Source organism: Hibiscus syriacus, unplaced genomic scaffold (assembly GCF_006381635.1).
Source record: "Hibiscus syriacus cultivar Baekdansim isolate YM2019G1 unplaced genomic scaffold, ASM638163v2 tig00110945_pilon, whole genome shotgun sequence".
NCBI classification, from domain to species: Eukaryota; Viridiplantae; Streptophyta; class Magnoliopsida; order Malvales; family Malvaceae; genus Hibiscus; species Hibiscus syriacus.
Window position 1 is genome coordinate 1,797,470 of NW_024062926.1, and position 72,089 is coordinate 1,869,558.

At 35.2% G+C, this 72,089-nt stretch overlaps 1 protein-coding gene and 3 pseudogenes across 1 annotated transcript; 1 reads left to right on the forward strand and 3 right to left on the reverse strand.

Annotated features, from left to right (window-relative positions):
• Nucleotides 1-10,276: 10,276 nt before the first annotated feature.
• LOC120147910 lies at nucleotides 10,277-10,842 on the reverse strand (annotated as a pseudogene).
• A 560-nt stretch (nucleotides 10,843-11,402) lies between these two features.
• Nucleotides 11,403-15,563, forward strand: LOC120148004 (DEAD-box ATP-dependent RNA helicase 15-like). The gene is made up of 12 exons (XM_039161204.1): nucleotides 11,403-11,539; nucleotides 11,669-11,790; nucleotides 11,981-12,081; nucleotides 12,385-12,557; nucleotides 12,657-12,888; nucleotides 12,992-13,110; nucleotides 13,635-13,691; nucleotides 13,777-13,961; nucleotides 14,609-14,753; nucleotides 14,852-14,935; nucleotides 15,009-15,072; nucleotides 15,308-15,563. Exons 2-12 carry the CDS (start codon nucleotides 11,675-11,677, stop codon nucleotides 15,316-15,318), a joined length of 1,287 nt encoding a protein of 428 aa, XP_039017135.1. The 5' UTR covers nucleotides 11,403-11,539; nucleotides 11,669-11,674; the 3' UTR covers nucleotides 15,319-15,563.
• Nucleotides 15,564-16,109: 546 nt separating this feature from the next.
• Nucleotides 16,110-20,195, reverse strand: LOC120147911 (annotated as a pseudogene).
• Nucleotides 20,196-22,041: 1,846 nt separating this feature from the next.
• Nucleotides 22,042-40,399, reverse strand: LOC120148005 (annotated as a pseudogene).
• Between the last annotated feature and the right edge of the window lie 31,690 nt (nucleotides 40,400-72,089).

Here is a 72,089-nt window from a genome sequence, read left to right on the forward strand (position 1 = left end):
TTATGGAACGGTTTAGTTGACAGTAAAACTGGTCATCTTCAACTTTTGGAATCATGTAACCAATGTTACCCTATATAAAAGGCCTATAAGGGTAGATTCTGTTCCAATGTCTTATTCTGTGCCATAAGTCCTCAAATTCAAATTCAGCAATCTTCTGAAGGACATAATGGATAAAGAAAATGAATGGCATAGAAGAAGTAGCAGTGATGTATCAAGACTTGAGCCAACATCAAGGTATAACCAGAGTGCAGGTAGTGACTTGTTCATGGCTCTATAATGTAATCTTCTAGAGAACATGAATTGATGGTTGGGGAAAATAATCTGTCTGGTGATGCTTATCACCCTTAGCATGAGATAAACGATAATCTTTCTTGATGAGTTGCTAATAATGTCATAGTGGAGTGTCACAAGTTCAATTCTCTAGACTTTCTGGCTTCTTGGACCACTTGCCTTCAAAAATGTGAAGTGCTTCATTATTCTGGCCTCGTTCATTCTTTTTTTACAACAGAGGTAGAATAAGCAACAATTGTTTCAAGGACCTTCCTCATTTGAGACTGTCCTGTTTGAAAATGTTTTTTCTCCTTTCTTTATTGAAGAATGAAAGAATTTTGCAAAGTATTACCCCTTTCAGGTTCACAATATAATCAAATCATAAACAATAAGTTTAATGAATATCCAATAAATCAACTACACTTTTAAATCATTTCAAAAATCATAGTCCTATGGCAAGTGTCAAAATTATTGACTGATTTGAGGTGTAGGTTGAAGTAGGTTCTTTCAAGTTGGTTCAGTATGTCGCTTCGGCTTCCACTAACTTGAAGAAAAGGTTGTTATGCTCATCTTGTAAAGATGCTTCTCGTTTCCAAAATCTCAGGAACGTCTTTGGGATGTGCGATGCTTCATTTAAGAGCTTAAAATCGTCTCTTATGTCGTTGTTGCACCATTCAATATTCGAGCCACCTTTTTAGGTTTTCAACACGAATTCTCCTTTGGCTTCAAGATGTTAATTAAAAATTTACATCTTGAACCCCCCTTTTATCATTTTTCATATCATGCATTAAAGATTTTAAAAACCAATTTTTGTAAATAAAAATCAATCTTGAGAGGCGGAATGAAATCTGAAGATATTCTCTTTAGATGCCTTCAATCTTGCTTTGCTTGACTTGGATCTGCCTTGCTGGGGATTTTTCCACCATCTAGATCCCTCTAAACTGCCTAACTTTGGATTTATTTCCATTTTTTCATATCTTCATCATTTCTTGCTCTTATTGTTGAATATGAATATCTGAATTAATTGTACTTGATCCATCTTGTAACTTGAGGCTCCCTAGAGTCACCAATCTTGATTCAATTTCTCCCCTTTTTCTTTTTCCCTTTTTTTTTCCTTTTTTCTCATTTTTCCTTTTTCATCTTTTTTTTCTTTTTTTCTTTTTTCTCATTTTTCTTTTTTTTTCTTTTTTCTTTTTTCTTTCTTTGCTGGATTTTTCTTTTTTCATTATTTGTTGGATGAGTATAAGACTTCAATTGCTTTGAAGACCTTTTTGTCCTTTTTTCTTCTTCAAGTATAATATTTCTTGACAGAATCTAAGTTTATTTGGTTTCTCAGAACTTTCTCATCTTTTTTTTGCCAAGATCAACGTTTCTCCGGAAAAAGGCCTTCTTTATAATGTATGACCCTTCCCAATTAGGCATCCATTTCCCCCGGAAATCTTTATGTATAGGCAAAATATTTTTCAGCACTAGATCATCCTCTTGGAATTCTCTTGGATGTATTTTCTTGTCCATTTCTAATGCATTTGCTCATGGTAAATAGCTTTCAATTGATTCTCATCAATAAGGTTTAATTAATTAAATCGAGCTTAGATACATTCAGTATTCTCCAATTTGTCCTCCTTTAGGATACAAAATAATGGGATCTCAACTTCAATTGGTAATACTGCTTCCATCCCATAGACTAAACAATAAGGTGTTGCCCCAATAAATGTTCGCACAGTAATTCAATATGCATATAAGGCAAAAGGTAGCTTCTCGTGCCAATCCTTGTAAGCTTCAGTGGTCTTTGTAATGATCCTCTTAATGTTCTTATTTGCTTCTGCAAATGCCCTATTCATCTTTGGGTAATATGACACTGAGTTGGCGTGTTTGATCTATGCGCGAAGTTAGTCATCTCATACACAGAAGTCTTTGTAAAAAGAGGTATCTCCAGGGGAATGAATATTCAAGATTAACTTTACTTACATGAAAAATGTAATTAATGCATGACATATTTATTTCAATCAATCATTTTTTTCTGAGTATGCTACAATCACTCGAAATTATGTTTAATGAGTTGGTCCATGCTGCCTCATCTCGTCTCTTCTTATAGTAAGATTCACGGATAATTGAAAGTTTGGTTCTTTTAAGGTTATTTGGTTTATGGTGGTTTTGTGTTTGGAAGGACAAATGTGTGACTTTTAAAGTCATGTATATAGTGGAAGGTAGTATAATGAATCGATCAACTCTACCCGAAAAGGTAAATATCTGGAGTAGGTGTCTCAAGAACAGGTAGAGACATTCTTCAGAGTCTCAGATAAATGTACGGTCAAAATTTGGTCTTTAGTAAGGATCGAGTAATTGGCGTGAATGGGATATGGAAGATATAATTTTACCACTTGCCAAAGCTCTATAACTCTTGAAAAATTAAAAGAATATTTAATCTACTTGATACTTAATAATCTCAAGGTTAAAATTTGATTCCTTGCTCATAACCATAAAATCAACACACATTTATTTATTGCACAAAAGGTGTGGAAAGGAACAAAAAACAAGTTCAAACAAGATGTTGAAAACAAAAAAGTACTACAGTGGTAGATAAAACTTCCACTTATTTATTTTATCATGCCTCATTACTCCGATAATGTTAAGTGTGCAATTGGACCAGAGTTCTTGTCCTTATTTGCCCCCCATTTCTTGATCATATTTTGTGTCAAATTCTTTAGATAAACCCTCAAATGCACAAATCTTTGCTTCTTCCTGATCAGTCTCTATAATCTTCTTCTTCCCTGAGTGGAAATTTGGATCAATTTTATATTCAGAACAGCTTCCTTTGCTAATGAAAGTTTTGTTCTGATTCTGAATACATCTTGCAGCTGTGATTGGAGTAGTATTCACTAGACTCTTTATATTGCCCATTGATTCACTTGTCCTCAGAATATCTGATACAAATGTTTGAGGTTTCTTCAGAGTTATATTTTTTCCATTCATTCTTAAACTGGTGGGCCAATCTCGAATTACATCTTTTTCATTTCTTTTTCATTCTTTAGTATCAGAGAAGTATCAGAAGTTGAATCTGTCATACATACTTCATATTCCTTAATTTTTCATTTTTTCTTTTCAATATCTTATGCTGTATGATCTTCATTTGCCTTGATCGTGTTAATTTTATTTTGGGGTTTGAATCCCAGTTGTTTGATCAAAATGGATTGACTGTTAACATCCACTCTTATGATTTTATGAACCAAAAGGTCTTGAACTTGTCTTTTGAAGTTACCACAATTCTCGATGGAGTGTCCTCGGATTCCAGCATGATATTCACAAAAGACATTCTCATTATACCATCTCGGGTAAGGAGGCGACAAAGGCTTAGCCTGACATGGGCCAATAAGATGGGCTTTGAGTAACTCTGGATATAACTTGCTGCATAAAACTGAAGGAAACTTGGGTAGAATTTCCCCTGATATCACTGTCACATTACAATTATTTTCTTTGCTTTCTTGAAGACCTTGTGACTTACGATATAGATGTTTGCTTTGTTTAGCTTTCTTCAATGGTACTGAAATTTCTTCTATTTTTCTCTTCAACTTGATCTTTGTCTCATCTTCTGGGGTCATACCCAATTTTTGGAGATTTATCGAATTTCCACATTCATTGGCAAAGTTCTGGTCATTTGTTTCCATTGTGTCATCTACATTATTCATAATCCTATTCAAATCTTTCACAATAGGATCCTCTAAGGGTTTCTCTCCATGTATCACAACATTCATCAGGTTCATCAGCTTGGTCATTTGCTCTTTTGAATCATCCTGAAACGTTTTTGCATTATCAATCATTTCTTGTTGAGTCTTAATAAGTTTCTCTTGTAATTTTCAATTCTACCAACCCTTGCTAAAATCTCATTCATGGCTATTATCCTTCTTTAGGAAGACCAAGTTAACTCCACTTTGATTCTGTCATGGAATTCTCCACGAATTATTCCACGTTGTCATGATTAAATACATGTAAAATAGTTTGAAATAAAATGTAATTATGGAAATATGAAAAATGTAAATACAAACGTAAAAATGCAAATGTAAATGCAAATGTAAATATATGAATGTAATAATAAAAATGCAAATTGTATAGTATAAAAGCAAATATAAGAGTATAAATGCACAATGAAAAATGCAAAATGCAAATGCATGTATGAAAAGGTGTTTACTCAAGAGTGATCATCTTAGAACAGATTTTATTGAACACAAAAGTTTCGATACATCAAACAAAACTTTACATATAGGGATATCTTTCACTTCTAACTTCTCCAAAGCCCAGTTAGCTTCCATTGAGTCTTCAATCTGCTTCATCTCCTTGTAAAGTCAGCTAAATCTATCATTTAAGAACCATATTGCTTGTCTGGACTGCAACTTCTTCCATGACATTCTCTTTCATCTTCTGTGTCATTTCTTGGAGTTGCTCATTTTCCCTTGTAAGATAACCTTTCTGTCCAAGAAGTTCTTGAACAAGATCTTCATATATGTTGAAGTTCTTTTTCAGCTTGGTGACCCCTGTGATCCACTCTTCTGGGGTACTTCCTAGGCCAACATTTTGAAAGGTTTGACTGATCTTCTGAAAATCTTCATGCATGGTTTTCATTTCTGTGCTTAATTTCTTGTTTTGGTCGTTCAAGTCCTTAAAATAACATGCTTGAGCTTCATAAAAACCTCCACTACTCTGAATGCCCTGACTGATGTTCTTACCATAGACTGCTTTTGGTATCAATCTGGTAGGATCCTTGTGTAATACTTTTGGTATTAATATAACCGGTTCTCTATGTACAGAACTTCCCTCGATCCTCGCAGTTTCTTCAGGATGTATTTCCTTAGTCGCGTCATATTTTGTTCGATCATAAAACTTTTTGTCCATTTATGATTTCTTTCCAATTTGATGAACAGTCTTTCCAGTTAACACCTTTTGGTTATGTCATGATCATGCAATGCAAACAAAAGAAAACAACATAAACAAATTAGAGCAAAAATAACATGCATGGGAAAATAATAAAATGGTTAGTACCAACTAATTGAAAGAAAAAAAATTATTTATATAATAAATCCTAACCTCATGCTTTCTAGTTCCATGCTTTGTTTGGAAAAATTAACCTAACTGTATGATTACTAGTTCGCATGCATTTATTCAGAGAGAAAATTAATAAATTAAAAGCTAAAGCTTATTTCTCCTTTGTGTATACTTAGAGGTTCATTACTGTCTTAGATCAGGAGAATTTCTAGGGTTCATTATATGCAGGGTTTCAGTTCTAGAAGTAAAGGTACTCAAATTGTCCTTGTTGATGCCCCTTTGGGCTGTCAACCCTCAATCCTAGTCCATTACAGGTTTAAGCGGATCGAGTTCAATTCGAGGGGACACATTTCTCTATACCTGACACGGAGAATAAATTCTCACGAAGACATAGAGCATATGAACCCCGAAAGTTACTTGCTAGGTCTGACACGGAGAATAAATTCTCACGAAGACGTCGCGTTCACTCGCACTTAAAAGGGACAAACTCAATTATAGAGCTTATGTTTATGCAATGCATGTGTTGTGTGTGAGGATAAATGTTCAAACATCTGACAGATAAATAATGAAATAAAATACTTGAAAAATAAAATGAAACATTAATAAAATAATATACATATAAATATTATGAAAATAATAAGTATATATAAAAATTTTGAAAAGAAAGAATTAAAAGTTAAATATATTTTTGAATTTTTAAAATTTCTAATAATAGTGACAATTTATATTTGATTTTAAAAGCTTGACCATGGTCCCCAGTGGAGTCGCCAAGCTGTCGTAACCGGTTTTCGTCCGGGCACGAAATTTTTACTCGGTGGGAAAAGTGATGTGAATAAATGGTTTTTAAAATAATTTTGGAGTCGCCATCGGCCTTTTGGGTCAGGTAGGTCGAATAACTAAAAATTATCTTTTAAAAGAGTTTTTAAGAAAACATCAGTTAAAAGATAAACTGATCTACGTTTTAGCCAAAAATTCGTTCTTTTTAATAATAAAAAGGGATTCGAGGTCGGTTACGTTTAGGGAAGGATTAGCACCCCTACAACGCCCAAAATTGGTACTTTTTAATTATAAATTGTCTCTATTATTAGAAATTTAAAAATTCAAAATATATTTAATTTATAATCCTATTATTTCAAAATTATAATTATGGAAAATATTAATTTATATATATTTATAAATAAAATATTTATTTATTTAGAAATATCAGAAAATGACTTCTAGGTACCTTAAGACAGCTCTTTTCTTCGATATTAAAAAAATAAATAAATAATTAAAACAATTAATATATGATTTAAAAAATAGGATATTTATTTATTTAAAAATGTCAGAAAATGGACATCCAGTTGTTTTAAGACTGCCCTTTCTTAATATTAAAAAATAAATAAATATATATTAAAATATGATTATTAAAAGTAATTTATGAAATATAAGATTTTAACGAATAAACAAATATTATTTATTATATATATATATTTATTTATATAAATAATAAGAATAATAATAAAAAGTAATAATAATAAAATAATATTGCAAATAATAATTAAAATAAAAGGAATTAAAAATATAGTATTAAAATATAAAATATAAAAAAATAATAATCAAAAATGAAATTTTAATGAAATGTAAAATTATAAAACTAGAGTCATAATTCGAAATATTATAAAACTTGAGTGCTAACAGTGTGATTTAACCTATATTTAATTATTAGGTATTGAAATATTAAAATCTGAGGGACTAATTATAATATTTACCCTAAATTATTAATCAGGATTAAAATGTAAAATATTAAAACTTAGAACTATAATTCTAAGTAATAATGTAATATGGACATTAATAATAATTCTAAATATATATGTAAACATATCTAATTAGTGACGAAAATATAAATAAAATAAAATTAAAATACCAAATTAAAAGACATATAAATTGGTTTTAGTGGCTAAAATGGAAGTTTATAAACTTCTGGTGACTATGCGTATGGTTTAACCATATATGAATTTACACAAATACCCCTCCACCAAAACGACGTCGTTTGGTGGAGGGTATTTGAACCCAAACGACCGGCCCTTCGGGCCAGTCTCTCATTTTCTTCTTTCTCTCTTCTCTCTCTAACTGAGAGAGAAGTTTTAATTCTCTCGCCTCTCTCTAAAACAGAGAGAGAGACCACCTGCCGACAGCCGTGCTCCGACGTCGGTCACCACCACCGGCCACCACCCATGGTGGCTGAAAAATTAAAAATATACTCAAAATGAAGCTCTGAACCTCCCTGGCCGAATCCGAACTCTTTTTTCCCTTAAACAGCCCCGAAATTACCTAGATCTACATAAATACCCACGGTATTTCGTTTTCATTGGCGGTGTGCGTGGAGATTCTGACAACGGCGGAGCTTCCTCGGTGGTAAGTCTTCTCGTCTTCTTCTCTTCCGTAGTTGTCTGGGATCGTTGGTGTAGTTCTTGCTCTCGTTTCTGTTTTTCTCCGGTTCTTCCTCTCTATTTTTTATTTTGCAGGTGTGGTGGCTTTTATAGCCACCACCGAGGCTTTTGTCGGACCGGTCCCTTAGGAGGCTTTCGGTGAGTCACCATAACTATGGTGGTAACTCACCATAGGCGACAATGTGGACGATCAGAGTCATGGCAGCAGAGCTTCTAGAGGCTTTGGCGGCGAGGTGGCGTGGCACTGGAGTGTCGGCAGCTAGACGTTGGACCACCTGGCAGAGGCGACGGCTGGCCTTCTGGAACCTTGGAGGCGGCGGCAGCAATGCTAGGGTTTAGAAACCCTAGCTAAAACCCTAAATTGGTTTAGGGTTTTAGTTGGGCTATCTGGTTGGGCCAGAATTAGGCTCCGGGTATTGGGTATTATTGTAATTGGGCCTGTAATAATAATAAATTATTTATTTAATAATAATATAATATAATAATATTAAAATAATAATAAATAAAACAATAATAATAATAAATAAAACAAATGAAATAAAAAACTAGTGTCTTCACAACCAATTGGAGGTTTCGACCAACCCAGATCGGTTCTCTCGTAATTTTTCTGGAGTTTTTTATTTATAGAAAAAGCCATTTTTATATATGTGGCCACTAAAACCACTTTAGATCCCTCAAAAGTATGGGTGTGTAAATTCGGATATTGGATTTACTCTAATCTAAAAATTCGAGTATCCGAAATTTCAGATAGTTAAAATAGTGATCCGAATACGATTCGGAAAATAGAATATCCGAATTTTTGGATCGAAAATCCGAATATCTGATCCGAATGTGTCACTTAAAAAATCTAATTTTGTTTTTCAAGTTTAAAAAATCTAACTTAGATGAAGAGAAATATATAATTTAGCTTCCTCTTTTATGTTTAAATTTAAAATTCAACTTAGAAAATCCAGATATTATGTGTATATGCATGTATTTGAGATTGAGGAGAGCGAGGACTACTGTTGGTATAAGCTAGTATAGATATATTATTAAAATTAATAACTTATAGCAGATAAGATTCTCTTGTTTGCTGTCTAAATTTAGATGAAATTTCGAACAAGTAATTTGTTCTATGGGGACCCTTCGTTTCACTGCAGTGTTGATGGGTTTATAAATAATATTTGAGCACTAAATTTAAAATACTGTAATTAACGGTCCATAATAACAGCGTAAGGCTTGAAAATGTCTTAGCTATTGGGCCTAAGGCTAAAGACCTTTTTTCGGATTTTTAGATAATTCGAAATTAAAATTTTTCTAATTCGTATCCGATCCATTTATCAGATATTCGATCTGAAATATCTGAAAAAAAATCAGATCAAATAGTCAAATATTCATATTGAATCATCGGAGACAAGGATTAAATAATTCAGATCGAATATTTTTACACACCCTCACTCATAAGATACGTTTACTTGAATAAAAAAGAGTACTAATTTTTAAAGTATCTTTTAAGTGAGTATTTCATTAAATAATTAAAAGATAATACTTAAATTAAACTGCCCAAAATAGGGCTTGGGTTATAACCATGCAGCCCATAATCCAACTGGGGACAAAGCGGTTAAGATGGTAAATAATGAGAAGAATCAGGGGTATTTCGGGGAATAAATTGCGATCACCCATCGAACTCCAGAAAAGAGCAGCGTTATTATATTAAAAAACTCCTTTAATTATTATTTCTTATAAATAATCCATGTCAGATTAGTTAGAAAAATAACTCTTAAATTGTCCACGTAAAATACCTCGCATTTTGTAAAAAGTGAAATCAAATCTCGGGTTTTACAAAAAACAAAATTTATGCATATATGATTGTCTTTATCCAATATTAAATGATTTTATATGAAAATGTTAATGAGTTTTACGCCTTATAAAACGAGAGGTCCATTAAACAAGTTTTATAGGATGCGAGATAATTCTACGTGGGTTGTTTGGGGTTATTTTTTAATTAATCTGACATGGGGTTATTTATCAAAAAAAATAATTAAGGGTCTTTTTTATATAAGGGTAAATTGTACCAGTGGCCACCCAACTATAACCTATTTTCATTTTGACCACCATTTTTGAATTTTTGTTAATTATATCACTCAACTATTTAAATGTATTCAATCAAACCACTAGCCGTTAACAGTTAACGGAAGTGATGACGTGGTAGTTAGTAAAATTGGTATAATTACACATTTGGTCATCAATATTTATACATTTTATTAATTTAGTCCTAATTTAATTTTCTAATCATATGAGGACACATGTCATCATTTAATTGGAGCACTTTCTTATAATTTTAATTTATTTAATATAATATTTTTCATCCAACCAGATGATAACACGTGTCACCATCAGGTTAAAGGAAAAACAATTTTCAACAAAAAAAAGAAGTGGAGGATTCAAACCCTTGTCCTGGCCCTAAACGAGGAAAAGCAAGCAACACCACCGAGCCAAGCCTTCATTTGTTATTATGCTTACATAAGATTTTATAAAACCTATTAAATAACATGGTTTCAAAAAAGCTTAACACCCGATGGCGGGGGAGGAGCAGTGATGGTTGCGGTAGTCTTAGCTTTCTTAAGTGGACGTCCATGTGGCCTTCCAGTGTTAACGGGGGTTTCGACTTAGGGGGAGCTGATAAACCCTTGGGCTTCAGAGAACGACCACGTGGGGGACTTGGGTTTCAGTGGACATCCACATCCACGCTTGGGTGGGGCATTGGGGTCGGGTTTCATGTAATTGTTGTTCTACATTATGAGTTCGCCGCTCTGTTTCATCAGGTTGAGGTGGTGGGAAAGGAGAGTGCAGTGATTCTCCGGGAGATCCGAGTGAGTCAACTTGATGTGTTTCGTGATTGATGCCATGTTCGACCTTTCATTCTCATTCAACGCTTCAATGGCTTCCATAATCATCTACCCAGCAAAAAACTCAAAATAAGCTCAAATGAAATCTCCATAACTAAAAAACACCCAAAGAAAAAACAATGAATTGTATGCAAAACTACCTGAGGGTAGTCTGAAAGAGAAGATTGTTGAGAAGCATGAATGCTTCGAGTATGATTACTTTTTTCAGTCGCCAACCATTAAAACTCTCTAGAACCATGTTTTCCTTTAAATTTTTAAAAAATCCTTTTTATTTCCTGAGAGAAAAAAGAAATGAAATTGGTGTTGATTTTTGTTGTGAGATCTTCAAGATTTAAAAGGGAAAAAGTTTTAGGATCGAAGGGAAAAGGGGAAAGGAAATGAAGAACAACAATGAGTATGAGCTATAATTTAACGACTAGGCTTGGCTCAGTGATGTTTCTTGCTTTTCCTCTTTTAGTGGCCATGACAAGGGTTTGAATCCTTCCCTTTTCAATTTGTTGAAAGTATTTTCACTTTGTTATCATTTTGTTGAAAAAAATTGTTATATTAAATAAATTAAAATTATAAAAAGTGCTCTAATTAAATGATGACATGTATCCTCATATGATTAGAGAATTTGATTTATTAAATTAATCTAAGAATAAATTGATATAATATATAAATATTGATGACCAAATCATCACTTCCGTTAACTATTAACGGCTAGCTGCTTGAATAGTTGAGTGTTGACTGGTACAGTTTACCTTTAATATAATAAGAAAAGAACCCTATCTAAGAGAGAACCCTTTTTCTCTCCCGTTTTCGAATCTATAATTCTGTACTTTTTAAGAGCTAACCTTTCTCCTTTGCAGACTCTCTTCGAACCCTAACCCTAAAACCCCAAATTCCTTACTCTTGTAGTTAATTTCTCAGGTAAACCTCCCAAATATATGATATCTATTTGAAATCTGTGTTTGTATTAAAACCTTGTTTTTAATTAGCTCTTCGATCTACTACTTCGCTAAAACCCTAATTATTTGTTATTGGATTGTGATTTTGTAGGGAAAAATGGGAGAACCCAGAGACAACGATGCTTACGAGGAAGAGCTTCTCGACTACGAGGAGGAAGAAGAGAAAGCCCCCGACTCCGTTTCTTCTAAAGTCAACGGCGAGGCCGGCAAGAAGTGAGTTTGAATTTCTTTATTTTACTCTTTTTTTCATTTCTTATTCAAATTATATTAGTTTTCCTCGGAGAACGAATAAGCTTTAGTTAGAATAGGTATTTATTGCGTCAAATTTGTACCTTGTGTGTCAAATGATTTTATTTTTCTTTTGTATATGATAGTAATAAATATCTTCTCTTCTCTTTTGTAGGGGCTATGTTGGGATTCACAGTTCAGGATTCAGAGACTTCCTTTTGAAGCCAGAGCTTCTTCGGGCCATTGTTGACTCTGGATTTGAGCACCCGTCGGAAGGCAAATTTCCTACTCTTTACCTTTGTTCCCTTTTATATCTTTGTTTAGACATACTTATAGTTCCAGAATTTCATTGATGGCGTGCACTTGGGCTGTTTTGTTATTTTTCTTATGCTAGGGAATTCTGTTCAAAATGTCCAATTTAGATTTATAGTCTCTTTTGCATGTGTTCAAAACATTTTTTGATGGACTTCTTTTGCAGGTAATATACAACTATCATAAAGTTAAATTAACAGGATCATGGAGGCTATATTTTACTTACCATGGATTCCTTCAATGCACTTTTCTTTGGTTCTTCATCAGTGCAACACGAATGCATTCCCCAAGCTATATTGGGTATGGATGTCATTTGTCAAGCTAAATCGGGGATGGGGAAGACTGCAGTTTTTGTTCTGTCATCATTACAGCAGATTGAACCATGTCCAGGACAAGTTATTTCCCTTGTTTTATGCCATACAAGGGAGTTAGCTTATCAGGTTAGTGCATGTTCTGCGTATTTTCTTTGGAAGCTTTCTGATTATCAAATTTCCTTTTTCATCCTTGAAATATGATATATGTCATTTATCCCCTTGTAGATTTGTCATGAGTATGAGAGGTTCAGCACTTCCTTACCTGATATTAAGGTTGCTGTCTTCTACGGTGGGGTCAACATTAAAGTACACAAAGATCTGCTGAAAAATGAATGCCCCCACATTGTTGTCGGGACACCTGGAAGGATATTAGCTCTGACAAGAGACAAGGACCTTTCTTTGAAGAATGTGAGGCATTTCATTCTTGACGAATGTGACAAGATGCTTGAATCACTTGGTTTGGTTTTCTTCACCCAAAGCTAGATAAATGTGTTAAGTTATTAAATTATTCTTTTCCGTATACTATTCCCTGTGGTATTTATTCTATTTATCTCCCGCAGACATGAGGAGAGATGTGCAGGAGATATTCAAGATGACCCCTCATGATAAGCAAGTCATGATGTTTTCTGCCACACTCAGCAAAGAAATTCGCCCAGTTTGCAAAAAATTTATGCAAGATGTAATATTCCATGGCCAATACTAGAATTTAGAAAGTATCTTTTTAATTCATTCCCAGTTTTCAAGAAGAGTTATGTAAAATGCTAATCTGGTGGGTCCATCACGATATGCTTGTTACTGGTGTCGCTTGGATGGGGTGACTTCAACTAGTCATTTATAGGTTATGCAGTTTGATGGGGAAGGTTAGTGGTGAAGTGATAGGTTTTGAAGTAGTGATCTGGTTTTTACTTTGGCTAAAATTCTTAGTTGTTTTCAATTAAGGCTAGGGGTCTGGGTGGGCTTGGGGTAATAAGAAGTGTTGTGTATTTTTTTGTTTGGGGTGCAGTGTGGTCTTGTGATAGGATCTTTGTTTCTGAGGGAGTACATTACTTCTTTCTTTGACTAAGTAATGAATCTGCAAGGAGGGAAGTCAGATGGACCAGGATCCAATTCAAGCTATGTGCATCCATAATTCATTTCGTACTGGATTCCATTTGCTTGAGGAAGCTCCCTAATATGATTTGCTATGACATTTGTTTCTTTCAGCCAATGGAAATTTATGTGGATGACGAGGCCAAGTTGACACTTCATGGTCTTGTGCAGGTGTGCTTCGTGAAGCTAGTTCATCCTCATTAACATTTTTTTAAATATATTTAAGACCCTATCACCAAAATGGTTCCAATGACAGCACTACATCAAACTGAGTGAGCTGGAGAAAAACCGCAAGTTGAATGACCTACTTGATGCATTGGACTTCAACCAAGTTGTTATCTTTGTCAAAAGTGTGAACCGAGCTGCCGAGTTGAACAAGTTACTTGTAGAGTGCAATTTTCCTTCTATATGCATACACTCCGGCATGTCCCAGGAAGAAAGGTTTGTAATTGTATTGCATCATCCGTTTTCTTAAATCATTCTTTTTGTTTTAAAATTTAGAAAAGCTTAGGATACTTTATATTTTTAAATGTAAATGATTTAAAGGTCTTTATATTTTAAAAATATCATCTATCAAAGGCTTTTGAGGCATTCTTTACTATGTTTTCTTAATGCAGCAAGTATGATGGTTCAGTTGATTATTTTGTGTATTCTGTCACATTCATTGTTGTAGTGGTTTTGGGCACTTGGAAAATTGGAATCTTATTATGACATAATTTAGTTGACTTAGACTATGCGATATGGTTATTTTATTTTCTTATTCTATTTTACCCTCTTGAAAGAGAACATATATGAAGAGAAAATAATGTTTTTCTTTACTTGTAGTTTTACTTGGTAATATTTTCCCCACAATCTCATAATTTGCTCTCTTATTTTAAGGTTTTGGCTTTTTGGTATTATATCTACCTACTGGAAACTGTTTACTTTCGATCATTTTTAGAAGCTCGGGTTTCTTTTTTTGTTCCAGTAGGGTAAGGTTCAGTGGTTAATATTATGTGGTTTTAGCTACTCTAAATTTCTTTAGCTGATATTTGTAATAGAAGTATCTGATCTTGGCCATGGTATTAATAATAACCAATGAATTGTAGGTTGACTCGGTACAAGAGTTTCAAGGAGGGACATAAAAGAATTCTAGTGGCCACAGATTTGGTTGGAAGGGGAATTGACATTGAACGTGTTAACATTGTCATCAACTACGACATGCCTGATTCTGCTGATACCTACTTGCACAGGGTAGGTTCTGTTTAATGTTTGAAGTGAAAAAGCTTTTTTGTCTTGCTTCTTCTTTCTGCACATAAACTGACTACGGTTGCTTCTTGGTTTATTGGCAGGTTGGTAGGGCTGGTAGGTTTGGTACCAAGGGTCTTGCAATTACATTTGTTTCATCTGCTTCAGATTCTGATGTGCTCAATCAGGTTTGGATTGAAAACTTTCTAGAATTATTTTGCCAATGTCAATCTCTAATCGATTTGGTCGGATTCACTGCAGGTCCAGGAAAGGTTCGAGGTGGATATAAAGGAGCTTCCTGAGCAGATTGATACATCCACTTACAGTATGATTCTTTTTACTCCTTCCATCTACTTTTGGTATAACTTTAATATTTATATTCTCGTAAATAATTGGAATCGTTATATTAGAATGCTTGATTCCAGCAGGGTTTAATCTCTTTGTGATAGGTGTTTGTTTTGCTGTTCACTTTTGTTAATCGATATGCCGGCACTAAGACATGCTTTGTCAATTTGGTAACCAAAATTTCTGATGTATTGAAATTTTGTTCTTTTTGGTAGTGCCATCGTAATGAAGTTATTTACAGTCCGTGATATCAGAGATGAGCCAGAACCACGAATCAAATTTGTGCAGCTGCTGGAGGGCATGTGGGACTGGTGTTTAAAGAGTGTTGTAGCCTTTCTAAGAATTCACTTGGGACTTGATGTCAATCAATTTGTAGGGATAAACATCCTTTTTGAGGACATTTTTTGGCACAATTTGTAGAGAGTTGCATGTCATTAGATATGATTTGGAGCTTCCCTTCTTAATATGCTTTTTCGGTTTTACTGCCATTTAAGCTTTATAGGGGTTTAATTTTGTGTTTTTTCTTGCCATATCCTTATCTAAAGATGTAGATATATTGGTAATAGTGAGTAGGTTTTATTCAATTTTCTTGCTTTTAACCTATCATTAATGGAAAGTCAATTTAGTCATGTCTGTTAAAAAATTTCATTTTCGACACCACCGTTAAATCTCTTTTGGTCGTTTGACATTGCATTTTAGTTTATATACATTTCATTATCTAATGGGTCGTTATTTTCTTATGCGATAAAAAAAATAAGTTCATTTCTAGATTCAAGCTTAGGTCAATTCAAGTGAACTCTTGATGTACAACCCTAAAGCCAAGCAACCTAGTATTACTATGTAGTGGCTAAGGTCAAAACCACATGTTCTTGTATTTAAAATAGCTTATAGGAAAATGTGTCATACAAGTTCCAATAAGAAATTGGATTTAGGATACAGTGCCTGGTCAGTATCTTGCAACAGTATGCGTTTAAATACACAAAAAGAGAAGTCGAAACTTATTCGGCTGCCTGTGCTCTAGCATGGAAATTTTCTTTCGATCTCTTTCAAGTGATTTTGCAAAGGTGGCAGTGAGAAAATGCTCACAGTTGGGCTTCCACTTCGGATCTCTTTCAAGAATTGTAGCTCTGGCACAATGTTTGCTTCATATACAATTAGATGACCCTATTCCCATTTGTAATGAGACGATGGAGAGGTAAGGTAGTAGACTGCCCCTAATGTCAGGTTAAGAGTAATTTCCGTGGAAGACAGTCAGAATTATGAATTGTCCACCGTAGGACTCGGATCCCACGACCACAAGGTTAAGAGTCTTGCGCTCTACCAACTGAGTTGGACGGGTAATTCGTTTGCTTCATATGCATGTTCTCTATATCCTTGATTTCTACAAGTTCTTTTGGGACTTCGAGTAAACTTTCTTTACTACTACTACAAGTGTTGGGTTGACAATCTTTCTCATCAGTTGCTTCGGGTGAAGCCAATGGTCCTTTCACGGTGAAAACACGTTCAAGCACCATCTCACACTTCTTCACGAGTCCTGCAGTTGTTGCAAGACCTTTTGAATGAAGGGCAAGCGAACAAGGGCACCGCTTTGCTTGTTGTATTTCTTTATTATCTTCACTAGTCCTGTGCACATCACATAGGTTCAAAATTTTCCAGATCACCTAAAAGAACCAACACCTACATATTCATTCGAATTGAATTTTATGAACTTCAAATGGACCGTTTAAACAGAACTTTCTACTTTCAAGATTCAAGTAACCTGTTCATAATTTACATCATATCTTCTATTAGACTACATAACCCATCAAAGACTGCACATAGCAAACATTAGCATTGCACGAATACCGCTACTTACTGAGAAGACTGTCAATTCTACAAACAAGATTCTCACAATTTGTAAAGAACAAGAGACACAATTAAGATCGGAACTTTTGTTAGTTCTAGCCATGCTTTCAGTCATTCAATAACTTTTTTTTTGATAAAAGTTATAGGTCTCATTAAAAACTCCCTCCATATTCGTCCACATACTAAGAAGTATGTTAACGAACATTGGAAGGAAAAAAAGAGTACCACATAGTTTATTGAATAGAACACCCAATACATATGAAAACACATAATACCCTCATACGGGATATATACCATTACAAAAAAAAGAATCACCTAAAACTATCACATCCTCAACCACAAAATCCCAAAGACAACCACCTTATTTCTAAGTTACACCTCCAGCAACAAGAAAAAAACAACGCAAAAGAACATAACAGAAAAGAAAACCAACACCTGCAACCATTAAAACTAAATCAACCGCCTCTGAATAGAACTCCACTAACTGGACCATCAATTAATCTGTCCTTGCAACTTTATTGATAACTCATCTCTTTTGCTTGTATTTCTTCACCGCACGATTTCTTCTTAGTTTCCCGGGGGAGGGGGAACTTCTGAAGTACCTTCCTGTAGTTGTATTGTGTCCCTAGATGTACCATTAGAAGGGGGAAGACCCATCATAAGAACATCTTCCAAGGCATGGGGGTTGATTCCATCAAAGTAGTCAACTGATTTATCAATTAGGTGCTTCACAAAATTTATGTCTGAATGATCCAAAGCCTCCGTTGAATAAAACCCTGAATATAGTTTTTTACTCAAAATCTCAACATCTTTGGCACACTTTAGTAATGAAACATTTTCAAGGTTGGTTGCTTCAATGTCAACATCTTCTTCAGAGCATTTTAAACATGAGGAGTACACAGACGACCTTGATTGAGAATTGTCTGGCGAAGCCCCAATTGAAGAAACAAGATCTAATGAGTTATCGACTTCGTCAGGGACCCAAAATTTTGGTTTAAAGGAAGGCTCAATTTCATGAACCATGATTTTGAAGAAATTAGCACCGACCTTCAACTCCAACAACTCATCAATTCTCACATGAGCCTTTGTGAGGATTTGAATTTTTTCCCGATCAAAAGATGATGGAAACTGACAGCTTTCATCGATTGCTAATAATTTACCCCACTTATCTGCAATGTTTCTGAAAGTATCCCAATTCCAAGCGTGAAAATGAACCCCTCGCAAACTAACCACACTCGACGGTACTCCACCACCAGACTCTCTGACCAAGCTTCAACTCTGGAAAACCAATTTGCAAGAGTTTCTGCTTTATCGTTCTTTACATTTCTCAACGAAGCAGAATCTTCAAAAATCATTAGAACTACATTTCCAGCAGCTCTCATTAACGAGAAACCAGCGAGGCCTTTGGCTTGCATTTGACTAGCAAGATTACTGATTTTGATAAAGTTCTTGCACCACCCCACTAGACATTTACTCAATATGTGAAGTTTATCTTCGGCCACCACACCTTCAACTTCACAGTGATTATTCCTCGAAGCAACATCAATCCCAGACTTACAATGAACAGCTGTCGAGGACTTTCTCCAATAAGACTGTCGAGGTTTGAATTTATCCAAAGAAACACTAATTTTACTGCAGTCAATATGAGATCCATTCATTTTTGAGATCGCTTTCTTTGCTTCTTCGATTGTTGCAAAATGAATGAACCTAATACAAACCCTTTTTGAATTTCTTTTTATTTGGAATGAAAGCATCAATTACCCGATCGTGGGTGCAAAATAAAGATCTAAACCTCTTCCAATGGATCTTCTCTGGTATATTTTCAATAAATAACGTGTAGTATCCAATTTTGTACCCATTATTGGTTTTTGGATGGCCATCCTTCCACCAATTATTAAATCCGATTCTCCCACTTCTTGCTACTTCACCAGACTTGTCATAATAGTATCCAACAGAACCATCTTTCCATGAAAATCCACTATCTCCCTCCCGACCTCTATTAATTCCCCGTCTGATTCTTTGGCCTCTTCCGCTCTATCTTGCAGCTCCTGCAAATCACAAGGAAAAAGCAAAATAGACATACTACAGCTCCTGTCGAAATAGCCTACCCTCAAAGAATCAATATCGTCAATAAACTCCCCTGTGAGAGACATAAAATATCAGAGACTCAAAACAAACATTAAAAGTATCAAAAAGGGTTTGCCTTTTTACCCCATTTTACACTAAAACGTGCAGTTCACCGGAGAGCTCTACAAATGAAGCTCTCTGAATTCAAAACAAAAGAAATAGGGAAAAGATTCATCTTTTACTTCATAAGCTACAAAATTACACTAAACCCATCATTAAATCCCCCACAAAGTACCAAGAAAGAAATGTCTTTCATCCTTTTTTCCATACTAAAACAGTCGGTTCACAAATAATTCTACAAATAAAGCTCTCTGAATTGAGAATAAAGGAAATAGTAACAAAACAAAACAAAAAGAGGGGAAAGATTCATTTTCTAACTTCAAAAACTCAACAAACCCATCACTGAATTCACCAAAACATCAATGAATTGAGAATAAAGGAAATAGTAACAAAGTACCAAAACAGATAAGTCTTTCATCCTTCTTTCACACTAAAACATGCAATTCAACAGAGGATTCTACAAATAAAGCTCTCTGACTTCAGAACAAAGGAAATAGTAACAAGAAAAAGAGGGAAAAGATACATTTTTTTTTACTTCACTAGCTTCAAATTTTCAACAAACCTATCACTAAATTTACCAAAATGTTTCAACATAATCCTCTATAAACATCATAACAACAAAAAAGACAACACTTTCGTTGAACAACAATTTAATACCATAATAACTAAATCTTCAAAAATGGAAACTTGTGCGTGTAAAATTTTTAAAACTTACCCTCTATTTGATAACATAATCCTCTTCTTTTTCAACAGAAAATGCATTGAATTTCTCCACCTCTTCTTCCAACAACAAAACGAAATCCATCACCTCCTTGGAAACCTCGCTCTCCTCCTCCTTAAACCCACCATCTCTTCTGTCCGTCGAATCCAATCTGGGCCTTTTATTTTTTTGCTTGTTGTTGCCATCTTTGGGGTAGATCAACTTCAGTTGTTTTCTTCAAATCCTTGTACGAAGAAAACTTATCCTTCCAATCAGGCTAAGCTTCTTCGATCAATATGCTTAAGCTCTTGCAAAACTTCATGCTCCTCCACTCACCTGATCATAGTTAAAAAACACACCCTTCTCTTTTTCTTGATGTATACAACAAATTATGGTGAGCGATGGTATCGTAAAGAAGACGGAAAAAGTAAGGGAAAAGTGGGGATAGTTCTTTTTCTCAGAATATTCGAAACTGGGGTTATGCTCTATCTGGCTTAATTATAAAATAAGTGTCTAAACTATACCATTTTTCATAAATAGGTATCTAAATTATTTTTTGAATCATTCAAGTGCCTAACATTACAAAATTATCATTTTAGATGTTCGGAACGTAACGACCATTAAAACATTTCGTTAAATGACAAGTATCATGTTCTGATAATTTTAAAAATTTTATTTAGAATAAAAATAAAATTAAAAATTTAAATTATTTAAAATAATCACAAAAAGTCCTAAAATTCCAAAAATTTGGTTTGCCCTTGTCTATATTACTCCCTTTGCTAACAAGCTAGCATAACGAGGCTACCCCCAAAACATTGCGCAAGGTTGAGTGTTTCAATCTCCACCCAGATCTCATAGGAGCTCGTGAAAGGAGGAGCATATTTAAAAAAAAATCTTTTTGAGACAGCTTGTGAATGGCAGCTTATCGTCAATGGCCGATCAGTAGGGTCAGTGGTCGGGCGAGTGATTGATGGTCGGCAGACGGCAATGGACGGCAATGGCAGCAAAGGGTGGAAGCCGGCGTGGTATAAGGATTGAAATTATGTTTTTTAAAGTTTTGGGTTTTTATAATATTTCTGAAAATTTTGGGTTTTTTTTAAAAAATATTATTAAGTTTTTTTAATTTTAAAATTATCTAAACTCGACACATGTCACTTAACGAGTTTTTTAACGGTCGTTATGTTCCGAACACTTAAAATATTATCGTTAGTGACATTAGACACTTGTATAATTAAAAAAATAGTTTAAGTACCTTTGAGAAAAATAATATAATTTAATCATTTATTTTATAATTATAGCTATTTGTTTATTAGAGGATTGGCAGATCTGTCAAAACTATAATGGTAGTCACTCAGCTTTTAGAATACTTCCGTTTTGGTCACTTAACTATAATGATAAGGCTTCATTTGATCGAAGATTAACTTACCTTGGCCCCGTTTGCACTTTCATCTTTCCCTCTCCATAAAAAAACCTTCAACATGGTTGATTTATTCTCCTTATGATAGCTTTAGGAAGAAGGAAGTGCCTTCACCAAACACATTATGTTGAGCTTTGCAAAGAATGAATTGTATGAAAGAAAGGCATTAGCATGGTACCCTGAATTTGCAGAAGCCTGATGGTGCTGATGGCGTATCGATGTTGAGCTTTACTGGGATTGCAGTTGATTGCCTTGCTGGTCTGCTGGAATGAAGTAAGGCGCCAGGGTATCGGAAACATCGACTTTGCTAAGTCCAACGACTCTATAGCGAGGTACCTAGCTGATCGAATATGACCTTGATTCGACTGATTTTTCATAAATTTTGCTGGACTAGACTCTTAGGTGGCAAGGCCACTCTGCCATTGTTGAAAGATAAGCTTTAATGTTGAATGCTTGTGTAGCACATTTCTGCTGCCTGAACTATATGACCTATTCTATAGTCCCCAAATTGCATCCCCTTACTCTATTATATGCATGGTAGATATATTTGGCCTTTTAACTCTGTTAAACCGACTCCATACCTGTTGGCCTTGGTTGCCTTCAACAGGGAAAGTTTAGCTTCAACCATTATTATTATTTATGTCGTTTGTCGTTTTTTCTTCCCAAAATGAATTTAACAGGTACTGCTAAATTAAATTTTGATGAAAACAAAGCTTTTGAGAGAGGAAAGGTTAATGGTATTCCATGTATATTGTCTCATCTTGAAAGAGAAAGGAAGCACAATCTTCACCGGGGACAGTTCAAATCTCTGATGGATTCGGAGGCTTTAACCCTATCAGCCTCCTGATTTTGTCTTCCTCTGTGTCTTCCAGGATTCCCTTGACAACAAAACATGTTTCAGAACCAAGCATTGAAACCAGAAACAAAACATGATCATATTCCATTAAAAGGTCCCTTCACTGTGCATTTTTGCAGATATGGTCCTACTATACTTTGACAAGAAAATCCCCGTACCTGCCAAACAATTTCATACGGACTCAAACAGATTTTTCCATATTTGTCAAGAAACGCGTTCATTTGGGGATTTACCACAGGCTTCCTTGATTGAAGATGTTATTACAAACATCAACTTAGTCACTATACCAACATTCAAAGCCCAGAATCTGTCATCGTTAACGTTTTCTTAATCTATTTTTCTGTTGAACTAATCCCATTTTCGTTTTGAAAAAGAGAAGAAAACTTGCAAGTAAGTTCATCGTACTCATCCTTGACAACAACGTATATGAAGACACCTCCGAGCACTGCGTAAACAATGTAAACTGACCTGAGAACTCAAATCAAGGAGAAAGGTCAATGAAAGGTTTAATCATCTATAATTGAAGGGTCAAATACTCAAATTAGGGTTTTAATCCTGTAGGATCCTTTTGGGTTTTTTCTTCCTCGACAAGGCAAATTGTTTTATTAATATAGAGGTTTATTTTGAGATCTAGACATTTGTTATAGTGTTCAATAAACTTATCACATTGATGTGATGAATTTTAATAAATAATATTTTTATTTAAATTAATCATGTCGAAATGACAAGTTTTAATAAAATATAATTCTTTTATTAAATTTTATCACATCGAAGTAAAAAGTTTGAATAAAATATATTTTTTATTGAAACTCGTCACTTTGACGTAGGAGTATACAAAAAGATCCAATCCGTTGATCAAATGATCTGATCCGAAAATTCGGTATCTGATTCATTTTTTGATTTTTGGATATTTCGGATCGAATATCCAAAAAAATTTCGAATAATCTAATCGGATATGGATCAAATAAATTTTAATTTTAGATTATCCGAAAATCAGAAGAAAAAAAAATTGGGCACTTAGATTTTAGATATCCTTTAGCCCAATAAATAAGTTACCCACCAACCCATTAAAACTCTAACTTAATAAAAAATAAGATATTTAATTATTTAATGTGTGTGGATAATTAAATATATAAAAATATATATAATAGAAGTATTAAATAAGTTATATTAAATCATAAATTTTAGAATTTAAAATTTAAAATATTTTTTTTCAAATTAATTTTTAAATTTGAATTCGGATATTTGAATATTTTCATTTGATTTTTTTCAAAGAAGATACGAATCACTATTTTTGATATCTAAAATTTTGTGATATATAAAATTATACACCCTATCTCAACGTAACAAATTTCAAGTCACTAATAAATATTACAGATCCCTAAATAAATTTCTATATGCTTTATTAGGCTAACTGTTTGCCACCTCCTTTTGGTGCGGTGGGAAGTGTTGCAAATGGGCAGGGACCGAGCTACGTGTACTGTAAAGTGAGGGAGAGTCATGCCCATAGTTTTTGGGTTTAATCATGTTTAGGTCCTTCCTAATTTTGAAGATAAACAAATTAAGCATTAGCTCTCTAAATTTATGTGTTTTACGTTCTCTTGATTTTGAAATTAAGTGAATTAGATCCTAACTCTCTGTTTTTATTTAAAAATATTTGAGTAAACTATACATTTAGTACCTAAACTATTAGTTTTGAATTTGTTTTAGTATCTAAACTTTTACTTTCTTTTTCAAAATCATACATAACGTTTAATTTTTATTTCATTTCAATATCTCACCGTTAAAAACTTAACGGGTTTAATTCATAAACTATCAATTTTGGTGTGTTTAGTACCCAAATTTTCAATTTTTTTCAAAAACTAATGTTGAATTTTGAATATGATATTAAAATGAAATAAAAACTAAACTTTAAGAATGAATTTAAAAAATTAAAAGTTTAAATACTAAAATGAATCAATATTAATAGTTTAGGTATTACACACATAATTTGCCCAAATATTTTTACGTCTCTCTTTTAACTTTGAACTTAGCCAAAGAAAAGTCCTCCATCGCTAATTGTGAATGACTCCTTTTATATAATAAATTTAAGAATAAAAAATTAAGGAAGAAAATGAGTGAACTCATGGGTAAAAGAGATTATTATTATTTTTTATAAAATTTTGATTTGAGTAGCTTTGTTTAAAGGATGTATGGATAATTGGCTAAGTGTCGTAATGTTTTTTTTTCTTAAAACAAAAACGATTTTATTTTTTAGAAAATTAATTTTTCGAATCGCTTTAACTTGGAGTCAACATCGACTTTAAGTTAGGTAAGTCGAATACCTAAAAAATCTTTTAAAACATTTTTTAAAGACGAAAGTTGTTTGCGTTTATCAAAGACTCATTTTAAGTTCATAAGTTGATTAAAACTGGTACTATTGTCGTGGCAATGGAAATTAAAAAATTCAAATGAAAAATTATCTTGCGATCTATTTTATTGGTCATTGATTAATTCGTTTCGAATTATAAAAGAATATTTCTTATTTTGAGAAGAGATCACCGTATTTGCACATCCTCTAATGGGAAGTCTATCTCATCTATCTCTTTTCTATATGAGAATATTCCCTTTTTGTTTAGAACCACACATTGAACATGAATCGAATAAAATTGAATCAAACAACATATCAAAAACAACCACATTGTCATTATTAAAACAAAATAATGATTTAACCATTGTTTCTTTTTTTTAATGAAAGCAAATTTGATTTATTTCAAGTTTGTTTTTTGTTCGAATGTCGTCTTGAATCGTGTTACTTCTAACAAGTTATACTTTTTATGCCCATTTTACAAAAGACGTTCTTGAAAATAGATACGAGTATAAAAATGTATAAATGATTGGTATAGAATATAAATGCATTTTACCATTTTAAACAACAATGATAAAAAAGATATACGTTACTAACATATAACAATATAAAAGCTAAAATAAAATGAAATAAGAAAACAAGGGTTGAATCCAAAAAATTCTAAAATAAAATGAAATAGGAAATTACAAGGGTTATCTTGCATTAGGACCATTTTATTTTATATGGTAATCAAACCAAGGCAGTGAATAAAATATTAACCTAGCAAAATATCAAGGGTCTATAGCAGTAATTGAGCATGTTTCTTATAACAAAATACGTAGGATCGAAATGCAATGAGCTATAAAATGACGAATGAGATGAGGAATTTAACCAAAACACCACAACAGGCATACAGTAACTACAATATAAACAGAATAAGTGTAGAGCTGGAAAAAAGTCATTGCATTTAGTGACTGAAATGAAAAGAGTACAAAGGCTGAAGAATAAAAACTGGGGTTAACCCATGCACTCAAACACGCTTTTCCTCTCTGAAACGACACCGTATGGTGCTTATATAGCCAAGACTAAAGCCAAAAATGACTCTCTTTCCCCATTTCCTCATTTTTCAGTTTCTTACCTAAAAGAGAAATTTGCTTTCTCTCCAAACTCTTTCCCTTCCCCTTCCCCCACCGTGGAGATGAGTCGTTCATCTCATGACACCGTGAATCATTGGCCACGGTTGGGCTATTGAACGCAAAACACCCCTTTTGGAACCCCAGAGACTCTATCTCGAACACTAAACCTCTTTTCGTGTCCTTTCTAAACCCTAGACCCCCTAAAAATCCCAAAACAGAACCTTTGAGACGTCTGCCACTGTTACTGTCACTGTTGTGGCAGAGGAGACATAGCAGAGGCGCACGAACAATTTAGTTATTCATAAAATGACGTGGCTCTCGGCGATGATGAGCGGGATGTGTGGGGACCAAATCTGAGCATGTAGAGACCGGAGAAGTCACGACCGACGCGTCTGAGAGCTCACGGGCTCGAGCGTGTATCCAACGCGTCAGGGAATCCACGGTGGAGCTTCATCGACGGCGGCGACTGATATGATGTTTAGGGTAAAACCCTAATCTCGATAAATCTGGGTCGTTGGTATGAAATAGATCCAACGGCTGATGAGTGACTACGCCGTGATCTCATTTGGGGTTATGAGAAACTCTAAAGACCCCCTAATCTGGACCGCTGGATTGGTTCAGATACAACGGGTCTGATAAGGCAGCGCTGTATATGATCTCAATAGGGTTTCAGAGGCACGTACAATCTGAGCCATCGGTTTCCCTCAATAACTGAGAAGCTAGGGGCAAAACCCTAGCCTCTTTAGTCTCGGATGCGGGCTTCTATTGAGTTTCTTGGTTTGGTCTTTGCAAATAAGACTTCATGGACTTTGTTTTTGATTTGTAATTCATGTGTATATATTTTTTTTCTGCTGAATAATAATAATAAATAAATAATAAGTGTTAGTGTTTATTATTATTACTATTTAATAGTTGAAACTTATATATATTCATATAATATAATTTTAAAAAAGAAACGTAGCAATTAGTCATTAAACGTACATATATATCTATACTTAATTAAAATAAGATTTTTTTACTGAAATATCCTTATGACAAGTAATAATTACTTGTCAGACATATTTTCTCCAAATTTTACCGATCTAGTACTCTTTTTGACAAGGTGCGGATCGTCATCCGTGCCTTTGCGGGGTTTTGTCTGAGCTGGTGCCACATCATGAAAGACGCAGATGGTCATCCGCGTCTTATCCTAACTGGCTGTCACGGACTTAATCGAGCCCAAGTTCGTGACATTGCGTTACGTAAGGACAGACGTAAATCATCATCTGTGTCTTTTTGGAGTTTTTGACACGCGCTAATAAGGTGCAGATCACCATTCGCGCCTTTCATTAATATCCCAACCGTTCACACCTCTTACATTTATTGGAAATTCGAGTAACCCCCTCAACTCTTTCTATAAATATCCCTCTCCTCTTCATTCAAACACAAACCAAACACAAACATCCAAACTCTCTCAAATCTCAAACCCTCTAAAATTCTCTCAAAGTTTAAATTCTATTAAGAAGATAAAATATTTTATTGTATTATATTAAATTAATAATTTTATTAAATTTTATTATATTAACTTTTTATTAATTTTTTAGTTATAAAATGGAAGGCGGTTTACTACATTTAGATGACTATCATATCTCTAGGCATTTTGTTGATACGGTAACAATTTTAAATTATATTTTAATTTTAATTATGTTTAATATTTTATTTATTTAATTTGTTTAGTATTAGTTTATATTTTAATTTCTATAATATTTATTAAATTAGGAGAGAGACCGTATATTAGATCCCTTCATTCGTAATATTAAGTTAGAGATACCTACCCGTGTATGGTCGTATTTAGTCAAGGCTGGATTCGGTTACGTAGCAAAATATGAAGGCACTGTAACCTTGAATCCAACCTTATTTCCTCATTGGTTGAGCGGTGGAGACCAGAGGCACACACATTCCATCTTCCGTGTGGAGAGTGTACAATTACGCTAGAGGATGTTTCCATGCTTTTGGGGCTTCCGGTAGATGGAGATGTGATTTCTGGGGTGGCGCATGGTGAATGACATTCATTGTGCAATGAGTATCTTGGAGGTGTCCCACCTAATTTCAACGGTGGTCAAATTTCGTTAAATTGGTTGGATGCAACTTTCAAGCATTTGGGTGGCAACGCCTCCGAGGAGAAGGTTAAAATGTATGCACGAGCTTGCATACTATAACTCATAGGAGGGCTCTTGATGCCGGACAAATCGCCCAACCAAGTTCATTGTATGTGGTTGTGTCACCTTGTCGATTTTCATCATGCTAGCACACTGAGTTGGGGCTCCGCAGTTTTGGCAATTCTGTATAGAAAAATGTGTCGAGCTACTAACTATAGAAAAAATGTTATCGGCGGATGTCTCCTTCTGCTCCATCTTGGGCGTGGTATCACATGCCATTTTTATGTCCGGTGGTGAAAAACCCGTTAGTTTTCCCGTTATTATTGAGGTAATTACAATACTGATTTCATATATTGATAATTTTATTTAGTATAAAATAAAAATTATTTCATTGAATAGGTGGTCAAGTGCAAGAAAATATCATTGGGATTTACTTAATTAATTGGAAGAATTAGGCTACTAATTGATCAGAAGGCTGACACAGATGTATGTATTTAAATAAAAAAATGCACTTTTAATTATCGGGAACCGTTCATACTTTCCGAGGAAGCACGAGGCGAGAGCATTCATCGACGTCGACAAAGACGTCCACCGTCACAACATCATCGTCCCCCGACTTGTGGACGGAGAGTAGGTGCTTCCGGCTCGTCCTCAACTGCAGCACTGAAACCTTCACAGCAGCCACTGTTGTATATTCCGCAGTCGTTTCAGATGGCACCACATCTATATCAGATGGCATCGCAGCCGTTTCATATGCCACTGTAGCCAGGTAGATGCCGTCGCTTCCATACCAAATGTCGCCACCGCCATAGAGTTATATGATCTCTCCTGGCGGATATTATAGTTCCATGTTTGCATATCCAACTTGAGGTACATAAGCTAGTTATTTGGCGAGTGAAGCTTCACCACATGCACAGACACATCCTGTACAATTTTCGCACTCATCGATGTCGTTTTCACAGTTTTCTATTAGCGGTGGGATAGTTAGTCATACACCTTTAGGGTAATTATTCTATGGAGGTGCTACATCGTCATTCGTCCCTCATCAACAAAATGTATCTGCTCCTGATGATGATGATGAGAGTGAGGAGTCAGAACAAGTTATACGAAGAAATCCTCCTCGAGACAGACAACCACTGCCCTGCGAAACACATTCAAGACGTAGACATCGATATAGTCATACACTTCAATATTTTTTTATTTACCAACAATTGTAAATTTTTTATTTAATTATTTACTTTTTATTACTTAATTTATTTTGTTTGTTAATTTTTTATTACTTAATTGTTCGAATGTTTTTATTATTTAGTGTTTTTTAAATTTTTTTGTTGTATCGTTTTCTTGTTTAATTAATCGGTGATGCTCAAATGACATTAATTGATGTAATCGTATCATTCCTTGTTCTTTCCTCGCAATTCGTGAAACATGGACTCAAATGTTTCAGGTAGTAGTTCGTAACCTAAGCATCAAATGTAGAACTTAATAACTTTGTTTCCATAAAAAATGAAAATGATTGAGAAATAAAAAATAGCATTTTGAATATCTTCCCTTGGAGCTTGAAGGCATCGTGTCAAATGGGTACTGCACATATTGCTGCGTCGAGGGCATCTCATTATTTAGGTCAAAGAAATTGGCAGATGAATGCCTTCCCCTTGAACTGGACGCGATGTTGCCATACGGATTGTTTGTGGAGCCACCTCGGTACAGATCGTAAGAAGTTGGTGATGAATGTCTCCCCATTGAACTTGATGAGATGACACCATGATGTGGATTTCTCATTAACAAGTTAAAATTACATATTACTTGAGTTGGGCTTTCAACTCGATCGGGTTGTTGAGCCAGCCCATAGTGGGAGCATAGACATACAACGAACAACACGCACTTCAAAATTTTTTGCATACATATCTGTATCGGCGTCTAAATAATGATTTTGAGAATCAATCATCATAGCAACATCGTCATCGTTGGATAGTTCGAACGCTGTATAAGTTAACAGAAATACTACGATTGGAAATCTGTATTGAAGTGAGGACAGTTGTTGAAAACATTTTGATATTTCGATATAACAAATTAAGTTAAATGAATTTTAAGATTTTCCAAAATATTTTCTAAGTATATTCGATATAATTATTCGAATATCAAAATATTACTCCAAATCTTTCAAATGTCATTTTTTAATCCTTACTCAAGTATAAAATTAAGGAACCGTTTCAAAGCCAAAAATCCAGATTGTCCAGAGGGAACCGATTCCCCCCCAAGGGGGTACCAATTCCCCATGTGTAACGGTCAAAATATTTGAATTTTACACTTAGGGAATCGATTCCCTATGAGAGGGTACCGATTCCCCCCACTCTCAAGTTGTTTTATTAATTGATTTCACACTAAAACGGCTCCATTGACTCCACTAATCATCCCCAACGTTCAGAATCAATTGAAGGAGTATTTAAACAAGCTTAGAAGCCATTGATCAATAACTAGAAACAACAATCAACAAGAATCAAGAGAGAATCAAAGAGAAAGCATCAAACCTCAAGTTTGAGCATTTTCAAGTCTATTTCATTCAATATTCATTTTTGCTTTCAAGAACACTTTTTGTGCGCAATTGTATTATTCTTGAGTGTTCTTTCTTTGTTCTAGAATTGTGCAAACAATCCACCTTGTGAGAATTTCCTTGTAAGTTTGCGAATTTGTAATATTGTCATTGAGAAAGAGTGTTCTCAACAATTGAGGTACATTCTTGAGGGAGTTGTAAGGTTATCTTTTTGGCCTCAAAATAAAGAACAAATTAGTGAATTTGTTGGAAAATCCTTCGTGTGGATAGCTAAGGTAGTGGACATAGACTTTGGTTGAGAAAGTCGAACCACTTTAAATCGCTGTGCAATTACTTTCAATTTTCTGCAAAAACTTCCACCAAAATTTTAATTGCCAATTCACCCCCTCTTGGCTGATTCCATCGATCGATTAACTCAACAATTGGCATCAGAGCTTGACTCATTTGAAGGTCTAATTGCCTCTTGAGTAGATCCGAGAAGATTTACATCGATAATCAAGTCATCAATGGCCTCCACTTCAAACTTCGACTCTGGTCTCGATTCGATGCCCGTCAACAAGCCTCCTTTCTTCAATGGAGCTAAATATGCCTATTGGAAGAATAAGATGATGTATTTCATTCAAGCAAGTGACATAGGAGCATGTAATGTTGTAGAAGACGGATATATCAAGCCTCTCACTCGTCCAAGATTGTGGAGTGAAGGAGAGACAAGAATGCTTCAGCTCAACTCCAAAGCCATCCATATCATATTACTTTGTAAAATTATTTTGAAATTATTTTAAGATTAAAACTTCATTTTACACTTGAGTAAGGATTAAAAAATGACATTTGAAAGATTTGGAGTAATATTTTGATATTCGAATAATTATATCGAATATAATTAGAAAATATTTTGGAAAATCTTAAAATTCATTTAACTTAATTTGTTATATCGAAATATAAAAATGTTTTCAACAATCTCCCCCTTTTTGATATAACAAAACATTTTAGTAATTTTAAGATTTTGAAATCAAGTTTGAAATTACTCCCCATTACTCTAACACTTCTCCCTTTTAAAACACTTGTCCCCCTTTTTGTTAAATCAAAAAGACCTTTAAATGATTTTAAACAAGGTTTTGAAAAACATTAGCTAATTGATTTTAAAGCTTTATGTTGCTAAGATCACAATCAAGAGAAATATTAGCCATTAGTTTCATAAGCAATATTCATAAACAATGTGACTTGGAAATATTGGTCATACATCTAACATGATGTAAATGATGCAATAATGAATAAATTTAACCAAACCAAATATATATAAATATAAGTTCAAACTTCCATAAACCATCAAACAAATTCAAACATCCAACAATCACAATCTAAAACATTCAAAAAGTTGAAACAATAAGTTTGAAGATTTTATCTAATAAAGCTAAGCAAGAAACAAGGCCTAATCGTCCATCGTTGGATCAAGAGGAGATAATTGTGTCCAAATATTGGTCACATCACGTGAAAGTGCATCGACCCTCTGGTCCAAATAGTAGAAACGACATTTCATCGTCTCGTTGGTAGCAGTCAGATTAGAATCGATGGATGCGAGCCTTATATCAAGATTCTCCATAAGTGATCGGAAGTATGGAGGCACTTGATCTTCTTGCTGTGCTTGTTCCTCGTACTGCTATGGCTCTTCTTTGGCTTCATCGGCTTCCGGAGGTTGCTCATGGGTACGAACCCAAAGACCAGTTTCTTCATTGATTTTCCATCCCGATTTAGTTAAAGAGAATAAGTTGATTTGGTTTTTGAGTGGAAAAGAGGCATCAATACCAACTCTAAGCCCGACCTTTTTAAACAGATTACTTAGAATACAACCGTAAACTAAAGATGAACATAATTTCTTATTGGGAACAATATCTACGGTTTCGACAAGTTCAACAAAGATAATATGTGGAAGGTTGATTTTGAGATTATTTTGAACACAAAGTAGCCAAAGTAGATCTAAGGCTCGAAGAGTAGAGTAACGACCTCTGGATGGTCGAAACCACCAAGAGATCATTAAATGAAGAAAACGGTCATGAAGATCTAAAACACTCGCACTATCCCTTCGTTTATACTGAGATCCTACCGTTAGTTTTTCATTATCTAACCCGTCATTATCTAATCCTAATGCTTTGGCAATGTATTCCGAGTTAAGATGAAAGAATCATCCTAGAAGATAGGATCGGATTCCTATGGTTGCAGTTTTATCCCGGTTTTGAATGCAAACGACATTAGAGTAGAAGATACAAACGAGTTGGTGATAAACTATTGGTTCAAGCTAGAAGAGTTTATCAAATTTCCACTCTTGTAGGATAGGAAGATATCGAAAATTGATGTCTAACATGACTTGAAGAGATGGGATTCGTTCTTCCCTGATTTTGTAAGACTCAAAGTATTGGCAAAATCTAACGTAGAGATTTTGTCTACGACCAGGTTCATTAAAGCACGAATTACGAATGGTCATATTTGGATCATCGAGATTAGGATTAGGAATTTGTTGGATAGGTGGAGGATTTGGAGGTGAGTTTGGAGGTTGGTTAGAACGACTAGAGGAAGGTCTAGAACATTTGTGAGACATGATTTAAAATAATCGGAATGGAAAGAATAAACTGCAATTTTAAAACACATGTATCCAATATAATCAATCCCAAAACTCAATTGAGTCCTCAATATTTCAAGGTTCTCTAAAACAATCCTAATGGGGAAAGTTTTGAAAACTATTGAAAAATAAAGTTTTGAAAAACAATATACGTATAGTTTTCATAATAACAACATAATTAAATCAAAAGCACAAATTTTGAAATTAATTAAAGATTTTTTTTTTAATTTCAAAAATTCAAAAAAATAATTGAAAAATTTGAGATTTTGATTAAATTAGTTGTAAAATCTAGTTTCTAAACATTAAACAATCAATGCCCGATCACTATTTCAATCTAGAACTAATTAAAACTAGTCCTATGTTCAAAAATTGATAAAATAGAAGTTTTAGAAAAATACCTTGAAGATTTTCAGATTTTGTGAGAATATTATGATTTTTGCACTAGTTTGATGATTCCAATAGGTTTAGGAGATAATATTTGAAGTAATTCCGATTAGAAATCGATGTTTTGAAGCAAAGTGGAGATTTAGGAGAAAGAAAGAGTGAATGGCGGCAAGGAAAGAAGAAAAGGGTTTGAGTGAAATAGGATGTTCTGGCTGTGTTATATCGAGAACCCCCAGGGGGTATCGATTCCCCTTCGGGGGGAATCGGTTCCCCTTCAGGGGGGGAATCGGTTCCCCTTCAAAGGGGGAATTGGTTCCCCTTCAGGAGGGTATCGATTCCCTCTGCACCAAAATGCTAAAATCTGATTTTTAAACACTCAAAATGCTAAATTAATTTGCTCTAGTGGTATTAGCAACTCATATATTGAAAATTAATCATGTTCAATCAAACAATTTTATCTTTAAACTACATTTGAACATAAAATTAATTTTCTCTAAAAATTATAAACTCCCCCTAACTAATAGCAAAGAAGGCAATAAAAAATTATTATTATTATTATTATTATAAGTATTTTTCATTTATTCTTAAAAGTGCTAAAATTAATTTAAACACTAAGTGAGGAAAGACAGTTAAACCTAATTCTCTCCTAAGTGTCCAAAATCTTTCTTTATCTAAAGGTTTTGTAAAGATATCCGCTAATTGATGCAAAGCATCAACAAATTCTAGAACTATATCTTCCTTAGCGACATGGTCTCTAATGAAGTGATGTCTAATTTCAATATGCTTAGTTCTAGAGTGTTGGATGGGATTTTTAGTGAGACAAATAGCACTAGTATTGTCACACTTGATAGGAATGGTACCTACTTCAATTCCATAATCAAAAAGTTGTTGTTTCATCCAAAAAACTTGTGCACAACAACTACCGGCTGAAATATATTCCGCTTCAGTGGTAGATAACGCAACACAATTTTGTTTCTTTGAAAACCAAGAAATCAGCATATTTCCAAGGAATTGGCAAGTACCGGATGTTCTTTTCCTATCTAATTTGCAACCTCCATAATCCGCATCAGAGAAGGCATGCAAGCTAAAGCTAGAGTCTCTAGGATACCAAAGTCCTAAACTAGGAGTTTCCTTAAGGTATCTAAAGATTCTCTTAACAGCTAGTAAATGTGATTCCTTAGGACATGATTGAAATCTAGCACATAAGCAAACACTAAACATAATGTCCAGTCTACTTGCAGTTAAATAAAGCAAAGAGCCAATCATTGACCTATATAATTTATCATCCATACATTTACCTCCTTCATCTTTGTCAAGCTTTGTAGATGAGCTCATTGGAGTGTTATGAGGTTTCCCATTTTCTAGTCCAAACTTCTTGAGCATATCTTTGACGTACTTAGCTTGATTGATGAAAATGCCATATTTTCTTTGCTTGATTTGGAGTCCCAAGAAAAATGAGAGCTCCCCCATCATGCTCATCTCGAATTCACTTTGCATTTGCTTAGAAAATTCTTGGCAAAGAACATCATTAGTAGAACCAAAAATTATATCATCACCATAAATTTGAACTACTAATAAATCTTTACCTTTATACTTAAAAAACAATGTAGTGTCAACCTTCCATTTTGAAAAACCTTTTTCAATTAAAAAATTTGACAATCTTTCATACCAAGCTCTAAGAGCTTGTTTTAAACCATAAAGCGCTTTTGTCAATTTAAGAACATGATTTAGAAATTTTGAATCTTCAAAACCAGGAGGTTGTTCCACATACACTTCTTCTTTTATAAAACCATTTAAAAATGCACTTTTAACATCTATTTGATATAATTTAAATTCATGAAAACATGCAAATACTAATAACTTTCTAATTGCTTCCATCCTAGCTACGGGAGCGTATGTTTCATCATAGTCTATGCCCTATTCTCAGTGTACCCTTGAGCAACAAGTCTAGCCTTGTTTCTCACTATATTACCACTTTCATCAAGCTTATTTCTAAATACCCATCTAGTTCCTACAGTAGATTTATTACTAGGCCTTTCAACTAATGTCCATACTTTACTTCTCTCAAATTGATTTAACTCTTCTTGTATAGCCATAATCCAATGTTCATCATTTAATGCTTCTTTAATATTCTTAGGCTCTATGCATGAGATAAATGCAACATAATTACAAATATTTCTAAGAGAAGATCGAGTTGTTACCCCTTTGGATGGATCACCTATTATTTCACCATCATTGACATAGTTGTATTCCCTTGGGTAAGATAATTCCCTTTCTTCAATGGTTGGATTCTCGAGGGGATCATGAATTTCCTCATCTTTGGTTTCTTCCTTTGATGATGGTTCTCCACTGTCATGTCCAACGTCATTTATGTTTATAATGCCTACATCATCATTCATACAATAATCATTCCTCGGAAGGGGATTATCATCGAAAACAACATGTATAGACTCTTCTACAACTAAAGTTCTTTTATTAAATACTTGATAAGCTTTAGAATTTAAAGAATAACCCAGAAAAATTTCTTCATCACTTTTATCATCAAATTTGCCAAGATTGTCTTTACTGTTGTTTAAAATAAAACATTTACATCCAAAAGGATGAAAATAGCTAATATTAGGCTTTTTATTTTTAAAAAGTTCATATGGAGTTTTCTTCAAAATACGCCTAATCATTACTCGATTAATAACATAGCAATCAGTATTTGTGGCTTCCGCCCAAAAATATTTTGGCAAATTATTTTCACAAAGCATGATTCTAGCCATTTCTTCTAAAGTTCAATTTTCCTCTCAATAACTCCATTTTGTTGAGGGGTTCTAGGTGCTGAAAAATTATGGTTAATACCATTAGAATTACAAAATTCAATAAATCCAAGATTTTCAAATTCAGTTCCATGATCATTTCTAACACTAGTTATAGAGTAACCTTTTTCGTTTTGGATTACTTTTGAAAACGTGATGAATTTTTCTAATGTTTCATCTTTAGTACTTAAAAATAGAACCCAAGTATATCTAGAATAGTCATCTACCAAGACAAATGCATATTGTTTTCCACCCAAGCTAGTAGTCTTAGATGGCCCAAAAAGATCTAAATAGATCAATTATAATACTCTACTAGTGGATACTTCATTAATGGATTTAAAAGAAACTCGTTTTTTTCCTTTAGCACAAGCATCACATATTTTATCATTATCAAATTTTAGTTTAGGCAACCCTCGAACTAAATCTCATTGAATTAACCGTTGCAAACACTCATAATATAATATCCTAGTCTCCTATGCCATAACCAACTATCATGCTCATCCTTAGCAACTAGGCATAAATTAGTCATATCTATGGAATCTAAATGCACCATGTACATGTTTCCTATTCTATGACCAACAAGCATAATCCGATTAGATGCAATGTCAATGACTTTACAACCATTAATATCAAACATGACATTGAATCCTTTATCGCACAATTGACTAATACTCAATATATTATGCTTTAATCCATTCACATATAAAACATTCTTAATTTGTATGGAAGATGTATTACCTATAGTGCCTATACCTTCAATGTGACCTTTTGAGTTATCACCAAAAGTCATCTCTCCTCCATTTTTGGCGTTGAGCTCTATGAACCGGCTTTTGTCACCGGTTATGTGTCTTGAACATCTACTATCAAGGTACCATGGGTTTGAATTTGTTTCCCGTGCCTTGTAGCAATGCTCCTTTTCCTAAAAACATAGATTAATTTTTTATTTTTGGTACCCAAATTCTTTTGGGTCCATATTCATTAGTTTCTAAAATCCTAGTCCCCTTAGGTATCCATTTGTGTAGGATATCCTTATCTTTAGTAGTAATGAGTTCTTTAGGAACCCATATACTTCTAACGATTTTTCCATTAGAGGTTCTTTGGGGACCTCTATGATTGTAGTTTCTAAAACTTTTTCTAACAAAGTTGGTTTTTGAATTTTCTCCTTTTTTCAAAATATTTTGATCCAAATTTATCAAAAGAAGCTTTAAGGTCATCAATTTCCTTTTGATGATCATCATTGGCTCTTGAAGTAAATTTTACAAATCATAAATTTTATTTTCAAACTATTCTAGTTTGATTTGTAAATCTTTGATTTTACTTTCAATATCATTGTTGGTCTTGGATATGAGATTATTTTCATTTTTCAATTTTGAAATATCATTTTTTGTATTTTAAAAACAATTTCTCATAATTTGAAGCTAACCCATTATATTCCTCCAATAACTCATCATAAGATAAATCATCTAAATCAAATGAGTTAAAGGTTACCTTAGAATCTTCCTCGAATGCCATCAAGCACAAGTTTGCTACTTCTTGGTCCTCTTCATCGAAACATTCTTCATCACTCCATGTAGCCATGTGAGCCTTGTGCTTATTCTTTGATTGACCCTTTCTCTTCAATTATGGGCAATCATATTTGACATGCCTCAGTTTCTTGCATTCGTAGCAAATGATCGGGTCCTTCTCTTTTGGTTCATTTTTGAAGCCTTCATTTCGTTTGAATTTTCTTCCTCGGTTAGGCCTCATCATTTTTCTGAACCGTTTGGCAAACAATACCATTTCCTCGTCATTGTCATCTTCATCCGAATCACTCTCATCTTTTGTGGATTTGAGAGCAACTCTAATGTTTTTCTTCTTCTCCTTCTTCTTTGGTGTCTCGTCAATATTATCGAGGTCCACCTAATCTTCAAGCATCATTTCATGAGTGAGGAGGGAATCGATTGGCTCTTCAAGGGTTAAGGACTTTAGGTTCTTAGCCTCAATGATTGCCGTCTTCTTTGATTGCCACAATTTTGGAAGCGAGTAAACTAACTTCCTCACAAGCTTTTCGTTTGGAATGATCTCTCCATATGATTTGAGACCATTGACAATCGTTGAAAATCTATCCGTCATAGCTTTGATATCTTCATTTTGTTTCATCCTGAAATTTTCATAGGTATGTGTTAGAAGACTAATTTTAGATTCTTTTACCTCGTCGGTGACTTCATGAGTGACTTGTAGTTTATCCCATATTTCTTTGGCGGTTGTACAAGATGAAACTCTTCCATATTCATCTGGTCCAAGAGCACAAAATATGATATGGATGACTTTGAAGTTGAGCTGGAACATTCTTGTCTCTCATTCACTCCACAATTTTGGATGAGTGAGAGGCTTGATATATCCGTCTTCTACAGCATTCCATGCTCCCATGTCACTTGCTTGAATGAAATACATCATCCTATTCTTCCAATAGGCATAGTTAGCTCCATTGAAGAAATGAGGCTTGTTGATGGGCATCGAATCGAGACCGGAGTCGAAGTTTGAAGTGGAGGCCATTGATGACTTAATTATCGATGTAACTCTTCCCGAATCTACTCAAGAGGCTATTAGACCTTCAAATGAGTCAAGCTCTGATGCTAATTGTTGAGTTAATCGATCGATTAACTCAACAATAGTCTTCTAGTACTTCCAACATGAATCTTTCTTGAAATTTTCGTTATCAGCTCCTCAAGAGTTATGTTTCTATTGAAGGATATTCTGACATAATGATTTGATGCGAACTCGACGCCGATTTCATCTTCCCGAATTTCTCAATCATAGTAAACAATAGCTGAAATACACATCATTCTGGGAGTTTGAAAGATTGAGAGTCTTATATATGCAAAAACAATAGCTGAAATACGCCTAATTAAATAAGTAGTATATGAATTAAAATATAAACTAATAAAAAAATTAAAAACTTTCACAATAATTTAGATATATAAATTTATATTGTTATCGTATCGGCAAAAATGTCTCGAGGTATGTTCCCACTTTCTAATTTTACAACCGCAAAAAATTATACAAAATAATTAGTACAATAATTTTTTTTTCAAATAATCATATATAAAATAAATATAATATAATAAAAAATAATTTTACCTTACAACAAAAAATCGAAAGAATTGGTGAAGCAAAAATAGAAGGAATTGATGTGGTGATGTTTGCATAGAAGGAGTGTTATTTATAGGGGAGGGGAAAGTTTAAAGGCTGAGCTTTTCGGGTGGAACCAATAATGGAAGGCGCGGATGGTGTTCCGCGTCTTACTGACGCGTGTCAAATGCCTCAAAAAGGCGTAGATGGCGATTCACGCCTTTCATGACGTGGCGCCAGCTCGGACGAAACCCCGGAAAGGAACGAATCATCATCCGCGCCTTGTCAGAAAGGATGATAGATCAGTAAAATTAAGAGAAATGGTGCTTTACAAATAATTATTTCCTGTCAGGGTGATATTTCGATAAAATCGCCAACTAAATAATGCAATTTCAAATAAGAAAACAAATAATAAGAAAACACTAATTAGTATAATTAATAAAATACTAAATTAAAATTGAAAATTGGGACTCAGACAAAAATATAATGTCTATTCTAAGAAAAGCGTAATTGTTCGAACTCTAATAATCTAGAGAGAAGAGAATAATATTATGAAAGTGGGCCAATTAATGATATTATGAAAGTGGAGTGACCAAATTAAATTATATGAGATAAATTCCACATTAATTTGAACATAATAAAGGGATCAAAATCATAATTTAACCCGATCGAAGATACATACTATATGCTTGACAGTTTTGGGTTTTTAATCCAAAAATCAATTTCATGTTTCAGACACAGTCTAATATGAAAATGTAAGATAAAAAGTTATGGTTATATGGGAAAATTTTACGTTACTTTTGGGAAGCAACAAAGAGCTCTTCATTTCTTGCACCCTTGAGATTATCAACTCCCAGTTTAAGCAAGAAAGTTCTCCAATGCAATCTTCCCTCGGATGGAACTCCATTATCATCAATGAAAACCCAGAATTTTGTTGGTTTTCTTATATATAAACAATGACAAAATAAACTAACCAACCATGAATGCAAATGCATACAAGTTCGGCAATACATGCACATACGATTGACGTGCGACCCTATTGAAAGAAGCTTGTAAAGTGTCATTCCTTTGAGAACCGTTACTTGGGTTCATAAAGTCAGAACATCAACATCACTAACGCACGTACACATACACGCATGCATGCATACGTACATATGTTTGATAATACATGGTCATATCGAAAAGTACCTCTCAAGGAGAATGTTTCCGGTGAAGTTGGAGACGAGTATACACAGCAACATGGTCGTTTCTTGTTTCAAGTATATGTATGTTTGAATGTAATTTTTTTACTACTGTTATTTTTTGTTGGATTACATATACATAGCCCTAGGGGGGCTTAATAGCAATGGTTTTAACTGATCATCGTAAGCAGGGCCGGCTCAAGGGGATCACCTTGAACAACTGTTATGGGCCCTCAATTTTTTTGTATTTATAATTAAGGTCCCTAATTTTTTATATTTATAATTAGGCCCCTAATTTTTATATTTTCATAAAATTTTAGTTTTTGACCCCCTTGTTTCATTTCTCTTATTAATTCATCTAATTTTGAATTAGATTTAACTAATTTTTTATATTTATAATTAGGCCCCCTAATTCTTATAAGTTCATAAAATGTTTAGTTTTTGACCCTCTTTTTCCATTTATCTTATTTATTCATTCAATTTTAAATTAAATTTAATCATATTTTTCTTTTTTTTCAAATCTTACTCTTCAATTTATCAAATATTCTTTAATTTTTAGTCTTCTTCATTTTCAATCTAACAATAAAATAATATACAGTTCTTTTTATTTATTTATTATTCAAAATCTAGCTATATATCATACATGCATTCAATTTTTTATATTTATTCTCTTTTAGTTGTATTTAAGGTGTTTTCATAATAAGATAATAAAAATAATATACTTTCACAAAATTTAATCATTTTTCTATGATTTATTTATGTAATACTAAATTAATTGTTTAAAATAATGAAATATACTTTAATTTTATAATGACATATTTTTGAGTTTTTGCTCAGGGCCCCGAAAATGTCTGGGATAACTCTGTTCATAAGCTAATTAACCCTGTAAAACATGAGGATCATACAATGTCCATAAGTTTGATGGTGTAGAGCTGGTAATTCACTGGTAATTTGGATCAGTGTTGGACTAATTCAAAGAGGCTCTACCCCTTAGTCGGTTTCCGAGGGAAGGTCCTAATAAATTGCAATAAAGTTGTCTTTGCATTATAAAAATTGATTTATAATGAGCGATTGGTTTATGAAAAAATGATTTAATCAATTAACGAACTTTTGTTAACACTTTTAATAATTTAAATGTAAGAATATCATTAATATTTATTTTTTTAATACAAGAGAAAGAAGACTAAAAACTAGTCTAGTAATGTAGGAAAACTAGCTTGCTGCATAGAGCCATCAGCCTGGGAAATGGTGGCGTATTCCACAGGAGCATGAAACCAGACAAAACTAGACAGTAGTGACCAAGCCAATTGAGCCAAAGCGTACACTTCCTGGGTAAGTGACGAAACGAGACACATCAATCTTTATTAAGAGTAATCTTGATATGCGGCAGAAGAGAAGACACTCCCTACACCCTTGAGGCTTTTCCCAACAATTTTACAGCCTCCAGGTTATTCGACTCAATAATTATCCTACGCACACCCTTATTCCAAGCAATTTTTAGCCCCTCATGGATGCCTCAAAGTTCCGCATCAAGGATCAAACATCATTGTATAGACCTGGAGAAATTCGATATCCACTTTCTCAACTGTGAGGAAGTAACTACATTGAAGAAATGTAAAACGAAGATGCATATCATTTATTGAACAATACCACTGCTTATATACAAGAGATTATAGCCACTATAACTACTCATAACAGCTAACAACTAACAGTTAATAACTGCCCCTATCAACTTCCTAACTGCACACATCAACAACACCTTCATCATTCAACATTCTCTCTACTTCTTCTTCTTTCTCCCCAAGAAAAGACTGGACATTCACCCTGGCTTTAAACACTCCAAATCGAGCAACAACTAGAGGCTTTGTGAATCCATCAACAACCTGATGACTACTTGGCACATAGTTTACCAACACTTGCTTCAATGCCACCTTCTCACGAACAAAGTGAACATCAAGCTCTACATGCTTACTCTTTGCATGATAGACATGATTAGCTGTCATGGCCATAACACTATTGTTATCACACCAAACTATTGGAACTTTCTGCCTTGCAACACCCAAATCACTCAGAAGAGCATCCACCCATGTTGTTTCAGCAGTAACATCTGCAACACTTCTGTACTCAGCCTCCATAGTCGACCTAGAAACTAAATTTTGTTTCCTAGAGTTCCACATCACAAAATTATCACCTACAAACACATAATAGCCAAAGATAGACTTACGATCATCAGTTTTTGTAGCCCAATCAGCATCAGCAAAGGCTACAACATTGAACCTTGCCACTGCAGGTGCTATGATCAAGCCATGATTAATCATTCCCACAAAGTACCTCAAAATCCTTTTAACAGCAACAAGATGTTCTTTTCTTGGAGCATGCATGTATTGTGCTGCCTTATTAACACTAATCACAATGTCTGTACGAGTGTGACATGCATATAACATATAACAACGCACCTACAATGCTTTGATACTCATAGGCATTCTGAAGCAACACCCCTGCACCTTGACTCAACTTAGCAGACACAAGCATGGGTGTAGATGCAGGATTGGCAGTACTCATTTTTTTTCTTAATCAGCAGCTCTAGGGTAAACTTCTTTTGGCTAAGAATTAATGAACTACCACAGCGCTTAACTTCTATGCCCAGAAAATAATGTAGATCATCGAGATCTTTCAAGGCAAACTCACTCCCAAGCAGCCTCACTATTTATTCAATCTGCCCATTGGAGCTTCCAGTCAACACTATATCATCAACATATACAAGTATGTAAACACATTGATCGTCTACCCAACGAAAAAACAACGACATATCTGCTAAAGATTCTTTAAACCTAATCTTAACTAGACAATTCTTCAATCTGTCATGCTAGTTTCGAGGGGCTTGGCGTAAACCATACAATGCCTTTTTATCCTGCACACCAAGGGACTACCATCAGTAGCTACTTGCTCGAACCCATGTGGTTGTTGCATGAACCTCTTCATGCAGATCACCATGCAGAAATGCATTGTTTAAGTCCACCTAGCGCAACTGCCAGCCATTCGTAACAACTAATAAAAGGACAACATTCAACGTTGCAAATATGACAACCAGACTGAATGTTTCACCAAAATCATATCCTGGCACTTGAGAAAACCCTTTAGGCACTAAACTAGCTTTATACCTGCTAATAGAACTATCAGGGTTTTTTTTTCAATTTAAACAACCATTTACAGCCAACCACTGACCGTCCTTCAGGTAGCTTCACTAGGGTCTATGTACCATTCTTCCTTAAAGCTTCAACCTCTGCATACACTGCTACTCTCCAATTGGGAGACTGAAGTGCTTCATAAACATTCTGAAGTTCCATATCATCATAGCTAGCCAAATACAACTTAGGCTTAAATATTCCACACTTACTTCTTGTCAGCATCGAATGTCGATTCAAGGAGCTTGCATCATTGCCATCTCTTAAAGGAGAAACATTGTCAAAAGAATCAGTCACTGCCACAGGTTACCTTTGACTTTCTAGTTCAACATCTCTAGTTGTACTGACTTCACCACCTTCTTTTCCTTCTTCTTGTTGGACTGTAGCTTCTAGAGAAGTTTCACCCATGTCTACTGTGACTTGACCCATATGACCAGAATTTCTATCTACACTGCCTTCACTTGCACTAACTACCTCCTGTTGCACTGCTACACTCAGCGGAGCAACACCTTCAGTCAAATCAGCCTGATTTATACCACCAGAACACGTTCCTTGATCTACATAGGTCCTGTTGGTTCGGAATTACCTCATATCATTGATAACCTCAAGTTTTATATACTTTTGTTTATTATATATAGATGTATTACTCGAACCCTTAATCCTTACAAATGGAAAAATAAGCTCATAAAAAATTACATGTCTAGAAACATATATCTTGCCACTGGCTGCTAGACACATGTATCCTTTGTGCTGAGGGCTGTAACCTAGAAATGTACATGATTGGGAATGAAAATCAAGTTTGTGTTGTTGAAGCAGTCTCAAGTGAGGGAAGCATTTACACCCAAAGACCTTCATGAATTCATATTCATATTCATATTCTGGTTTCTTTCCCCACAATTTCTCATAAGGTAACAACCCATCCAAGACCCTAGTAGGAAGTCTATTAATAAGAAACACTGCAGTAGTAGCCGCATAATACCAATAACACAAAGGCATAACAGCTTGTGCTAGCAAAACTAAGGCAAACTCAATGATGTGTCGATGTTTCGTTTCGACTACACCATTTTGCTCGGATGTATGAGGGCAAGCAACACGATGTCCTTCTTTTAATAGCAAAAACGATACACTGCGATACTCTCCGCCCCAGTCACTTTGCACAGCCTTCACAGACAACCCAAACTGAGTTGTAACCATTTGTTGAAATAACTTAAACGTATTTACTGCCTACGATTGTTCTTTCAAAAAATAAACCCAAGTATGTCTTGAATAATCATCAACAAACGATAAGTAATAGTAATATCCATTAGAAGTTACATGAGCTGGTTCTCATATATCAATGTACACAAGTTGAAAGGGTTCAGTATACATATAATTGGAATGAAAGGAAAGGCAACTTATGGTTTTTTCCAGTACAACACGCTTCACAAATCTTATTCATATCTTTATTAACCCGTACATTAATAGTTTTGCATACACTAGCAACCGTATCATATGTTGCATGCCCTATAACCTTATATTCCAAAGACTGTAAACATCATCAGCCACAACAAAATTTACACATGCATTTTTACAAACACTAGACATAGTAACACTGGGAAACACATAAAGCCCCTCTTGCATTCTTTCTTGGAGAAACACCTCTCTAGTAACTACATCACAAACACAACAACCTTGTGCATAGAATTCAAATACCACATTGTTGTCCCTAGCAAACTTGGACACAGACAACAAATTTTGTGTTATACCAGGTACATGGAGTAAATCATTAACTATTAGTACTCTAGAAGCAGACTTCATGGCCGTACTACGTACCAAATCAACAGGAAATGAAGCACCATCACCATCACCCACAACCAGCTTACGTGGACCACTGAAACCAGTTCTATGAGTTATAACATCTGAATCTGGAGTGACATGGTGAGCACCGGAGTCAACAACTCACTGATCCTGCTCAACCACTGATGCATCAGTACTAGTCGAAGCATGAAGTTGAGAACCCTTCAAAGAACACATACAAACACACTTATCATACGCAACAGTGTGAGCTTGAGCAGATTCTTCATCATATCTGGATTGATTGTTACTAACAATCTGAAAACCTTCATCATAATGGTGCCAACAACGATCAACTAAGTGCCCGATATTGCCACAAAGCTGACACTGAACACACGACCTACCACATCCTCGACCCGCTCGACCACCAAACCTATCACCTGACCGAGCAGTAGTCATACGATCTCTATCATAGTTTGAATATGACTGTTTAGAGTAATCACCTGAACCAGTTCCATGAGCAAGATGAGCAACATCCATCACAGTTTCTTCTTGAGCAACAAACCTATCAATCTACGTTTCTGCATCTATAAGTATGGTACAAACCTTATCTAAGGGCGACATATCACCTCTTGACGTAATAACAACCACAAACGACTGATACTCATACGGTAACCCCTTCAAAATGCTAGCAATATGTCCTACAAGAGGAATCGAGCTTCTACATGAAGCCAAGGCATCATAAATTTCTTTGACTTTGGCAATGTAGACCCGCATACTGTCTTCTCCCTTCTTGAGAGACTGAAGTTTACAATGTAAACTCATCACCGAGTTTGAAGACCTAGTTGCAAACTATTGCAACATCGTAGTCTAGATAGATATAGCTGTCTCAGCTCCCACAAATTGAGATAAAAGATATGGACTAATGGTAGAAAGTAACCACGATACTAATGCACTGTCATGGGTTACAAAATCATCATAAGCTTTTATTAGGAACAAGACTGCCATCTTCATCAATAATCATCTCTGGTGGAGATTGCATACAACCGGTGAGAAGACGCTCAAGCCGATGACTGCGAACGGTAAATAAAACTTGTTGTTTTCATAACAAGAAGTTTGTTTCATCCAATACCACATTGATCTTCTTATTAGCGAACATCGAATCAGAACACTCAGTAGAAAAACAAGTAAGAAGCACATAAAGATCTGTTAATCAAATAGAAACATCATACCATAACTACTGATCAATCACCTTTTACACTTAACAACAAGATGAACTAACAAAAACACCCTGAGTTATGCAGCAAGAAAAGAAAGAAGCTCCAGGAACTTATAGCGATTGATGCTATGTGAGAAAGTAACTACATTGAAGAAATGTAAAACCAATATGCATATAATTTATTGAACTATACCACTGCTTATATACAAGAGATTACAACCGCTATAACTACTCATAACAGCTAACAACTAACAGTTAATAACTGCCCCTAACAGCTTCCTAACTACACAATTAACTGCACACATTAGCAACACCTTCATCATTCAACACCAACGAATCTCTAATAATTCCTCCACATGTCGTCAAACCAGAGTTGGGTCTTCTAGATCCATCAGTATTGAGTTTATAATAACCATGAGGTGGAGGTTCCCAACTATAACTACTAGAAACACGAGCTTGCAACTCCGGGGATTGAGTCTCCTTTCAGCATGAGCCCTGGACGCCAACTTATGTAGTCCGGTACCTTCACGAAGAACACTCTCCATATGTGTAGAATCATGCTAACAAATAACATTAATAATTTAAATGTGGTGGATGTGAATCTTTATTTTTCGGTCACTCTACTCTTTTGCCTGCCGTCAATATGAAGGATTTTAGAACCATTTCGTGTTGCAGTGCTGTGTATAAGTACATCACCTGTATTATCATAAATTAGATGAAGGGGGAGCTACCAGATTTGGTGTTTACTAGTCAAAGTGTGTTCATTCCTAATAAGTGCTCATTGATAACATGTTTATGGCTCGAGATTTTTCTTCTCACTCGCCTCGTTGTGCTATTAAAATATATCGTCAGAAGGCTTTTGAATCGTTAGCTTGGGATTTTGTTTTAAGAGTTTTAGAAGCTTTAGGTTTTTCAGATTTGATGGTTGGCTGGATCAAAGAATATATTTTCACGAAGAAATTCTCCATTGCTATTAATGAAAGCTTAATGGGGGTTTTTAAGTGGCTAAAGGGGTGAGGTAGGGATACCCTCTTTCCCTTATCTATTTGTGCTAGCAATGAATGTTTTGTCTTGTTTACTAAATAGGGCTGATAAGCATGGTGTGTTTAGGTTCCACTCAAAGTGCCATAGGCTTCGACTCACTAACCTCTACTTCATTAATGATCTTCTTATGTTCTCAAGAGGAGATTTGGATTCAGTGAAAGAAGTGTGAGAGGTGTTGTTGTTTTTTACGAGTTTTATGGTTTGAGGCTAAATCCAAAGAAAATTAAAAAAATTTATCCTGGCATAGACTAGAGTCTGATAGATGTTACTTAAAGGAAAATGTCATTAAATGTAGGGTGTTGTCGGTCAGGTACATTGGTATCTCGCTTATCTCTAAGAGGCTCACAATTCAAGATTGTAGTCCTCTTATTGGTAAGATTGCTAAGAAGTTACAGATCTAGAAAGCTAGAGAGCTTTCTTGTGCTGGCAGAGTGCAATTAATCAAGGGTTTTGGAGTACTTGAGTGGTTCTTGGAGCAGTCTTGGATAGAGTTAACAAGCTTTTTATGAGGTTGTTTTAGATGGGGTAAGCCCGTGAAGGGTGCTCATGTTGGTTGAATGAATATTTATTATCCAAAAGTAGAAGGTGGTTTGGGGTTAAAGGACATTCAGAGTTTGAATCAAGCATGTATGATTCATTTGATTAGATACTTCTTCTTAATGATGGCTCGATATGGATAGTTTGAATTAATTTATATATGCTGAAAGGTAGATCCTTTTTGCAAATGTGAAGTTTGACTAATTATGGATGGGTTTGAAAATTCTTATTGTAGTTAAGGACAAGGCAGCTTCTATTGGAGGTGCTTTGGTTGGTTCCTCCATGTCGATTGCAGATATTTGGGAGGCTGTTCATGAGCATGGTGCGAGGGTGTCTTGGGATAGATTTATTTGGAACTTGGACCCTGTCCTGAGGAACTATGTTATATCTTAGATGGTAGTTTTGGATAGACTCTTCACTAAGAGTGATCTGTTGTCGTTTGACATGAAAATTGAGGGCATGTGTGTCTTGTGTTTATATGAGATTGAATTTAGGGACCACTTATTTTTCGATTCCTGTTATTCGAGGAGAGTTTGGAGGGGTATCTTATCGACTTGTAACATGAGGCATGTCATGGATTGGGGGAATGAGCTCGATTAGACATGTTACAATGCCTGGGGGGAAAACTGCTATGGCTTACATTTTTCCATTAACTTGGAACTGTGTTATTGCGTTGATTTAGAAGGAAATGAATAACATAATTTTTAAGGGGAACATTGTTCGAAGGAAACTTTGACATATTGTTTAATATAGATAGTTTGTGTGAAGGTAATTGGTAAGAAAACCTGTAAAGTGAGCCAATTAGATAGTCATAGTCACGGAGTGTGGACTGTGGGGTTTGAATACTTAGGTGTATATGTTTTATTGGTTGTACATGTTGATTGGTTTTTTTTACAATAAAATTCATATTCATCGAAAAAAACTACAAAAATTAAATCTTAAAGATGATTTAAAGACATTGACCCTAGTTTGGCACCGGCCAAGGCCTAGGGTCCATTCTCATCACATCGATAAACAAAGCATCGATCAACATCACTTAAAAGCAATAGAAACAAAGCATCGATCAACATTACCCTTTGTACGGAATGAATTAACTCATATCCAACTGAGCGAGGTTGTGAGCTGCCCTCTCCTCTTTCTTGCTCATTAGTAGTACATAAAATTTACCCACTTAATTAAAGTATTGTCATTAATTTTTTTAGAATCTTTCACTAAATTTGTCTCATCTTTGTTACGTAAGCACTTGTTTAATAGGTCTAAACTAATAACACTACAAGTATCACAATGAAAATGACGATATGAATTATTTATTTTACCGTTTGATCACACATTTCATATCATATAAAAAAGTTAATCAATCATATTCAACCTGTAACACCTTATCCTTTCATATCTGAAGATCCATGGATTATGATGTCACACGGAACCACCGAAATGGTTAACCCAAAAATTTCTTTAAAACTAAATTAAAATCATATGATAAATCCATCCGAAACAAAGTAAAATAAATAAACATAATAAATCAAGTTTGTAAAATGCGAGGAGCTCCCAAATCATTCAAATAAATACACTGAGTTCAAATCAAAATAGAGTTACATCTGAATACATAAGCATCTACACTAGTACATGCCTTCTAATACAAATCAAGACGTACAATGAAGATCTCTGCTGAGCTAAATTATATGGTGATGACGATGCTCCTGAATTGATCACCTAAAGACCTTTACACGGAAACATATTCTATACGTTGAGCTTACGAGCTTAGTGCTTCACAAATAAATGTATTGTACTACATGCATTCACTAAATGAACTAACTAGTGGCACATGTATGAAAACAGGCAAAAATAATGATATGGACTGCTAAGTAAGCATCATGGTGCGGCTGAGGGTTCTGTATCTCGAAGCTCACATCCATCTAGCATTTCTAAGATACCCTGGGTATCTAGGGTGAGATCTAGAGCTGCATCAAAACATATTGTACTACATGCATTCACTAAATGAACTAACTAGTGGCACATGTATGAAAACAGGCAAAAATAATGATATGGACTGCTAAGTAAGCATCATGGTGCGGCTGAGGGTTCTGTATCTCGAAGCTCACACATCCATCTAGCATTTCTAAGATACCCTGGGTATCTAGGGTGAGATCTAGAGCTGCATCAGAAACATACACCCGCCATGGCGCCAACTACTCCGTCGAGTCTTGAGGTATTTGTGCCCAGTCGCTACTGAAGTGTGTTGAACTATATTTTGATATAACAGTGTAAGGCAAAATGTTTTTGGACTTGAATTAAATTTATTCAAAGTTTTCAAAAAATAAGTCAAAGTCCTTAAATGTGAATTTGAGCACAAAATGATTTTCATGTACAAGAAGTACCGATATTGTTCTTATAGTATCAATACCTCATGAACAGTACTGATATTGTTCATATGGTACCGATACCAAAGGTAAGGGAAGTATCGATACTCACTAGGTAGTATCGATACTACCAGCAATGCTCAAATTCCAGAATGCAAAAATGGTACTGATACCCTAAGGGGTACTGATACTACTTTGTATAGTAGTATCGATACCGTAGGCATGGTATCGATACCATCAGATCATAATGGCTAGTAACGACTAGTTGATTTAAAAATAACAAAGGTAGTACCAATACTCCCTTTAGGAGTACTGATACCCTCTGTACTGGGCAATTTTATTTTGCAGAGATTTTATCCCCAAACGGCTATAAATCATCCCCAACGTCTAGAAACGGCTACAACATCATTCCAATATATAAATACAAGATAAATACACTTGAAGAAGGGTTAGAACACCTATCCAAGCATTCAAATACAAGAGAAGAGTTTTCCAATTTTATTTTATCTCTCTTGTAAATATTAGTGTTTTTAGTGAGCTAAATTTTGTAAACACCATACCTTTGAGAGGTTTTATTGTTTACTTCTTTTTACCTTATGTAAAAGGGTATTGGTTCTATCTTAGCCAATTAAAAGATAGGGAGTTATAAAAGTTACTCTTGATCCTTTAAAAAGAAAGAACAAATTAATGAATTTGTTAAAAAATCCTTAGTGAAGAGCTAAGGTAGTGGAGGTAGACTTAGTTTAAAAGTCTAACCACTATAATTCCTTGTGTTAATTATCTTATCTTTTTCTCTCCTTACTCCCTAAATAAATTTTTATCAATTCACCCCCTTTGCACATTTTTCGGTTGTTTGATATGAGCCTCTTCGATCCTAACAATTAGTATCAGAGCTTGACTTGTTAGAAGGCTTCACATCCTTGATACAATCTTAGAAGAAACTCTATTGATTCTCGATGCAACCGACAGAGAGATGGCTTCAACCTTCGATGCCTATTACATTGAAGATTCACAACCGATCAACAAACCACCTTACTTCAATTGAGCAAACTACTCCTATTGGAAGAATATGATGATGCTCTTCATTCACGCAAATGATCTAGGAGCTTAGAACTCTATCATGAAAGGATACACTATTCCAACCGACTAGATGGATGATTGGAGTGATGGAGAGAAGAAGAAGTTTCAATTCAATGCTAAGGCTATACGCATTTTTTTTGTGCATTAGGCCCGGATGAAAATGGAAGAGTCTCATCTTGTTCCAATGCCAAAGAGATATGTGATAAGCTCCAAGTCACTCATGAAAGAACCAATGAAGTGAGGGAAACCAAGATAAGTCTTCTCAATCATAGCTATGAGAATTTCAAGATGAAACCCGATGAAAACATCAAAGCTATGACAAATAGATTTTTTGTGATTGTCAATGGTCTCAAGAGATTTGGAGAAGTAATCCCTAATGAAAAGCTTGTGAGGAAGATAGTTTACTATCTTCCAAAGTCTTGACAATAGAAGAAGACGACAATTATCGAAGTTAAAAACCTAAAGTCTCTCACTCGACGAGCTTATTGGTTCTCTTCTCACTCATGAGTTGATGGTGAAGGAAGAGGAAGATGATGATGAAGAAAATAAAGACAATAAGAAGGAAGAAAAGAAAAAAGAGGTAGGCATTGCCTTCAAGTCCACCAATGAGAGCTATCAAGATTCAAATGAAGAGGTGGATGAAGAAGAAGAGATGACCAAACTCTTTAAAAGATTTAAGAGATTCATGACTTCCAAGGAAGTGAAGCATGAATTGAGAAAGAAGAAAAGTCCCCCAGTTTGCTTCAACTGTCAAAGAACGGGACATGTCAAGTATGAATGTCCCCTCCTAAAGAAGAAGGAATTATCCAAGAAAAAGGCATTTGTGGCAACTTGGATTGATGAAGATGATTCCAATGATAAAGATGAAGTAGTCAACCTATGACTCATGGCCATCGAATAAGATTCAATGGTATCTTCTAACTCAAATGATTTAAATTCACATTCTTTTGATGAATTACAAGATGCTTATAATGAGTTGTATTTGGAATTTGAGACCATAAATTCCAAATATAAGAAATTAATTTCCAAAATTAAAGTTGAAAATGATTTAGTTTTGAAAGCAAAAGTTGATTTTGAAAATCAAAATGAAATTTTGAAAAATGATTTAGAGCTTTCAAAAGTCAAAATCAATGATTTAGAAAAAGAAAATTTTGATTTGAAAGTTAAGCTTGAGAGATTAACAAAAGAAAAATAATTAATTTCTAAAAACAACTCTTTATGTTTAAAAATGGAAAAAATACTCACATTGCCATTTTCATGGTCACATGGAACATGCTTGTCCTATAAAGAAAAGAAAATCTTTTAAAATTATACAAGTATGAGTTCGTAAGGGATCAAGGGGCATTGAAACTAACATTCAAGGATCCAAAGCAATTTGGATACCAAAATCTACTTAAATGTCTCTTGTAGGTGTTTGGGAGCAATGGTGATGAAAATGAAGAAATCAAGATGCTCTAGCCACACTAAAAAATGAATGGGTAACCTCTAAGCTTAAAAGGTTTTTAATTTTGCATAATTGGTTGCTCATTTGGTTTATGCATGCATGAGTTTTTTTTAACTTAAATGATTTTGTGTTGATATTCTATTTCATGTATGTTAAAAAGGTGTTATTATGAACATTTTAAAGTTTTTAATGATTTTTCATAATTTTTAGTTCATCATAATGAATTTTGGTCAAAATGGGTTTAAAACCTAATGATATCTCTCTCTAACAATTGATATCAATTTTCCTAATGCTTTGATTTTAATTTTTAAAATTTGTTGACCTAAATTTAAATGTTTATGCATGTAATTTAAAAATGAAAGTGATATATCTCTAACAATTGATATCAAATTTTTCAAATGCATAACATTTTTGGAAAGCTTTATGCATATGCACTTATCAATTTGGTATTGCATAAAGTATTTTAGACTTGGATATATTGAATTTCATGTGCTACTAACATGTTTGTTATTTTTTTTGTTGAAATTCAACTTTGTTTAAATGTAAAGCTTTTAAAGTCAAATTTTTGTTTGGAAAGCATTTAATGAGGGGGAACTTTTGATTTTTCAAATGATTTTATGTCAAATTTAACACTTACTCTCCAAAGTTATTTTAGAACTTTAAAGTTGAATTATTTTTGATATAACAAAAAAGGGGAGAAGTATAGGGGTTTGAAAAATTCAATTTATAAAAGAAAAAGGGGGAGCTGAACATTTTTCCAACAATTGGTATATTTTTCATTAATTATTTTATTAAGGGGGAGTTTTGCCAAAAACAATTTTTCAAATGTTTTATTATATCAAAAAGGGGGAGATTGTTGAACTATATTTTGATATAACAATATAAAGGCAAAATGTTTTTGGACTTGAATTGAATTTATTCAAAGTTTCCTAAAATAATTCAAAGTCTTTAAAAATGAATTTGAGCACAAAATGATTTTCACGTACTAGAAGTACCGATATTGTTCTTACAGTATTAATACCTCATGAACAGTACTAATATTGTTCATATGGTACTAATACCAAAGGTAAGGAAAGTATCGATACTCATTAGGTAGTATTGATACTACCAGCAATGCTCAAATTCCAGAATGCAAAAATGGTATCGATACCCTAAGGGGTATCGATACTACTTTGTATAATAGTATCGATACCATAGGCATAGTATCGATACCATCAGGCCACAACGGCTAGTAACGGCTAGTTGATTTAAAAATAACAAAGGTACCCTCTGTACTAGGCAATTTTATTTTGCAGATATTTCATCCCCAAATGGCTAGAAATCATCCCCAATGCTAGAAACAACTACAAATTCTTTCCAACATATAACTACAAGATCAAGACACTTGTAGAAGGGTTATAACACCTATCCAAACATTCAAACACAAGAGAAGAGTTTTCCAATCTTATTTTATCTCTCTTGTAAATATTAGTGTTTTTAGTGAGCTAAATTTTGTAAACACCCTACCTTTGAGAGGTTTTATTGTTTACTTCTTTTTACCTTTTGTAAAAGGGGATTGGTTCTATCTTATCCAATTGAAAAGATAGGGAGTTGTAAAGGTTACTCTTGATCCTTTAAAAATAAAGAACAAATTAGTGAATTTGTTAGAAAATCCTTAGTGAGGAGCTAAGGTAGTGGAGGTAGACTTAGTTGAAAAGTCAAACCACTATAAATCGTTGTGTCAATTGTCTTATCTTTTTTTCTCCTTACTACCTAAACAAATTTTTATCAATTCACCCCCTTTGCACATTTTTCGGTTGTTCGAATTAAGCCTCTTCGATCCTAACAAAGTGCTTGGGCACTGACTGGATATCTAGCTGACAGTCGTATTCTACTAAAGAGACTTGAGTGTCTTGATTGTTTTCCGAGCATCAAACAAGTCTAATTTTATATAATCCTAGTTATTATTATTTTCGGTAGTTCTGATATATTATTTAATGTTCTCACTTGTAGTTTTATATGTTGATATACTGATGTGTTTGGGTCCCTTAATTCTAATCCTTTAACCATTGGATTACTTATCCAAAATTATTTGTGAGTATCGATATTGACCCTTCAGTATCGATATGAACCATGAGTATCGATACCCACCACTTGGTATCAATATTGACTACTTAATAAAGGCTGATAGGGAAAGGTAGTATCGATACTCTTGGCTGAGTATCGATACTCTGGTACTGGGGTATCGATACTGACGTGAGTACCGATTTCAAAATTAGGTCTGATGTTTTGAAAATACATCAATATCAATACTACTAATGGGAGTATTGATACTCTACCCTGGGTATCGATACTCCTTTGAGTACCGATACAAAAAATAACTACTAGAATGTGATTTGTGCCCCCAGTATAGATACCACCCTGTGGGTATCAAAATCAGACCTGTAGTATCGATACTCATCCAGGAGTATTGATACTTCCTTCCTAATATTGTGATATTTTTACCCTGGCTAAAGAACATTATTGGTATTGTTCTTCTAGTACTTATACTCAGGCTCGAAAATGCCCTTCTTTTGGAAACCTAGTAAATGCTGGATCAACTTGAGAAATGTTTTTGAGGGGGTTCCCAGTGTCCAAAAATTTTGGAAAAAATTCTTGAATGTCTTTTTATGCGTCAAGAAACCACCTGTAAAATTTCAGAACCAAATGCCTTTAGTAGAATCCATTAGACTCTGTTGAACGGTGAGTCCTCAAACAATCTATTTTTCGTGATCACTTTGTTCTAAGGTGTTATTCATCTCCAAAAATTCTTATTTTTTGTATGAATTATCTTCAATATATGAAGTTACAATATGTAAATTTTCAATATGAAATTCCTCATTTATATTTCTCAATAAATTCGACAAGATTCTAGACTGAATCTGCCGATGAAACTTGAATGATGTATTTAAAGGCTCTAATGAACTCCGATTGGAGTGAATTTTGGACTGGAGATTAATCATAGGATTAATATGCAATCTAGAGAAAATAATCCCTAAATTCCTTCGTTTTCATTCTTTTTGAAATTTTGGCTTTTTTCGCCCCTTTTAAAAAAATAGCAAACTAACAAGAAGGATTTGAATCTAAATTAAAATTAAATAAAAAGAACATGAAACGATGAATCTTTTGTGAACTAGCTCTAGTTGGGTACCTTGACGGTTTTTTGTACAAGAATGATTGCTTGTGAATGTATATGCTAAGGCAAGCTAATATGTACAAGTATACACAATCGATGCAAGTAATATAGTAGTGAGTGAGTATCGTCTCCACAGGGATTGAATTAGAAATATCTTTTCACCACAACTAGAACTAATGCCACAAATTAATCCTACTAAGTATTAAAGCTAAGAACTAATATTAAGGAGCTAAGAATAATGATTCAATGATTACATAAAAGTGTGGTCGAGACAACCTCACATATTCAGACATATAAAACAAAACAAAACAAGTATTGGATTAAATATAATGCAAACAACCTCACATATTCAGACGTGTCACATAGCACTGATGCTAAACTATTGTCTCGACAACAATTATTTTAAGCCTATAATGAATTATTATGACTCACTAAACTGCCCGACATGATTACTAGGTATTCTTAGACGGTTGTTATGGCAATATCTCTCGGCCTTAACTATAGACGTTGTCTTAACCTACTCTAGCCTTTATCCCTTTTAGTCGTTTGAAACTCACTCCTTATCTCTAAGGTAGACAAGTTAGAACTTCACCATCCTGAATTCATTCCTTTGCTCACGTTGATCTCTCTTAATTCTCTCGAATTCAAGAATCACTTTCTAGACAAAAAGCTATCTCTCGATGCTCTTACAATGCCCAGACATGTTTTACAAAAACCCCAGGTGATCTCTCGATGCTCTTACAGTGTTAAGGCAAAATATTTAAACTATGAGCAAAATAGTCATAAGAAAACATAATTCATCATTCATAAACATAAAAATATTGTTAAGGCAAACAAAGTTTAACACCAAGTAAAACATTCATGGTGTTATCAAAGATCATCCAATATTAAACTGTTTAATTCAACCCCAAATAGAATTAGAATTTAGAAACAAAGGAAGAACGACTCCCAAAGCTGGGGCTCTGTCGCGACAATCCTGATCAGCACCACGCCTGCCTTGGTGATCACCCCCTCTCGAGGCCTGATCACTGCTCTGCTATCGTCTGGCTATGGAGGACACCAAGGAACACTGGGAGTAGATGGAGGGAAAGCACTACAACTACTTGCTCACGCATAAGGTAAAATTTTTCTTTCTTCTTCCTTGCCTCATCCTTTTTGCGGCAACGGCTGGTAATTATAAGGAGAATCTCCTAGGGCTTTGCATGCTTTTGGAGTTTCCTTAATTAGCCGTTATTAATTTCCCAAACTTAAAAAGGAAAGGCGGCGGCTGTCAGAATAATCAAGGCTTGCTTACATATGAAGTAGGTCATCCAGCTAGCATGTGACATAGGCGGTTTTGCCACATGTGCTTCAGACTTCTTCAGATAAATCTTGCCTCGGCGAGATAAATCTACTTCTCACGTTCTCATCTGCTCCTCACGTTCTCATCTGCTCCATTGGCCATTGCAACTTTTCATTGTCACGACTGAAATGTTCTTCCTCTGTAGAGTTCCTGCACAAACACAACTCAAACAACCCCTTCTCCTCAGCAGCATCAGTTAAGCCAAATAAATCTTGCCTAGGCAAAACTTATCCACCACAAGCAAATATAGCCTATATGCAACTAAAAATGCAATACATACTTTGTTTAGACGAGCACTAACTTAAGTGAAAAGACTATAAATTAAGTCTTTTTACGGAGTTATCACACCTCCAAACATAAGCTATTGCTTGTCCTCAAGTAATGGATAATAGCTAAAAGAAAATTAAAATTGTCATGGCAAAGCAGTATCAAGAACATCATCAGGTTTGAGATTTCAACCCTCAGCAAAAATATGTGGCCTCAACATGTTTGACAGTCATATTAGTCTAGTCCCCTCCCTAGTCAAGATCCTTTACTATTGTGTGTGCGTGATTGTAACCAGTCTATGCATAGAGGTAATTAGAAAACTTAAAGTAAGAACTTCTAGGTTGTCAAGGCAACAAATTATTCATCAGGCTTAGTTTATACTCCTAGTTATTTATCAACTTTTATTCTCTTTATTCACATTTGTTTTTTTATAGGGGAGTCAGCTCATCACAACTACCGTTCCACACTTTAGGTGAAAAGGAGCATACCTTCCACCCCAAGCTAGTCGGGTAGAGTCATCCTGTGACTACTTTCATTCACTCATATGCCTTGGCTACTCTTAATTTCTTTTGGAGTTTTAATTATTCATGATTTGTACAGAGGAGTGTCCATTTGTATTTTTTGAGTTTTCAAGTTTTTAAACACTAGAGAGTTTTTACCTTACCCTTAGAATATTTTTGAAGTCTTGGCAATTAGAAAGTTCTTTCCCTAAAATTTTACAGATTACCTAGAGCAAAAACAATCTCCAATCGTGTTTATGAGTTTCAAATGATCAAGCCTAAGGTTGGTTCTCTTCTTCAAACAATCTTTACAATAATTTTGGCCTAGGCAATAGAATTTTGCATTCATCATTGGGCATCTCTATTTCATTCCTAACAATAATCTTAACCTGATTATGTCATGACAACCAAAATTTTGAACCAATTAACATCAATTACTATTTAACAAAGTATGGCAGAATGGACAACACCTCCCCCAAACTTGAGGGATACATTATCCTCAATGCATGAAAACTACACTAAATGTTGTTATATGTGAATGTGAAAATAAAAATAAAAATGAAGACTAAAAAAAACTTACTGTGGTGGTGTGGCTTGACATGACGCCCTCGTGAGGCATCGTTTGGGAGGGGAAGGGATCTTGGATCATGATTCTACTACTTCTGGATGAGAAGGAGATGGCTGAAGTATACGGCCTGCTGTTCTCTTGTATCGCTTCTTGCTGGTCGAAACGCGGGCTGGAATGGACTGCTCAGTCGCGGGAGTCAGTTGTGCTGGAACTGGTGGTGGACTAGGAGCTGTTGTTGGGGCTGGTGGTGTTGATTGGGGCTGGTGATGTTGATTGAACTGGGGATGGAATAGGATCCTGCTCAGGCTACTTTGGTGCTGGCGTGAAATCTTCATCGGTGAAGAAGTGGGGTGGAGTATCACTGCTACTTTCGGTGGTGGAGAAGGATGAGGAATTGAGGAACTCCTTAGTGTCGCCGTGGCTTTCTTCTGGTACGGGTGAGACATGGGTTACCAATGGTGGCACATCAGTGGGCACACCTGGTAGAACATCAATGGGCACCCTTGGTGGAACGTCTGGAGGGACATAAGATGTCGAGGCATGGAATGTGCTATCGCCCGCATTGTAGTTGAGGATGAAACTGGGGAAGGTTGGAAGTCTGATCATTGTGGTTGGGAGCAACTCCTTGATGAAGGCGTTGAGTTGCATGTCCCTTGCCTTGGCGTATTCAAAATAAATTTTCATGTGGTCCTCCAAGCACCCGATCTTTTCACGTATTTCACGCGTGTGTGTGATCATAGCGGCCATTCTAGCTGCGGTAACCGATTTTGCTCCTCTCTCTAGACCCTCAATTGGGTTGTCATCATTGAAGCTCATCAACTTGGGGACCTTTTTCTTTGTAATACCCCCCTTGGGTTTGATGAAGTCTTCGAATGGGTCCTCAGGAACCTTTTTCTTTCTGCACAGCGCAGTTATAAGGTTTGGGAATAGTAGGTTACCACGGTTCCTCTTAGCACAATCATGGATCTGCTCAAAGATGATTTCACCCACATCGATCATCCTACCGTATATGATCGAGTGCAACAGCATCAGCCGCTTGACGAGGACAGTGGTGTTGTGGGACGTTGGCATCAGGTTGCCTTTAAGAAAATGATTCCACGGTTTCACGTGTGGCTTGAGGGCTCGACAATCTACTTGCTTTCTTGTGGGGGCATTCCTTTCGAACATGGCCCACCTAAAACATAAATCTGTAGAACTCCACTGTACGTTTCTTGATCTATCTCGACCATAAATTTCTTATGTTGATCATCCATCTTCCCCAACTTAAAGTATTTGTTAAGTGCAGAAGGGGAAAAGCGAATGAGTTTTCCTCAAACATATACCGTGTGGTTGGGGTGTCCGTGAGGTGGGCATAGAACTCCCTCACCATTATTGGTGCTACGGCGATAGGATTACGAGCAAACTTCTCCCAGTTATGCTTCTTTATGACGTCCATCACCTCAGGGCCAAACTGCTCTTCTCCCTCGGCTGAAAAAATGAATCCATCTTCCAAATAGACTTGGTGTTGCTGAATGGTTTTGAAGCGTGCCTCTGCTTTGGCTGTTTGGAAACGTTCGAAACTCTATCTGGGGGGTGGGGCCGGTCTCGATCTCACCATTTTTCTTGGCTGATTTTAGTGGTGGTGATGGGGAGGTATTTTTGAGAGAGAAAAAACAAATTTTTTGGTTTGTAGAGAAAGAGGGAAACACGATGAAGAAGAAGAAGAGTGGGTAGTTTTTTTCTTAGATAGTGATGGCTGGTTTCGGGGTATTTACGTCTTTTCTCGGTGGGGAAAATATTTCTCATTAAATTAGAAATATGTGATTTGACGTAAAGGAGGGGAAAAGATTTCTTTCCCTTTTGTTATGCAGCCAAAACCTTTTGCCCTAGTTTGTCATTTCTCCTTCATGCATGCTTCAACTCCCCATGCTGCCACATGTTCCTTGTTTGTCTGCAATATGAGAGAATAGAATAATAAAATAAAACGGATTAAAGCATAAAATAACTTAACTTATTTATGTACAGAATTTAGATTTTTGTTGCCTAGGTAACGAATATTTACTCAATTAAGAAAAGCAAACTCTTGGGCATCGTGTGCCAACGATGCCAGTTTGTCGTGCATGACTGGGGCTTCTTTGTACTCCTTGAGTCTCTGCCCATTAACTTTGAAGATGGAACCATCGTTTTGGTTCTAAATTTCAATCGCTCAATTGTCATGGACTTGGTGTACGATAAATGGTTCTGACCATCATGATTTTAGCTTGCCTGGGAATAACTTAAGGCGTGAATTGTAGAGCAGTACTTGTTGTCCAGAATAAAATTACCTTGGCAATATTTTTCTGTCATGCCATTGTTTTGTTTTCTCCTTGTAAAAGCGGACATTCTCGTATGCATGTGCTCTAAATTCATCCATCTCGTTTAATTCTAATAGTCTTCTTTCTCCAACAAGCTGAGCATCCATGTTTATTTTGTTGATGGCCCAATAAGCTCTGTGTTTCAGTTCAACCGGTAGATTACATTCCTTTCCATAGACTAGATTGAACGGGGACATTCCCAATGGTGTCTTGAATGTTGTGCGATAGGCCCATAGTTCTTCATCTAGCTTCGACGACCAATCTTTTCGACTTGGGTTGACCACGTTTTCGAGGATTTACTTGATTTCTCGGTTAGATACTTCAACTTATCCATTCGTCTGAGGGTGATACACCATAGCAATTCTATATCGTACTTCATATCTTTTCAGTGCCTTGGCAATCAATTTATTATCAAAATGTGTCCCTTCATCGCTAATGAGAGCTCGTGGTGTCCCAAAGCGGGTGAATATACTTTTGTGAAAAAACTTCAACACCGTCTTAGAATCGTTCTTAGGTGTTGCAATGGCTTCAACCCATTTTGATACGTAATCCACTGCCAAGAGAATGTAAATATCTTCGAATCATATTGGAAAAGGTCCCATGAAATCTATGCCCCACATGTCGAAAAGTTCGATCTCTATAATGTTTTGCCATGGCATTTCATGCCGTTTCGAGATGTTTCTTGTTCGTTGGCATCTATCACATGAATTGTAGAATTCATGCGCGTCTTTGAACAGGGTTGACCAATAAAATCCCGACTGAAGCACTTTTGTTGCTGTTCTCATCCCACCAAAATGCCCTCCATATGGTGATGAGTGGCATTGGAGTAGGATATATTGCTACTCTTCTTCTTGAATGCACCTTCGGATTATTTGGTCTCCGCACTGCTTGAATAGAAATGGTTCATCCAAGTAGTAATATCACACATCGTGTTGAAATTTCTATTTTCCATGGCTAGATAAATTAATAGGACTAATACCACTAACAAGAAAATTAACGCTGTCAGCATACCACGGTGCAGCCGTGACAAATAATATTTTTTTCATCAGGGAAATCCTCTTTAATACATGTGATGTCAGGATAATCAGATTTATTATCTAGCCTAGACAAATGGTTTTCTACTTGATTTTTTATACCTTTTCTATCATTGATCTCTAAATCAAATTCTTGCAGTAATAATATCCACCGAATTAGTCTAGGCTTTGCATCTTTTTTATTATTCAGATATTTAATAGCTGAGTGATCTGTGTGCACAATTACATTAGTGCCTATTAGATATGGCCTAAACTTATCGAATGTAAATACTACTGCTAAGAGTTCATTTTCAGTGGTGGTATAGTTCACTTGAGCATCATTAAGCATTCGGCTTGCATAGTAGATAACATGAAAAATTTTGCTTTTTCGTTCCCCTAGCACTGCTCCGACTGCATAGTCACTAGCATCACACATAAGCTCAAATGGTTCGTTCCAATCTGGTGGGATAACTATTGGCGCTGCTGAAAGCTTTTTCTTCAAATCTGTGAAGGCATTCAAAAAATCATTAGTAAACTTAAATGGATGATTTTGTTGAAGCAAAAGACATAAAGGTTTAGAGATTTGAGAAAAGTCTTTTATGAACCGCCTATAGAATCTTGCATGTCCAAGGAAACTGCGTACACCTCGCACATTAGTGGATGGGGGAAGTTTTGCAATTACATCCACCTTGGCTTTGTCGATTTCGATGCCATGGCATGAAATTTTGTGTCCCAACACTATTCCTTCAGTTACCATAAAATGGCATTTCTCCCAATTCAGTACTAGGTTGGCTTCTTCACAACGTTTCTACACCTTGGATAAATTATCGAGGCATCGGTCAAAGTCATCACCCGAAACGGAGAAGTCATCCATAAATATTTCCATGCACTCCTTCCACCATTTCTGAAAAGATTGACATCATGCATCGTTGGAATGTAGATGGAGTGTTACACAGTCCAAACGGCATTCGCCTAAATGTATAGGTATCACACGGGCATGTGAATGTTGTTTTCTCTTGATCTTCGGGTGATATGGCAATTTGATTATACCCCGAGTATCAATCGAGGAAGCAATAAAATGCCTTTCTTGCTAATTTATCCAACATTTGATCGATGAAATGGAGGGGAAAATTATCCTTCTTTGTGGCTTTGTTGAGCTTCCTATAATCCATGCATATGTGCCAGCCCGTGACTGTTCTCGTGGTGAGTAACTCATCGTGCTCGCTTTTAACCACGGTTACATCACCTTTCTTTGGCATGTATTGGACTGGGCTAACCCATGAACTATCGGATATAAGATAAATCACTCCCGTATCCAGCCATTTTATTATTTCCTTCATGACAACCTTCTTTATGATCGGGTTGAGCTGTCTTTGGGGTTCCATCGAGGTGCTATGGCTATCTTCAAGATTGATTTTGTGCATGCATATGGTTGGACTGATTCCTTTCAAGTTTGCCATCGTCCATCCTATAGCTTTTATGTGCTGTGACAAAACATGCAACAAACTCTTCTCCTGTTCGGAGGTTAGGTTGGCAGAGATTATCACTGGTAAAGTTTCATCAACTCCCAGATAAACATATTTCAAATGTGATGGTAAAGTCTTAAGCTCCAATTTCGGTGCATATTGTGAAGATGACTCTTTATATTTAACTTTATCATAATTTAAAGGTTTGAATTTCATACCTGACCTATAAACAAATCTCAATTGGTCCTTTGTCTTTTCTCTGTGTTTTGCATTTTCATCACTTTCAGGGTGTTCATTGTGCAGATTTCTGTTGTTGTGGCCATGATTGTCAAAATCGTCTTCTAAAAATAGTTCATTTGGGCCAAAGTTTTCCTCTTCATGCATCTCGGTTGTAGGTTCATGGTACAAAGTACTGTACTCATCGAGCCTTAAGGATTCACATCATCCAAGGATTGTCTTTTCTTCAATCTTACTAATGCATTGACATTCCTCTGGATCATCTGCGTATTTCATAGAGTTGAAAACATTGATCGTGACGCTTTGCTCGCCAACTCTCATGGTGAATTCTCCCTTTTCACAATCTATTAAAATTCTCTCGGTGGCTAAGAATGGGCATCCCAAAATGATTAGTGCATTTTCATCGGTTTCACAATCCAGAATGAGAAAATCCACTGAAAATATAAATTTATACACCTTTACTGCAACCTCTTCAATTCTGCCCTCGGGTCGCACATAAGACCGATCAGCCGACTATAGAATGACCGAGGTGGGATGGGTGTGATACCCGTCTAGTTTCATGAATGATCGATTTTGGTAGTCAATAAGAGCTCGTCCGATGAAGTCATTACCAATGGAGCATGGTATTACAAAGCTGCCAGGGTCTTTTTGCTTTGGTGGGAGTTTGCTCACTGCTGAGTAGATTTCTGTTGCCGTTGCGACACATTCTACCTTTCTTTTCTTTGTAACAATTTCTTTCAGATACTTGGCATAGGAAGGCATTTGCTCGATGGCTTCGAGTAGGGGCACATTGATACACAACTGGTTCAGAACATCAACGAATTTCTTGAACTGGATGTCATCATGTTTCTTCAACCGTTGAGGGAGCGTTGGTGGAGGTCTCACGTCGACTACTGGTGGTGCAGGGTAATCACTGGCCTTGACCATGAATTTCTTGTTATCCGGTTGATGCTTTTCTGAGCCTTTACTTCTTTCCTTATCTTCATGCGCTTTCTCTTGTGCAGCATCTCAGATTCCTCATCCGGTTGTGTTACGCCTTGGCGATAATTGTTCAGCTGTTCTCCCCCAAACTTGTCATCTTGATCAACTTGTTTTCCACTCCTTAGCGCATGTACATTGCATTGCTCCTTTCCATGATGCTTAGTGACTTCAGTATCACTATGGAGATTTCCGTGTGGGCAAGAATGTAATGCCGTGGCAATCTGTCCCACTTGATTCTCCAATGCTCAGAGAGATGAACTATGGCTTTTCAAAAGTGTTGCATGACTTTGTAACAAATTTCCTTGATTTTTTATTGTTGTAGAATGTTCGTGCATCGAGGTCTTTGTAGACGCCATGAAATCTTTTGTCGAGTCCATGAATTCCTACAAGGATAATTCCAAGGAGTTAGTATTGGAATGAGTGTTAGAGGAAGAAGCTATACCTTTATTGTTCTGCCAGGGCTGCTGATGATGTTGATTCTGAATATGCTGATGGTCTGAATTATTTTGCTGTGGCCTGTAATTTATGGCTTGATTGTTGTTATTCCCTTGATTATTCCATGAAATATTTGGGTGTTGTCTCTAACCAAGGTTGTACGTGTTCGAATAGGGGTTATTGTTGTTTCGATTGTAGTTGCCCACAAAATTAGTTGACTCATGGTTTTTAGGACATTCACTCTCATGATGGTTGCCGTGACAGAATAAACACACATTATTGGTCGCGTTGACTTCTCTTACCTCATTAGAACGTTGCAAATTTTTCAACATATTGGTTATGGCAGAAAGTTGGGCTGCTACCGAATCTTTTCTTTCTAATTCATATGCTCTAGAGGTTTTTCTACCGGTTCCCAATCTTGCACTTGGAAATTGAAAGTCATTATTCGCTATCCTATCGAGGATGTCAAAAGCTTCCTCGGGTGATTTGTCTAGCAGGGTGCCATTTACTGAGGCATCCAACATCATTCGAGTTGGTGCATTGACTCCATTGTAAAACATCACCACTTGCGTCCAATCATGAAATCCATGATTAACACATTTGTGAAGTAAACTTTTATATATATCCCAACATTCGTACATTGATTCATCATCGCCTTGGCAAAAACTTGCAATGTCATTCCGAAGTTGTGAATTCATATTGGGCGGATTATATCGGAGTAAGAAACTCTTGCATAAATCTGCCTATGACTACATTGATCCGGAATGAACTCCGCTGAGCCAAGCTCTTACTCTATCACGTAAGGAGTAAGGAAAAAGCTTCAGTTTGAGCACATCTTCATATACTCCTTGTTGTCTAAATGAATCGTATACTTCAAGGAAAGAACGCACATGTTGTCTAGCGTCTTTATTGAGTATACCACCAAATTGGCCGATAGAGTTCAGCATATTAAAAATCACCGGTTTGAGTTCAAAATGAGTGGCATGTATCTCAGGTGCCACTATGCCAGGATTGAGGTCATCGGGAATTAGGTTCAAGTGATCTCGTATCACTCTTGGTCTTACAACTTGATCTCCTAAATCTCCCATGTTGTTTTGCATTTGATTCAATTGTTCTCTGGTTCTTTGGGCACGCAACCTTTGTCTGAACGATTGCTCAACTTTGGGGTCGAATGGTTCCAAAGGTTTACCAGCAGATCTTACGGTCATGCAATAATAAAAACCTATAAAAGAAAATAATAAACAAAGTTAGACTAAATAATTAAAAAGTGACACAAAGAAATTGTTATGGCTAGAAATTTCGTCAGTTGCCAATCCCCAACATCGGCGCCAAAAACTTGATCGCTTATGAATGTATATGCTAAGGCAAGCTAATTTGTGCAAGTATACACAATCGATGCAAGTAATATAGTAGTGAGTGAGTATCGTCTCCACAAGGATTGAATTATAAATATCTTTTCACCTCAACTAGAACTAATGCCATAAATTATTCCTACTAAGTATTAAAGCTAAGAACTAATATTAAGGAGCTAAGAATAATGATTCAATGATTACAGATAAGTGTGGTCGAGACAAAGAAAATATGCAGACAAATAAAACAAAACCAAAAAAGTATTGGATTAAATATAATGCAAACAACCTCACATATTCAGACGTGTCACAGAGCACTAATGCTAAACTATTGTCACGACAACAATTATTTTAAGCCCATAATGAATTATTACTAGGTATTCTTAGACGGTTGCTATGGTAATACCTCTCGGCGTTAACTATAGACGTTGTCTTAACCTACTCTAGCCTTTATCCCTTTTAGTCGTTTTAAACTCACTCCTTATCTCTAAGGTAGACAAGTTAGAACTTCACCATCCCGGATTCATTCCTTTGCTCACGTTGATCTCTCTTAATTCTCTTGAATTAAAGAATCATTTTCTAGACAAAAGGCTATCTCTCGATGCTCTTATATTGCCCAGACATGTTTTACCGAAACCTCAGGTGATCTCTCGATGCTCTTACAGTGTTAAGGCAAAATATGTAAACTTTGAGCAAAATAGTCATAAGCAAAAGCAAACATAATTCATCATTCATAAACATAAAAATATTGTTCAGGCAAACAAAGTTTAACACCAAGTAAAGCATTCATGGTGTTATCAAAGATCATCCAAGATTAAACCGTTTAATTCAACCCTAAATAAAATTAGAATTTAAGAACAAATGAAGAATGACTCCCAAAGCCAGGGCTCTGTCGCGACAATCCTGATCAGCACCACGCCTGCCTTTGTGATCACCCTCTCTCGAGGCCTGATCACCGCTCTGCTATCATCTGGCTATGGAGAACACCAAGGAAGACTGGGGGGTAGACGGAGGGAAAGCACTGCTGCTGCTTGCTCACACCTAAGGTAAATGTATGCTTTTGGAGTTCCCTTAATTAGTCGTTATTAATTTCCCAAACTTAAAAAGGAAAAGCGGTTGGCGGCTGTCAGAATAATTAAGACTTGCTTGCACATGAAGTATGTGATCCATCTAGCATGTGACATAGGCGGTTTCGCCACATGTGCTTCAAACTTCTTCAGATAAATCTTGCCTCGATGAGATAAATCTACTCCTCACGTTCTCATCTACTCCATTGGCCTTTGCAACTTTTCATTGTCACAACTGAAATGTTCTTCCTCTGTAGAGTTCCTGCACAAACACAACTCAAACAACCCCTTCTCCTAAGCAGCATCAGTTAAGCCAAATAAATCTTGCCTAGGAAAAACGTATCCACCACAATAAAATATAACCTATATGTAACTAAATGCAACTAAAAATGCAATGCATACTTTGTTTAGACGAGCAGTGACTTAAGTGAAAACACTATAAATTAAGTCTTTTTGCGGAGTTATCATAGAACAAGCAAGATTGCTTGCTTCTTTCCAAGAATCGGTCCAAATCTGATACCAATTGATAGGGAAGCAGTGGTGGGTTAATGAACATTGCTCTTATTGAAGAATCAAACCTGGAAAGCTCTAGATTCGATGAAGAACAAAGTGGATGAATAGGGGAAGGTGGCGACAACACTAGGATTCTTTAGAGTTACATTTAGGTGCTAGAATCAAGGAAATAAGATTAGAACAAAATAAACAAAAGATAAATAAATTGAAAATAAAATAAGATAATAAATAAATCAAAAGATCTCCCTTATAAAGGTGGATGATGATAAAGATGATTGATAGTGCTGATGGATTTGTGAAAAATAGATGGATAAGTGTTCTATCAAACCCTCCTAGTCGCAATGAAAAGAAAAACTCGATAAATGGCTCTAACAAACCCTCCTATTCATGTTGAAAAGGCAAATTAGAGTGTGAAGATCAATCTCCCACACAATAACTTGAAAGAACTCCAGGAGAAGAAGCTTCGAAGGCACAAAGCAATCAACACTTGCAAAAATGAACTCTCGTTGTATTATTAATCAAAGAAATCTGATTTACAAATTTGAATGAAGCCTCCTTTATATAGGGGATGAGTTCTAAAGGTCCTAAATAACTAATGAATAAAATAATAACAAACTAAACATGTCTTAACTCTAATTCCTAATAAAATAATAATAACTAAAAATAATGTTTTAACTTAAAATTAATTCCTAATAAAATAAGAAATCTAATCCTAAAATATAATGCATCATCCTATAATAAATTATATTACAAATAAACAATATAAATATTGAAAATTCGTAATTTTTACAAAATCACGTATTAGTCTCGTATAGCAATTTCGGCATGTGCCGTCTTCACTAAAATGAACGTATCTTGAGTTTCTGATATCGGATTGATGTGATTCAAGAACCGTTGGAAAGATAAGAGATATGCGGTTGTATATCCATAAGACATGTTGACCAAATAAGATCTGAATCCCATTCAAAAAGTCGTCACAAATCTACTGCTATTCTGGTCTTCTTTTCCAAGGTTTGGACGAGTTGATCATTTGGAAGAGTTATTTTTTCTTCCTTTGATGTAAGCCTTGTGATTCATGTATCATCCTCACTTTCTTCAAAAAGATTCGACCTCGAATCTAAAAACATTAAAGGGAGAAACATTAGAATCGTTTAATGATTCATTCACATTATGCTTACCGAATATATATGCTTTGAATCTTCGAGACTTTGTTCTTCTAACAGGTTCACATAGAAACATTAGTCCATAGAAGCATGTATTATAAAATATGGTGCATGTATCATTCCCCCACTCCTCAAAAGGATTCATCCTCGAATTTGAAAATCCAAGAGAAAGAGAATTAGATGTGTTGAAAGGAGAACTTGTGAAACTTTTTCCAAGATCAATGTGATGTGTCATTATGCATTTAAGTCCAGGTTTCTTCTTTGTAGGAACTGATTTCTTGTAATCTTGAAATCCTCTTTTGCATACAAGTCCTGTAATCTGATGTTTAGGTTGAAATTCAACATGGCGCCGACCACTGTTGGCTTTATGTATAATTGCTTTAGATAATTTCTCCATGGTTTTATTTGTGTGTGGCGAGAATGATTGTTTAAAAACCATGTCAACTAGTTTTTTAAAGTAATCCCTTAAGTATCCTAAGTGTGGTTCATGAATTACGAATTCTTGGGAGGAGATTTGTGGACTGTAGATCCTTCGTGGTAGTGTATTGTCTATTGTGTTTTTCTTACCTCGATCTTTGGACTCTCGTAAATCGTAACTCTTCATTGATATGGTATAGTGATTAGGGCTTTCAGGTGGTAACCCGTCAGGAGGGTCACCTAGCACTATTCGATAACTCTTGGCAATGGAAGATGGTGTAGGCCAGTCTTGTGTTGCTTTTACTTTTTCATCATTTACATGGATTCACTGTGCACGAATTATAAAGCCTGTGGAGTTGTTCAAATCCTGTTTCATTATTAAGATAGTGTCACGACTAAGGCTTTCCTGGATGTAGCCTTTTTGTAACAAATCTAACTCTTTGGTTTCTTCGAGATTGTATGTTTGACGATGTATGATGAAACCTTGCATTAGATTGGTTTGGTGTTGTTTTCCCCTTTCCAGTAGTAATCCTTCATGTGGATCACCTAACACTTCTTGAAAATCCTGTAAAAAAGATGAAAACACACTAGGCAAATCCTTGTTAATGTTAGAAATCGAAATAATTGATCCCCTAAAGTGAACAAGGATGCAAGGTTGTTTGTAAAGAAGGTTCTCTCTCAATTCTTTTGTGCTCATACATAGATTTTGAGTCATTTTTTCTTCTCACAATTAGGTTTACTCACTTCCAATAGGTCATTGTTCTTTTGGCTTTTGTAACTAGTGACCTCTTTTGTTTTTGCCTCTTTCTCATCTTTTTCTTTATTTTCTTTCCCTATCTCCTCACAAATTCTCGTTTGATCTTTAGGGGCTGGAAGTGTGTCATTCTTTGCAGGTCGTTGTTTCTCCTTGTGGGGTTTGTCATCTCTCAACTTTTTTTGAGAAGGTGGAGTAGAAGATGAGGAAGAATTTGAAGGATTACCTTGGTAAGAGGATGAAGTACCTTGGTATTGTTCTCTGAATCGGAATCTCCTTTGGATTTGTGCTTCTATTGTTATTGTCTTCTTTAGTGTATCTTCAAGGTTTTCGTACCCATAGAGATCAAGAAGATCAGTTATGTTTGAATTCAAGTCGATGACGAATCTTAACATGGTGTCCTTTTCTTCTTCGGTTATGTTAGCCCTATTGAGTAAGGACTGCATCTCCTTGTAGTAGTCTTCAACTAAACTTCTACCTTATCGAAGTCAGTGTAGTCATAGTTTAACTTCTCGCGTATAATGTGTCGGTAGGAATCGCTTTCTCATGGGTTGTTTGAGGTCAGTCCAAGAAGTTATTTCTTGAATTTGGAAGTTCTTGATCTTTTTCCTTGTTTGCATCCACCAAGTTTGAGCATATCCTTCGAATTGCATAGTGATGAGGGGAACTTGTTTAGCTTGGGGGTAATCATGGTATGCAAACATGAGATCAAATTTTCCTTCCCAATCGATGTACATGTCCGGATCGTTGTCTCCTTTGAAATATGGGATCATGAACTTTGGTTTTGCAAACAGTTCGGGAGCTTGGAAACGTGATTGTTCTCGCCTGGGTACCAAAAGTTCAACATTGTTTGGTCTTGGATTCTGGTTTGGTAGATCCAGCTGTGGTTCTTGTCATTCTCTCAAGGTATTGTTAAGTTCATCAAATCTTTCAATTTGAGTCGTGAGTCGGGCAACTGCGGCTAAGATAGCCTTAAGTGTCTTGTTGTTATTGTCGCCCTTCCTGAAATCATAACACTCAAAAGAAAAATTTTAAGTAAAATAAAATTAAAAAAAGAAAATTCAACAAATCAAGAAACCTCACAAGTCACTCCAAGAAAGTAACACAATGAGAGGCAAGTAAGTCGATCTTGTACTCTTTAAAACTCACTTTACCAAGTAGTCTTCCGCAGTTCGTATCGGAGTTTGATTACTAGCAAAGGCGATAAGAAAACCTAAAAGCTCTTAGAGGCCAAACAAGGTTTAGACTTCAAGAGAACGAGAATGCAAAGAAGTATGCAAACTCTTTAATCCTACTAACACAAGAAAGATAATATGTTAGATAATGCAAAAGAACAATAAAAAAGAAAACAAAAGAACCTAAAGCACTAAGAGTCAAAGGAGAAAAAAGAACTAAACCAGAAACCTAGAAAATGTTGGGTCAACTTAAGCAACGTTTTTTAGGGGGTTACTGATGTCCAAAAATTTTGGAAAAATTCTTGAATGTGTTTCTATGTGTCTAAAATCCACCTGTAAAATTTCAGAACCAAATATCTTCAGTAATATCTAGT

Coding starts and splice junctions, on each gene's coding strand:
- LOC120148004 (XM_039161204.1), top strand. CDS start 11,675: ATGGGAGAACCCAGAGACAACGATGCTTACGAGGAAGAGCTTCTCGAC. Junction 13,692..13,776: donor CACTTCATGGTCTTGTGCAG/GTGTGCTTCGTG, acceptor TTCCAATGACAG/CACTACATCAAACTGAGTGA. Junction 13,962..14,608: donor GGCATGTCCCAGGAAGAAAG/GTTTGTAATTGT, acceptor AATGAATTGTAG/GTTGACTCGGTACAAGAGTT.